We start from the raw sequence: 72,089 nt of genomic DNA on the forward strand, positions 1-72,089 counted from the left end.
TTTGGCTAAAGGGTAGGATTTAGAGTTTGCGGGTCAAATCCAGTGGGTGTAAACCTGGTCAGCTCTATTCATCTTAATGAAGCTACATCAATGTACTGCAGCTGAGGATCTGGGGGGCCAATGATCTGTTCAGGGTAGCAACTCCTGTAAACCAAGCAAGCCACCCAAATGAACGCAGCAATCATCACAGGAACCTAGTGTCAGTATCCCCACCATATTTCTCTTCTGCCCCCAAAACACTCTCTCTTTGCCCTGTGAATGAAATAAAAGTATCCCTCTATCAAGTCACATGCTCCACAAATTGTTAAACCAAAAAAAAAAAGTACAGCAAAACAACCCTAAACTAAAATAAAATCAGCTTTTGTCATTTAAAACCGAAACACAACCACATTTGGAAAACTGACAAGACATCCTTTTGTCCACGCTCCCAATGGGCTCTGAAATCCTGGGCATTAGCAAACTGGCCAGGTTTCCATCCCCCCGGTTCTTGCTCTTTTAAAGTTGCAGATTGAGCTTGTTCCTCCTATCTGAATATACAGTTAGATCCAGTTTTAACACTTATTAAATGCGCCTAGATGCAATACTGATGAGTACACTGTAAATATGCTAAACTGTGAGCTTATTGGAGCAGGGACCATCCCTTCCTGGATGTGTGGAAAGAACCTTGCATGTTGTAGAGGTGGCCATAAATTATTAAATAATTATAATAATTGATTATTAATAATCAGGGGTCAAATCAGGGATAAGTGATGAGCTCTGCTTCTGTCCCATTGGTCACATCCCCTTCCCTATTGACTCCTCCCCTTTCACCTTCTTTTATCGGTACACCTCCACTTCCCCCATTTCCCTCCCTGGAGGTTTTGTTTCTCTGTCTTTTCTTCCGTCTTCCCATTCCTCTAATCACTGGCTGTAGCTAGGAAGAAACAGTCAGTGACACTTCATGGAGGAAGCAATGATGCGCACAGGGATGTGGGTGGTTTGTGAGAGTAAGGTAGTGATGCAGGCAGGGAGAGTATGCCACAACTTTTCTTCATAGCCCTACTCAAGTGCCTGCAGTCCCCTTCTGGGCATGTCTGTTCAGCCTGGGAAGGCCCTTTTCCCCTGCTTCACTGGGAGTTCCCTCCATCGTTTGATTTCTTTTTGCCCTACTCTTTGACTTTCTCCTCTTTCCTAGGTAGTTCTCCTCTCCTCCCTTGGGGGCTTTTGTTGTCCTGTTCAGACACACAAGAAATTTATCTGTCATATTTTCAGACAGCTCATTCAATGGTGGAACATTTCCCAATTTGCATACAAAAAAACTTCGCTCAAAAGTAAAGGGTTCATATGTGCAGTGATCATTGTCACAAACACTCAAAATCCAGGAAATAAACAGTTAAGTCCTTATATGCATTAAATGCTAAACTCCATTAACAGCAGCAACATGCTACCAACCCTGTGATCACAGAAAGCATCACACACTCAGTGATCTCAATTCTTTCAAGAGGGGCTAGCCTTTTTCCTTTGTCAAGATACTCTTGGTGCAGGAGAGAGGGAGAGACCATCAGAAAGCCAGTTGCAGCTCCCTGATTCTCAAACCCACCTTAGTCCTGATATAAGTTAGAGCAGCCTAAGGGCTGCTGTGATTTATGGCTGTGGTTAAGGTACTCTAAGGGATCTTACCGTATGCTAGCAGAGAATTGCTGTAGAGGAGCAGAACTCTGCACCATCTGCTCCGTCACAACATACCCCTATGTTGGAGTGGGGAGAAGAAGAAATTTAGGAGCCAGCTCTGCAGGCTTTATGCAAATTGGGAATTCACATCTGCTGGAAGAATTCTCAGATGGCCAGCTGCAGCCACATTACATCTCCTTTATGCTGCTTAAACCATGTAGAGAGGATGGAAATGGGGCTGAGAATCTGGCCCAAAATTCTTATTAAGCAGTACACTATATTATCTGCATTAAAAGAGGGAAACCTATTTTGTGCTTATTGTACCTCAGTCACAAAGCAAGCATGTTTCTTTAGAAGCACAATACATTTTTCATAATTTTTATTTCAACAATACTAGCAGACAGTGTTAAAAAGAATCAAGGTAGCAGTTAAGGCCAATGTGGTTGATGGAGCAATTTGTATAGGTATAACCTATGTTTGGTAAACTAAAGTTAATGACTTATGTGGAGTTGGTTTGCTTGTTTAGCATCTTATACATACGTGAATTTAATAGTTTATTTCCTGGCTTTTGAGGGTTTGTGTCAAAGGTAGTTGCATGTGGACATCCTACACTGTTGCGGAAACCATGCACACACACTCTTCTTATTCACCACTGACTTGCCCTTTCAGTCATTAGTTACTCCTGTGCAAATTGGATGTTAAATGCTACAAAATCAGAATGGTAGCATTTTATTACACTTGATTTGCACAAGTGTAGGTTACTATGTAAAGTGTAGGAGGGTGGAAATCAGACTCTCCATGTCAAATTTTCAGAAGGGCCCAAGAGACCTACGAGGAAAGCTGTATGAATAACTGATTTTTTGGTTTGCTGGGAGTTCCGGAAAGAAATTAGTTTGGAGTCAACCCAAATCAATTTTTTTTCAGAACGTCTAGCAAATTGAAAAGCTAAAAAAGAAAAAAAAAATGTTTTGGGTCGAAGAAAATATTTTTTTTAAGCTCAAACCAAAATGTTTCATTTCAATTGTGAGTGCTTTTAATTTTTTTTTTTTAATTTTAAAATCAAATGGAAGGAAATTTCAAAACAAAAAGTTGTTTTGAATTAAAAAATCAAAATGTTTTCAGAATTTGTGTAGGTTTTTTTCCAACTGAAACAATTCGGGAAAATTCATATAAATTTGTGAAATGTTTGGGTCGATTTGAATCTGCCTTTTTTATCGAAAAAAGTTTCAGCCAAAATATTTCACCCAGCTGAATTGAGTAGCCTAAGAGCCATTTTCAAAAGTGACTTAGAGCCAGATTTGTAAAGGTATTTAGGTGCCTAAAAATGGAGAGAGACGCGAAGTGAGATTTTCAAATACACCTAAACAGATTAGGTGCTGCTTTTGAAAATCTCGCTAGGCACTCATCTACATATTTAGGCACCTAAATACCTTTGTAAATCTGCTCTTTAGGATTCTGTGTCCTGTGACTTTGCCTCCTAAGTCACTTTTGAAAATTTTACCCTCTGTGTGTATAGTTATCTATTATTCTTCTGCATATGGTGAAAAACATTCACATGTCACTTTTAAAACATAGAAATGTCCCTGCCACGAGAAATGTAAATAGACAAAATGCAGGCAAACAATGGGGGGAAAGGAAAGCAACATACCAGCAAGTGATTGAGTGGTTATGCTAGCCATTCTGCTTGTCAGTTCCATTTTGAGATACAGCAAGAGAGATGGTCATTTCTTTACACAGTTTTGTATAATATACATCCTCATGCTTAAAGCTATATGATCATTAGAATGCTTTTTTCATGGATCATTTCTATTTCGTTCATGGTAGTTATGTTAGAGAGGTACCCATGTTTTACCTGTCATTTTCACAATTTGGCAAAATGCTGGGTATTGTTGTTCCAAAAGCCACTTGGCATTGATTGTTAAAGGTTCAGAAACTGTTACAGGAAGAAAATAAACCCTAATGTGCCTATGTAGAATTTGGAAAATAAATGAATAAATGCAGAGATTCTTACTGCTAATTTTTTTTTTTTTGGTTCATATTGTTTTCTAAGTACAGATCCCTTTTTTGTTGTATGTCTTTGCATTACTGTGGAGGTCCCAGCTGACACGGAGAACTTGCTCCAATTAAAGTCAACAAGAGCCTGTTTCTCCGTTACCCTGCAGCTTATGTTGTCATGTATATCAATGCAAAGCTGGCGTAAATGCCACCAGATCAAAATGGCAGCATTGTACACTCACTTTGCATTGGTATGAACAATGACATGAGGTGCAGGCATGGCAGAATCAGGCCCTGAAAGTTTGGTCAATGGGAGCAGGAGTGAGTCTCAAAGGAAATCAGTTGTTTTCACCAACCAGTTGTTGGGCTCTTCCATTATACTAACCGAGCTGGTTTCTCATTTGTTCCAAACAGCATAATTGAAGCAGAATGGTGCCTAGGCCTGGGACATTAGGAGCACTGTTGGCCCTGTCGTAAATCACAGGTTGTCAAGGATTTTAATGGAAGCCCTCTGAGTGCTGTAAATTTGTGCAGTTTTGCCTGCATTCCCTCCCTCATTTCCATCACAATATCACTCCAGTGGGACTGCAGCCCTGCAGCATGTGCCAGGCAGCCTAGATTGGTAGGGCACAGGGGAAGAAGGAGAAAAAAAAGAGAGAGAAGGGGCGGGGGATTCAGAACAGTTGGTATTGCAGAAGCATCTGCCGGGTGGCCAGTTATAGAGTCACCTGGTCCCATAGTGGGGGAAGGGCAATTCATCCAGGGGATTGGAGACCAGGAATAATGTAACCATGGAGGCTGCTGGAATAAAGACAGATGTGCTGCAGTTTACACTCGGCTCCCTCAGTCTGTGAAGCAGTAAATCTTAGGCAAACACAGGGCCTCCTCCTTAGCAATGGAGTTTCTGATCCAAGTTGGTTTGGCAGAGTTACTGTATTTGTACTACACATCCTATCTCCCACTGTTAGTCAGAGGAGGCTTTTCTTTTCAAGATGGATCCTTTGACCAGGTTATCCCCCCATAGCCAACCCCAGCTATCGTCAGTGGAAATGTAGGGCCGTATCCTGGTCCCAAGGACAAAGTTCCCCTTGGCTTCCGCATGACCAGGATTTAGCCTTTTAGGGATTGTATTTTCACACAATTGCCACTCTGGTGTGGAGACTCCAAAATATAGTGAAATCCTTAGCGATGCAGACGCAAATCTGCAAAACCTGCTGTGAAACACAGCTCATTCTTTACCCTTTCCCTCTCAGGATCTCAAAACACATTACAAATATTGATGAATTAGGCCTCACAATTCTGCCTTTCCTCCCTCCTCCCATTGACATAGAATATTATCCCCACAGAGGCACAGAACTGAAGGGACTTGAGCAACGTTGCACAGAAAGTTTGTGGCATAAAAAGACTTCAGATCTAACATTCATCCGGAGTAGGAACAGGTAGCAAAAAGAGAGAGCTGGGGTGAAGGACAAAGGGATTGATGCCTCAGTCTCCTGGGAGAGTTTAACTTTCCTACTGGTGGTCCTGAAAAATCTACTTGGGCTTTCAGACTATGGCTATGTTTGCACTCGTACTTTTGTTGCTATTACTTATGTTGATCAGGAGTGTGAAAAAACACCCCTCTAAATGACGTAAGTTACAGCGATGGAAGTGCCGGTGTGGACAGCGCGATGTCTGCGGGACATAGCTACCACCGCTTGTTGAGGGTAGTTTAATTATGTTGACAGGAGAGCTCTCTTCTGTAGGCATAGAGCGGCTACATGGTAGATCTTACAGCGCACAGCTTGCCGCTGTAAGATCGCTCGTGTAGACATGGCCTATGACCCCCCTCCATCAAACTGCAAGAGATTTCCCACTGACAACTCGCATATTGTAAGCTCTTCCACTCAATGTATTTTTACAGCGCTTATCCCAATGGGACCTCCACCCTGAAGAAGGCATGCAAATGCTATTACAAATAAATAATAATAATGATGAAAAAGACAGAAAGGACTCCCGTTTAAAGGCATTTTATAAAAAAAAAGGCAAACTGCTTCAATTTAAAAATAAAATTGGATTTGGCAAGCAATACTATCTGATTACTTTAATTCTTTTGTTTTAGAACAGTTAGTGTATTCTTAAAAGCAGCAGCTGCACATGGGCAGTGATATTGTCTAGAAAGTCATATGGATCTTTAATCCAGGGATTTATTACTCAGCAGCAGTGGATGTAACAAACTTCACTGGTCCTAACAGACCCATTAGAACTGACAATCCTCTTTTAAAGGGATCACGGCAAATTTGGTCCAAAATTTAGGTTTTGCATTTACCTCCCCCTAGATATTTTCTAGGAATTCAGATTCACACATATCGTCACAAAAAAGATCTAGTGTGTCACATTGGTCAATATAGTCCTTTGATCACAATAATACCTAACCTTTGCATTTAATACAATGGACTCCAAAGATATGTAAACTTAATTCAGTAATGACAGGTTTCAGAGTAACAGTCGTGTTAGTCTGTATTCGCAAAAAGAAAAGGAGTACTTGTGGCACCTTAGAGACTAGATGCATCCGATGAAGTGAGCTATAGCTCACGAAAGTTTATGCTCAAATAAATTAGTTAGTCTCTAAGGTGCCATAAGTACTCCTTTTCTTAATTCAGTAAGGTTTTTTCAAGGGTATTTCAAGCAATTTCCCTGTCACAGTCACTGCTAGGGAGTGAGAAGATAGTTAAACTTTACAATCCATTCAATCTTTGGCCTCTCTCCATTGAGACCCGAACCCCTTTCCCTCCCCTCAAAAAGTGATGTGTGTGTGTGTTGGGGAGGGGGAGGAAATCAGCTGTGGTGATTTTTGAAATCTGGGTACTTGTCCACTAGAAATTGGACTGAGCCCCCCCCCCCCACCACCACTCATTTCACATAGGCCACCAAACAGCCATCATATGGTAGCAGTGTTGCCAACTCTTGTGATTTCATTGTGATTTTATTGTTGTTAACTTAAAGCCCCCGGTTCCGGAGTCATGTAATGTTGTGAGAATCTCAGCTTTCATTTTTTTAAACAAACAGTAAGTTTTTAGATCTCATGGTTGCACAGAAAAACTTGCAAATGTGACCCATGTGCACCCTAACACCAGACAGCAAATAAAAAACCCTCAGTTATTATTTAAACCTCCATGATTTTTAAGCCAATCTCATTATTTTGTGGGGGGGACCAACTCACAATTTCTGAACATTTGGGGTTGGCCATATTGTGGCAGTGAGTGGCTCACATTAGCTATGCTCTAGATTTAAACTAGCAACAACAGTCCAGCCGGCAGTGCAGCTGGGCTAAGGAAGGCTCCCTGCCTGCTCTGGCAGCTCCCGAAGTGGCAGCATGTCCCTGTGGCCCCTAGGAGCAGGGGTGGCCAAGGGGCTCCACACACTGCCCCTGCCCAGAGTGCTGGCTCCATAGCTCCCACTGGCTGGGAACCGCAGCCAATGGGAGTTGCGGGGGTGGTGCCTGCGAGCACAGGCAGACGCAGAACCCCCTGACCCCTCCGCCCAGGGACATGCCAGCCACTTCCGGGAGCCACGCAGAGCCAGGGCAGGCAGGGAGCCTGCCTTAGCCCTTCTGTGCCGCAGGCCAGGAGGTGCCTGACGTAAGCGCCGCCTGGCCGGAGCCCGCACCCCGCACCCCCTCCCGCACCCCAACTCCCTGCCCCAGCCCTGAGCCCCCTCCCAAACTCAAACTCCCTCCCAGAGCCCACCTCCCGCCCCTCAAATCCCTCATACCCGGCCCCACCCCAGAGCCCACACCCCCTCCCACACCCCAACCCCCTGCCCCAGTCCTGAGCCCCCTCCCAGACTCAAACTCCCTCCCAGAGCCCACCTCCCTCCCCTCAAATCCCTCATACCCGGCCCCACCCCAGAGCCCACACCCCAACCCCCTGCCCCAGTCCTGAGCCCCCTCCCAGACTCAAACTCCCTCCCAGAGCCCACCTCCCGCCCCTCAAATCCCTCATACCCGGCCCCACCCCAGAGCCCACACCCCCTCCCACACCCTAACCCCCTGCCCCAGTCCTGAGCCCCCTCCCAGACTCAAACTCCCTCCCAGAGCCCACCTCCCGCCCCTCAAATCCCTCATACCCGGCCCCACCCCAGAGCCCACACCCCAGGCCAGAGCCCACCCCCCCTCCCACACCCCAACCCCCTGCCCCAGTCCTGAGCCCCCTCCCTCACCCAAGCTCCCTCCCAGAGCCCACACCCCCTTCTGCACCTCAACCCTTTGCCCCTGAGCCCCCTCCTGCACCCCAAACCCCTCATCCCCGGCCCCACCCTGGAGCCCGCACCCCGAGCCGGAGCCGTCACCCCCCCACGTCCCAGCCCGGTGAAAGTGAGTGGGGGGGGGGGGGGGAGCGCAAGCGACAGAGGGAGGGGGGGAATAAGTGGGGGAGGGGCCTTATAAGGGGCGGGGCCTCAGGGAAGGGGCGGGCCAAGGGTGTTCGGTTTTGTGTGGTTGGGAAGTTGGCAACCCCATCGCAGTGACACGTTTGGTGCACTGACGCATTTAGTGCAGTGTTGTCACGGTGACTCATTTAGCGCTGTGATGTCACAGTGACGTGTTTGGCATGGTGATGTCGCCGTGACATATTTAGTGCTGTTGATGTCACGGTGACACGTTTAGTGCCCTGCTGCCATTTCAGGGTAAGGCAGTGGTTTAGAAATGGGTGGTGGAACGGATCCAGTCATGAGGGGGGTCTCCTTCCCTGTGTCTGGATCCCCTTCTCTCTAGGCGGAACCTCAGTTGCTGGCCCCAAATCTCCCTAGGAGGAGGAGAGTGACTTACATATATTCAAATCAGCCAGCGCCCTCACAGCTCTGATTGGCTGCGGTCCGGAGGTTCAAACTGAGGCCCCGCCCCCTGACTCCACACCCGAGGTAGGGCGGTTGGTGGTGACAGTTTGTCTCGAGCTTTTTTTTGAGGGAGGGAGTGGGACAAGGGGGAAAGGAGAGTCGCCGAGAACCTCAACTGCGCATGAGCAGGATGGCACGCGCCCTCACTCTCGGGAGCGCGAGGCCAGAGCGTCCTAACATCGCCGTGACAACCCTCTTCTCACCCAATCAGAAACCTGGCTGACGCTTGGACCAATGGGACTGAAGTAGGTAATGCTCTAAAGGTCTGGGGGAGTGAAGAGGAGGGCCGTCGGTATGTGTTTCGACCAATAAGAAGGCAGGAGATAGCCATCAGGGTAGGCGGGGTAGGGGTGTAGGTTGGTTGAGAGCGTTACGAGGTGAGGGGGAAAGTTGGGGAACAAAACGGGGAGTGAGGAGGAGAGGAAGGGAGCGGGGTCAGGTAAGAGCGGGGAACCCTCCCCCCATTATCCTCCAGCGCAGAGCCCCCACCTCAGCGTCCCTACGCCCCCGATTCTCCCCAGTGCAGAGCCCCCACCTCGGCGTCCCTCCACCCCCGATTCTCCCCAGCGCAGAGCCCCCACCTCAGCGTCCCTACGCCCCCGATTCTCCCCAGCGCAGAGCCCCCACCTCAGCGTCCCTACGCCCCCGATTCTCCCCAGTGCAGAGCCCCCAGCTCGGCGTCCCTACGCCCCCTATCCCCAGTGCAGAGCCCCCAGCTCGGCGTCCCTACGCCCCCTATTCTCCCCAGTGCAGAGCCCCCAGCTCGGCGTCCCTACGCCCCCTATTCTCCCCAGTGCAGAGCCCCCACCTCGGCGTCCCTACGCCCCCGATTCTCCCCAGTGCAGAGCCCCCACCTCGGCGTCCCTACGCCCCCGATTCTCCCCAGTGCAGAGCCCCCACCTCGGCGTCCCTACGCCCCCGATTCTCCCCAGTGCAGAGCCCCCACCTCGGTGTCCCTCCACCCCCGATTCTCCCCAGCGCAGGGCTCCCCCGCATTTTCCCCTGTGCATATTTTCCCCTGTTCAGAGTCCACTCCAGTGCAGAGCCCACCCTGATGCAGAGCTCTCCCATTGCCCCCCAGTACTGGAGCAGAGTTGGAGGGACCTGACAGGCCCACCCCGCTGCAAGAGTGAGGAGTAATAGGAAGCAGTCCCTTACTTTTCCTTCTTTTCCCCTTTTTTGGGAACAGTACCTAATCATTATCGTTGCTTTCCCTACTGCTGCCAGATTTGAATTGTCCCCTTACCAAATCCTCTGACTGGTGACCTCTAGTGGACAGCGTTGTTGTCAGGATAGGGATGGAGGAAGGAGAGCAGTGCTCCTTAGCTAAGGTAGTAATATGGTGGGCACTGCAGGCAGTAGGGACATTATAAATATTTTACTAAAAACCCCTTGTCTCCCCTAGACAGGGTAGCTGTGTATGCAGCACAGTATCTGACTATGTCTTGCCCTTGTTCTAGCCATTTGTTGTCTGGCACTCTTGCTGAGGCCACATAGGCCTTTGCAATTTCTGAACACCTGTGCGTCTTTGTTCGTGAAAGTCTTATTGAGTGTCACTTTTCTTTCCTTGAGCCCACCGCCTGTTGTTTATACTCAGTCACTCACTCACGCTTTCTGTCTCTAGTCCCACCTTCTTTACCCAACAATATTTCCCCTTCCCATTCTTCACACTCCCCTCCTGGGGAGATGTGCATATAGATATCAGACAGAGGGTAAACAAAGACATATATTGTACAGTAATTTATCCAAGTTGTGCAATGACTGATAGTGAAATCTGTGTAGATAATACAAGCTTACCTATGGTGTTGGTGAAACACCCCCACTGTCTGATTAGTTGGAAGTGAACTAAAAGCCTTTTATAAATTACATTACTCATAATTAAATTTCTAAAAGTAAGTTTGCAAGTTGCTGCTTGAAGAATCTGTAGCTGCAGTTTAATCTGCCTTCCACCAAGCAGGTGCTTGTTCTGCATGAGTAATGCAGAAATGAAAAAATTGAGATACTAGGAGAAAATATGTACTGGTAACAATCATCCTGAATTATGTGTATATGTTCAGATACCGCAGAGATGAGTGTGGCATGTGGACTCGGTCAAAAGCCCACTGAAAGAAATAGAAGGGCTCCAATTGACTACAGTAGTCTTTGGATTGGGGTAAAAAAGGCCTGGATATAAAATGTTTTTAAAATAGTTTGATTCAATCATACTATATATAAATAAGAGAAAAAGACTATATATTACAAATATAGTAACATTTTCTGACACACTTTAAATTCAGTGGCCCTGACACTTTGTGTCATCATTTACACCGATTCAAAAAGTGTGAAGTGAATATATAATTCTACCAAATCATTCACTCACTGGTGGTAGCATATTTCATCCACTTTGCACAGATGTGAATGACTACACAAGATTCAAAGCCATGGAGAATCAGTGAGTCTCTTCAATTACCTTCCAATAGTTCAATGTTGTGCATTTGTCCTGCAAACATTGATGTAATCATGAGCCCTCAAAACAGTATGATTAGTAATGGTTTTAGAAATCCTTCCTTTACAATTTATAGCTGGTGGACCAAATTCAACCCTGGTGTAATAGCAGGGACTTTAAGGCTGTCTGCACTGGGGGTTTTGCCAAAATTTGCCAGTTGTTAATACTGGTTTAGCTGCATCAGTGGTAGCTATAGTAAAAGTACTAGAGTAGATAAGACTTCTGTGGCCATAGGCATTTTTGATGCCATGTCTTATGACCCTGTTCAAGTCTTAAATACATGACAGTAAAAATACCAGTGGCCCCTGGCATCTGGTTTGCACTAGTAGGGCCATTTGTTATGCAATGGTGCTGAACCAGATATAGCACCGGTGAGAACTTTTTGACAGAAAAGTCTGATGTAGACAAGGCCCAAGGGAGTTACAGCAGGGATGAATTTGGCTCAATGTCTTACAGAGACAATGTCAATTGAAAAGAATTTATATCAAATTTAATGTTTTTAATCTAAGGTGTTGCCAGTAACACAGGAATTATATATAAATTCATCATCTGTGTTACTGGCAACACTTTAGATTATACAAATGAAAAGAATATTTACATCTAATTTATTCTTCACTGTTTGTTTACTTTTTGCATTTATTTTGCAGTCAATTTCATCTTTTGGTTTATTTGTTCAGTAGCATATTGCTGCAATATTTGGGTTGAAACTTTGCAGGGGAACATTTGTTTATTTTTTGTTATGTTTATATTAAAAGCCTGTTTCCATTGGAATTTTTGGGGAAAGATTGAATTGTAGTTTCTCTTTTGTGAAAGATTGCTAATTATTGAATTGTGGCTTTGCATGTGGGTCGTCCATGTGGTTAATCTTCCAGGATTGGACATTCTTTGTCTTGCCAAAAAGCTACTGCATTTATATTATCTAAAAAAAAAATTCAAAAAACTGTACTGATCTAGGATCAATAAGATACATTTTACACTTTCCTTTGAAAAGCTCTATTTTTTAAAATGTGAGACAATACAAAAAACAATATTCAGGGTTCTCTAACTTGACAGAAGCCATAATGATCTACAGCAGAAAGCCAGATCTAGACAGGTTATAATGAAACACATAAACTTCTGGAAGGTAATGGGCCTAATTCTGATCTCACTTACATGGGGGTGCCCATAAATAACATAACATATATTAGTGGGTTGGTGGTCCTTAATTTTGCATGACAGAGTGTTTGTTTCAGTGTTACAAGGGGATGGGTGGATTTTGAAAATCACCAAAATATGTATTACGTAATTTGTGGACAGCCCCCATCAGTTTTACTCCAATGTAGCTCCACTGACTTCAGTGGAGTGACTCCTGATTTACATCAATGAGAGTTTAGAATCAGGCCATCCATGTATATGTGAGGCATTGGCATATTTCACTCTTTCATCAATTGGGATTTGTGTTTGTTGTTTTTTCTGTCTGTGATTCCCTTACCCCAGAGACAACTACTAGATAAAAATTGTAACATGCGATTTCTTTTCCATGCTGTGGCCAGAGCTGGGGAGAACCCAATGTTCATTCTGGGCAGGGCACAGGAGCTAGAAATCCAGCTCAGATTTTGTAAAGAGATTAAGGTTAACATTTAAAGAGGTGCTGTCAAATTAAAAGTGAATCATGTTCTTTTAACTATAGATTTGGTTGTGCTACTAATAGTATTTAGATGATTAAAGCTGAGCACTTTAAAAATACATATACATTTAATCATTCATATGTTGTTTGTTTACTATTTGCACTTAATCCCCTTGTATTATAGGCAGGCTGGTAGTACCACATATTATGAAGGTTGCTCAACATTTCCCAACATAGGACTCTGTTTTCAGTTGCTTATAACTTTGCCAAACTTTAACCATTTCAGCTGACATTTTCCATGCTGGGTATCTGCCTCAGGCTAAATTTTTTTTTTTTTTTTTAAATTTCAGCCAAAGCTGTACAGGCATTTCCAAGAACAAGGCTAATGAAAAACATGTTGGTTTGCCCAGGTTAAAAAACCCTGGCAATCTTTTCAAACATATTTGAAACCCACTGGCTAAGTGTTCCGTTCCCCTTTAGCATTGTTCCACATAGAGGGTGACAGTTACTTGTTAGCTCAAATGGCAAAGATCCGTGTGGTGGGGCTAAAGGTTGCAGCCATGCTGATAACCCATATGGATGTCAATATGCTGCCACATGATGGAAATTGTTTTTTGAGTTTGTTTTTTTAAAAACCTCAAAAATCACATACACAAAACTACATTAAAATAACATTATTAAAGTTGCAAAGTCAAGCGCTCAAAGTTAGGCTGTGCAATCCTAATTCACCTCCCTTGTGTGCATGCATTACAATAAAGTTTTTAATTACATGATCATATTCTATTTTTTCCACAGGTCCCCTGCTTCATTCAGTTCTTTGTATGTAATAATGGAATAGATTGGTCAATTTCGCTTTTTCTTTCTGATTGGTTTCACTTTCTGGTTCTCAAAAGTTAGCACAGTGTTTACCACTCAGGTGGTAAATACTGCAAGGAAATTTGTAAGTGCAAACAAAAATGATATTTTAAATAAAGAGAGTGAGAATATTTTTGTTAATATAAAGTTTTATAGAGTTTGTTTTCTGAACTACTTGCTATTTATACTTTAAGAGAAAGGAATCCTTACCTCTTGGAGCATTCTATAAATACAACGCCATTCTGGAAGGGCAGGGTAGAATCTGTAGATATATAAGAAACATTAACTTCTATATAAAGATTGTTAATCTCCGTTTACTTTGCCAAAGATTTCTGTTTGCAGCAGAACCTGATCTGTTAGACTAGGGTTTTAGCTGTAGATTTGATAGACGCTGATTCATCTCATCCCTCTGATCATGTGTTAGCACTGAGCTGGCATTCAGATTAGGTGCATATCAGTCAGTTCTTTAGTATTGAATTCTCAAATCTGAGCAGGACTGAACCTTTAGGAAGAGAGAAAGAACAAGATGTTAAGGGAGCACTAACTCTAGTGAGACAAAAGCTATTAATCCTTCCATTGTAGTTTCTTGCAATAACACTAAGGATCTGCGCCAAGACAGCTTTCTGATGTTCTATTAGCATAATATCACAGATAGCAGGAGTTTAGAAATATTCGTCAGCGTCAAACAAAGCTATTTTCCCGTGCAGAGATGCCATTCAGATGGGAATCACTATTGACAGAAGCAGATACATATATAGGTAGATATCTGATCCTGTCGAAATGGGGAGAGAGGCATGGAGGGTGGACTTGTGAGGAGGGGATGAACATATCTGTTCCTAACTTGGGAATATGCAGGGAGTTATACAGTATTCTGTTTTATCAGCTGTATTTGAGGAAGCAGCTGGATCCACGAAAAGATTGATGGGACTATTGCTCATCCCTGTACACTGTTCACTTTTCTTCTGGTCTGTTGTGGATGTTTCCACAGGATGAAGGCATCAGCTATACTGCAAAAATATGGATCCTTTGAAGGAGTGGAGCAGGAGACAGAAGAGTCAGATGAGAAAGATGCAACTGAACTAGACTTTTTACCAAGAGAACTAGAAAGAAAAGACAATGCCTTGGACACCATAGACCAGGATACAGTGGGGTGTGAAGAGAAGAAAAGAAGAATTCAAGATCCTAACATATCCATGAAAAAGAAAAGAAAGAGAAAGAGGTTAGAAATAACTATTGAAAGGGCTGTAAAAGTCCTGAAGAGGGACTTTTATATGTTCATAGTAGAGCTACTGAAAATAGAGGAGGGTAATGTGGGGAAGAGATGTTGGAGAATAGGGTATTCAGAGTGGTGCTATGCAGAAGGGGAGGAACACAGAATTTTTGTAGTGAGAGGGATAGGTAAATGTGTTGGAGTGGAGGGGAAATGAAGGTGTTCAGAAAAAGTGATGATTTTAAGTTTTGTAGGTGGTCAGCAACTCAGAGTAGGGATTGCCTTTTCTTGAATGTACAGAAAGAACCTAACATGTAATAGTTACTACCATAATAAATAATAGTAATAATAATTAGACACTAGTGTTCATGGAAAGAACATAGTTCAGGGGAGCTTTCATTCTGATGTGAAATAGATATGCTAGTAAGAGTTGCAGAATAGTCCAGGAGAAAAAGAAGATGTACAGTTTCTGAGCATAAATATTTTCTGTTGATGCCCATTTGCCCTTTGGCTCACGACTTTGGGGAATCCCATTCTTAGGTTGATTCCTAAATAACCAATCTTGTTGAGTAACTGCCATATCTTTTTCTCCCACTGCAACAGAAAGAGTGCTCTTCCTTTGGTTTCATAACTACTGGTTTTCTAGTATTCTGGTATTCTAGTATTATTTTTTATTTTATTGCAAGCCCATTAGCAAGAATTTTTAATGAATCTGTAAACTCAGGGGTTGTACCGTATGATTGGAGAATTGCTAACATAGTTCCTATTTTTAAGAAAGGGAAAAAAAGTGATCCAAGTAATTATAGGCCTGTTAGTTTGACATCTGTAGTATGCAAGGTCTTGGAAAAAATTTTGAAGGAGAAGGTAGTTAAGGACATTGAAGTCAATGGTAAATGGGACAAAATACAACATGGTTTTACAAAAGGTAGATCGTGCCAAACCAACCTGATCTCCTTCTTTGAGAGAGTAACAGATTTTTTAGATAAAGGAAACGCAGTGGATCTAATTTACTTAGATTTTAGTAAGGCGTTTGATACTGTGCCACATGGGGAATTATTAGTTAAATTGGATAAGATGGGCATCAATAGGAAAATTGAAAGGTGGATAGGGAATTGGTTAAAGGGGAGACTACAACGGGTCCTACTGAAAGGTGAACTGTCAAGTTGGAGGGAGGTTACCAGTGGAGTTCCTCAAGGATCAGTTTTGGGACCAATCTTATTTAATCTTTTTATTACTGACCTGGGCACAAAAAGTGGGAGTGTGCTAATAAAGTTTGCAGATGATACAAAGCTGGGAGGTATTGCTAATTTAGAGAAGGACAGGGATACCCTACAGGAGGATCTGGATGACCTTGTAAACTGGAGTAATAGGAATAGGATGAAATTTAATAGTGAGAAGTGTAAGGTCATGCATTTAGGGATTAATAACAAGAATTTTAGTTATAAGCTAGGGACGCATCAACTAGAAGTAACGGAGGAGGAAAAGGACCTTGGAGTATTGGTTGATCATAGGATGACTATGAGCTGCCAATGTGATATGGCTGTGAAAAAAGCTAATGTCGTCTTGGGATGTATCAGGAGAGGTATTTCCAGTAGGGATAAGGAGGTTTTAGTACCGTTATATAAGGCACTGGTGAGACCTCACCTGGAATACTGTGTGCAGTTCTGGTCTCCCATGTTTAAGAAGGATGAATTCAAACTGGAACAGGTACAGAGAAGGGCTACTAGGATGATCCGAGGAATGGAAAACTTGTCTTATGAAAGGAGACTCAGGGAGCTTGGCTTGTTTAGCCTAACTAAAAGAAGGTTGAGGGGAGATATGATTGCTCTCTATAAATATATCAGAGGGATAAATACCAGAGAGGGAGAGGAATTATTTAAACTCAGTACCAATGTGGACACAAGAACAAATGGATATAAACTGGCCACTAGGAAATTTAGATTAGAAATTAGACGAAGGTTTCTAACCATCAGAGGAGTGAAGTTTTGGAATAGCCTTCCGAGGGAAGTAGTGGGGGCAAAAGATCTATCTTGCTTTAAGATTAAACTCGATAAGTTTATGGAGGAGATGGTATGATGGGATAACATGGTTTTGGTAATTAAATATTCATGGTAAATAGGCCCAATGGCCTGTGATGGGTTTTTAGATGGGGTAAGATCCAAGTTACCCGGGAAAGAATTTTCTGTAGTATCTGGCTGATGAATCTTGCCCATATGCTCAGGGTTTAGCTGATCGCCATATTTGGGGTCGGGAAGGAATTTTCCTCCAGGGCAGATTGGAAGGCCCTGGAGGTTTTTCGCCTTCCTCTGTAGCATGGGGCACGGGTCACTTGCTGGAGGATTCTCTGCTCCTTGAGGTCTTCAAACTATAATTTGAGGACTTCAATAGCATAGATATAGGTGTGAGGTCTTTTTTAGGAGTGGTGGGTGAAATTCTGTGACCTGCATTGTGCAGGAGGTCAGACTAGATGATCATAATGGTCCCTTCTGGCCTAAATATCTATGAATCTATGAATCTTTACAAGCATTTCTGTAGTGCTCATCACTGTATTCTTTTTCTACATCTATTATGTAAAATGTGCTCACTCTTTTCTATTATATTGTGTTGTTAAAATATAATATTTTCTTGTTGAAATCATCATCAGATGTCTGATATAGCCTTACTACTGGAGCTGGTAATCCATACCACAAGAGACTTGATTAGGGTTACTCTGTCCTCTTTTCTTCCTTCCCCAGGGGACTGCAATATCAGAGGTAAAATTCGTAATCCTTATCCTCCCCTTCTTCCTCTTACCATCTCTCCATTCGTCTCTTCCTTATTTCATTTGCATACTGTTGTCCTGTTGGTTAGAACGCCTTCAAATTCTTCTTCTTATTAAAAATCAGTTGAAGCTTTTTGAGTGTATGAAACGTCTACAGAAAATTGTGATTCTAGTGAACCCCACCACTTTGTGTGCTCTCTCTGTGTCTCTCTTCATTGTGGGAGTTTTTGGGAGGCAGGTTGAGAGTGGGTGTGCTTCGCTGTTCACTTTTTCTGTTTTGGGGAAATGGGGTTTGGGTTTTGTTGTGTTTGTTTAGTTTTGTGGTTGTTGTGGCGTTCGTTTCAGGGTTTCTTTTGTCTTAGCTGGCTTTTGTCTGCCCTCTTGGTTGGCACAGTCAGCCCAGGGGGACAAAGACCGCAGTTGCTTTCAGATTCTGAGGGTTTAACCTGGGGATATCGGGTTGTTGATTTGGCTCCAGACTCTACCTCTGTGGAGGAGTGTGTTCTAGCTGTGGGAAAGGTGATTGGGTATGGTATACCTCCCACATGAGCAAGGCTGTTGTAGTGTTGAGCTGGTGGTTGCTGAGGGGATTGTTGTGCAGGTTGTTTTTGTTCCTGTTGTGCCTTTCTTGATGCTTGCTTCTTAAGTCACTCTCTCTCTAATGCCCCTCCGTGTTTAGGAAATAAGCAGCTGGCCAGAGACCTGCTGAATTATGGTGAGAGCACTAACTCTATTAAGAGGGTTCCTTTGGGCTGTAAAGCCTCAGAGGTTTGCCATCTCCTGTCCTTTCATAGGCAGGTTTTTATTATATTAATCACTGCTTCCAAGGTTCTAAAAGTTTCCCTGAAGCGTACAACTGGGGTCTGTGACTACACCAGTGGTGCCCAAACTTTCCCTGTTGCACACCCACTTACCAGTAATGGAATCTGTCCGTACGCCCCTCCCACCCATTACAGCACAGTTGATTTAGCAGCAGGGGTCGGCAACGTGTCTGTACACGGACAAGTGCTGTGGTAAAAATTTTGAGGTCCATGTATGAGGACCGTGGTTCAAAAAACCTTGGATGACATAATGCCCCCAATGTCCGTCACTAAGTACGGTAATCTTGTCAAGTGTCTGTCGCGCAACATGGTGGTGCCGACCCCTTTTCAGAAGAAGAGCTTGAGCTGAAGACGGAGCCAGGGACAGAACTGGGAATGGGAGAGGAACTGGGGCTAGAGGCGGAGCTGGCCTGAGGACAGAGCAGGAATGGGGGCAGAGCTGGGCTGGGGATGGAGCAGGGGGCAAAGCAGAGCAGTGGCTGTGGCTGGAGCTGGGCTGGGGGCAGAGCGGAGCTGGGCTGGGGGCAGAGCGGAGCTGGGCTGGGGGCAGAGCGGAGCTGGGCTGGGGCACAGCTGGGCTGGGTGGTGCTCCCTCCCCACCCTGCATGGGGGCTGGCCCAGCCCTGCCGCGCGACCCCCTGAACGTTCCTCCTTGTCCCCCTATGGGAGCACACCCCACCGTTTGGGGACCCCTGGACTACACTGTTTGTGGCCATTGAAGACAGCCTGTTTTCATTGGGGGACACATTTAGTAAATCAGTGCCCTGAGCAGTGGCAGGCTGCCCCTGGTGTGGTGATCCTGTGCCTGGGAATGTGTGGGTTTCTGTGAGTAAAGCACAGGGTGGGGTAGTTGTGGCTGGGTCCTAACAGGCTCCAGATGTCTGTGGGGAAATGGGTTCTGGGGAGTCAGTGTCCTTTTATGACATGTGGGAGATGCTATTGCTGGTTCTGTGGCTCCTGACTCAGGGTACATCTACACTGGAATAAAGGACCTACGGCACTGCTGCAGCTGGCCTAGGGCAGCTGACTTGGGATTGCGGGGCTTGGTTGCTGAGCTAAAAATTGCCATATAGACATTCAGGCTCAGGCTGGAGCCCGGGCTCTGGGATCTTCCCCTCCCCTCCCCTCCGCCTTGCAGGGTCCCAGTAGAGTTTGGGCTCCAGACCAGCCCAAACGTCTACAGAGCATTTTTACAGCCCAAGCACTGGGAGCCCAAGTCAACTGACTCAGGCCAGCCTCTGGTGTTTAGCTGCTGCATAGACTTATCCTCAGTGGCCTCTCATCCTGAGCCTGACTGCAAAATGGAGGCTGAGCTTGCTGCTATGGATTCCACAGTTTTTGCTGTGGATTCTGGCTTGCAGGCAAAGCCCCAGAGTGAAAAATGGCAGTTGAAAGCATAGGGGCCCCCGGTTTCTGAGGGTTCTGCAAAGTGGGTTAGTTTAGCCAATGCAATCGGGGAGCATACTATTAAGGGTGCTGCTGAGGTTGGAGGCATGGGGAATTCTCAGGTCTCCATCCCAGCAGTCTGCTCCCCCCAGTTTCTCTGATGATATGTGCTGGAGGGAGACCATGTAACCAGGGAATAACATTCACATTGTGCTTGTTGTATCATTGTCTTCAGAGAAGTTTACTTAATAGTACCTGCCTTTCTTTTCTATAGAGACTAAATGCATAGTTATTTGGTTTGTCTCCAGCAAATAATTTTTGAAGTGACCACTGAGCAAAAAACAGTGATCAATCCTGGTGACTAGCCTATTAGATGATCATTTAGATAGTGCTTTACATAAATTTATGGAAGTACAACTGTAAAGTTCCCAGGGCTTCCCCATAAAGCGTAAACTGGTCCTTGTCTGTATGCCTCTGTCTTTCTGCTTTTTTTTATTTTTTTCCAGATGACCTGTGATAAGTCTGACCAACTGCAAGTATGATAGTGGTGAGTATCTTTCTCATCTTTCCCAAATGTAGAAGGTAAGCCAAAGAATTGTGACCCAGTCTATTCATGTAAAGAAATGTATATTTTCATTTACTCTTAGGAAAAAGAGCTCAATTTAAAATGGAATTTATTTTGTCATGTGACTTGTTAACTGAATTTTAGTGCTTATGAATATGACCAAATGCAAGCATCATTTAGAAACCTCATGCAGTCTGGGCAAGCATTGTGCAAGATTCCCCTACTAGTGAAACTCATTCCTGACCTACAGCATTCCTGTTATTCCACACATTTGGCACCACATAGCTCTCTTAGCGTATCTCAATATTAACCAACAGCATCCCCTGGTATTTTATTACTTGCCCTCCTCAAGCACAGTCTGCTAATGATGCTAAATCGTCTAAAGGCACTAGCTTGTGATCATCAAATATGTTTCCCTTCTCGTGACTGAAGTTAGGCAAGAAGTCATATCCATGAACTTTTGCCAGTGCAAGATTTGAATGCTTGTTGTGGATTTGCAACATGGGGAACCAATTCAAATGGCTCCATTCCACATAAAATGAATCATTTAATTTTTTTATTTCAAGAAGTTCTGCTTTTCACCGTTGTTCAGAAAGACCAATGCAACAGCAACGCAAGCTTACTCCATCCTGCAATTTTTGCTAGCTAGTGTAAAGTTTCTAGCAGCATACTGGAGAGGTCAACTTGTTCAGTAGTCACCAGTGACTGTCCAATTTGTCAGACAAAATGGATGGTTTTTGGGCAGCGTATCCGTAGAGATTAGAGGACTGGAAGCTGCCACTCAGAGTAGAGCTGAGGTCTATAGATATCTGAGCTGAGTGGTATAACTGAACCATGATTCTATATCTCCTTCTGAGTCCAAACAGAATTTTCTAAAGTCTAAATTTCTAGTATGATTGAAACTGTTTCTTTTCTTATGATGCAGTGCGTCGGGCTGCTAAGCAGTATGGCTTACGGGAAGCAGGTGAGAATGATGAGTGGACCCTCTATTGGACAGACTATTCAGTCTCACTGGATCGGGTAATGGAAATGAAAAGTTATCAGGTACTTATCTCTGTGAGGTGGAGTGGATATTAAATTATTACTTTTTTCCCCAGTGCAAATGACCAAGAGACCAGGAAGATGCTTATTATTATGCCTTTTCTCTGGACTTCTTTCCAGAAAATCAACCACTTCCCTGGGATGAGTGAAATATGTAGGAAGGATCTGCTGGCCAGGAACATGAGCAGGATGCTAAAGCTCTTTCCTAAAGAATTTAACTTCTTTCCCAGGACCTGGTGTCTTCCTGCTGAGTGAGTCTTCCTTACAATGTTTACTGACTGATTTTCCTCTTGTCTTGCTTCTCTTCACCATCACCCTCACTTTTTCCACTCATCCTTTATGTCAGCCTTCCTTACTTTGGGCCTGAGTCTCCTCTTACACCAGTGTAAATTGAGAGTATCTTCTTAGAGCTCCATGAAGATGCTCCAAAGTAAAACTTGAGCAAGTAAGAAGAGAATCAAACCCATTATCTTTCTGCTCTTTTCTTTACCCAGAGTAATGGAAAAAGACTAGGAACATTTTCATAGTAGAATGATGTTGCTTTGAGCTGAATGCACCATGTATTCACTGGTGATGCAAGCCCCTTGGCAGTGAATGGAATAAAATTCCTTTTATTTTTCTGGATGAAGTCCATTGCTGTATTACTCAATGGGATGAAGTATCTTCCCTCTTTGGAAGAGGAGATGATTTCTATATCATATTAAAAATCTCTTTTCTCTAAAAATCAAAAAAGAGATCATTCCCATAAGACTGTGTGATTCACTCCAAACTTGCTTCTACTGGAAATAAAGGTTTACTGAGAGCTAGAGAACAGGTTGTATTCCTGGCTCTGGAGGGACAGATGTTTTTTTCTTTGTGATCACTGGTTCTGTAGACATTTGCATTTGTCTGCCAAAACGTTTCTAGCATTGGTAGGCTGTGAGACATCAAACCTCAGAATCATGTAATTCTGATTGTCTTGCTTTTCTTTCTTTCTCCCCCCCCCCCCCCCCCGCGCATCATCTTTCCCTACAGCTATGGGGATTTGCAGACCTATAGCAGATCAAGGAAACATAAGACATACATCTGTAAGCCCGACTCTGGCTGTCAGGGGAGAGGCATCTTCATCACCAGATCTTTGAAAGACATAAAACCTGGAGAGGATATGATCTGCCAGCTCTACATCTCAAGGGTAATCTCCCTATTCCACATCCCAAGATTACTTTTATGTCATTAAACCAGACTTTAATTCAGCTCAGCCTTGCTTGCCTGTGATCATCCAGTCATAAACAGCACTCATTGCCTTTGAATACATGACCATTGAAATAATTCCTCTTTTGTGTGCCATTGGGTTCCTAAGTAATTTTTGAATAAGCTTTTTATATAAGCTAATTCACCTTTGCTGGATGAACCTAACTAGATGAGGGAAATCTCCTTCCTGCTGTAGAGTGAGTTAGCTCTCAAATATATACAATATTTCCGTAGGCCCAACTGGAGGAGAGAGTGAGGGGATTGTTTGTACCCAGTCTCACAAACCTGTTTATAACCTATTTTACTCAAGAATCTTTTGGCTGACATTTTGGCATTACCCTCTCTTCCTAAGGAAACATCCACATTCAAGCCTCTGGGATCTCCTGTGCCTTTGGGACACCTATAATGTAAATACCAGAACCTAAGTTTTTACTCTGGTTTGTTCTTTCATTTTGAATATGTTTCATTATTATTTATTACTGATTTTTTTTTAGAGAGATAAAGCATGGTCTGGGGAGCTGGGATTCAGAACTGCTAGAGTTTATATCTTCTCTTGTGCTGACTCACTGTGTGGCTTTCAGCAAATCACTGTTCCATGTCTGTTTCCCCCCACTTTTAAAATGGGGGGGGGACCTATCCACCTCATAGACTTTATGTGACGATTAATGAGTTTGTTCAATGCTCAGAACATGTAAAGAACTCAATGACGGATTAGTTTAATTACTATTATAGTGTTGCTGCTGTGCTCAGTACGATAGAATACATTACTGTTCTTAAATTCTCCAATTTCCCAATATTTGAATAACTATAAGAAACATCATTTATAAGAGAAAAGTACTCTAGCAAGAATTGCTTATATACCGGATACTGGGGTACATGTAAATTTTTGTTTGCATATTAAGAACACCTAGATCTATTAAGTGTCCATGACTAGTTCTGATCATGTGATCTTATTAAAATGATCACGCTCTGCATAAAGTTTGCAATTACCCTTACTTGGATGGAATGTCTTAACCCAGACAGTTTCCCAATTTCTAAAATGGAGATAGATAAGGAAGTGTTGTTATCGCCCAAAGAATGTTGTAAGGCTTAATTACTGAATATCTGTCTAGCACTTTGATGAAGGAAGGTGATGTATATGTGCTAAGTATTGTTATAAGGATTGCATGTCTTGGTTTTGTTTTTTCAGCTTGTAGGTGGGACTGTACAGCTATTTTCATCACCTCAGTCTCGAGTTAATGAGTTACTAATGTTCCTCTTGTACTTCAAACAAACTATAAGCAACTCAGTTTCATCTTCTCTTTCCCAGCCTTTTATTATTGATCGTTTTAAGTTTGATCTGAGGATTTATGTGCTTGTGACATCATGTGACCCTCTGAGGATATTTGTCTATAATGAGGGCCTTGCACGCTTTGCTACATCAGCCTACTCTGACCCCTCACACAGCAATCTGGTGAGTAAAGAACCCTGTTAACATAAATTAACACCATTCAAATTCATAACAACAGGAACTATCTGTTGAAATGTAGTGGCACAGAGAAACAATAATGCTTTGGACTGCTATGATACCTTTAATCTGAGGATCTGCACGCCCTTCACAAACAATAATAATTAATCCTCACTTCATCAAAGTGACATGGGTAAGGTTATAGATGAATCATCTCACCCACCACTGAAATGCAGCCACCTCTGTGGTAGAACATAGCTAGAGTTTAACAGCACACAATAACACTACATAATAGTTTCTGGGCAGTTAGGGGCTGATCCTGCAAACACTTACATACCACAAAAAGAAAAGGAGTACTTGTGGCACCTTAGAGACTAACAAATTTATTTGAGCATAAGCTTTCATGAGCTACAGCTCACTTCATTGGAAGCATACCACAATGACTTTACTCATGCAAGTGGTCCCATTTAAATGATCTTAAGACTGTGTTGGGTTCATGAGAGTGATGAGATAAGTACTGCTATTAAATGTCTTGTACTTAGATTTTTTTCTGCATTAAGTAGTGTGACCAGGTATCATCATGTACAGGGAGAGTGAAGAAGGCAGATGTCTCTCTCACCTTATAACCCATTCGTTTATTTGTAGGATGACGTCTGCATGCACCTGACTAATTATTCCATTAACAAGCACAGTACTAATTTTGTCCGAGATGAAGATTCTGGAAGTAAGAGGTAAGAGAGAGAGAACATTAATCACAGCCAGGGGATGTTAGTCTGTTCTCATGAATCTTCATATGCATTTTCACACTTTTTTCATATATGTTTAGGAAATATTTCTTTCCATGCAGCCAGTGAAGAGTGTATTTTGTGTCATTGGTTATATAAATAATTTAAAGAAGCTGAGATGAATATTAGTGAGAGGCCAGAAGCAGGAGAAAAAAAAGTGAACTGTCCTTCAAATTGGAAATACCAATGCATTTGTTGCAACTGGTGCTTCTGGATTACATTACTCTGTTTATTGTCCTTGGTGGTTATGTTTGGCTGTCTAATGTAGATAAATCTATATATAATGATCAGTCAGGTTTTTCCTCTTGCCCACATTCTTCTCCCAGTCCTTTTCTTTTCTTTTCACCATGTTTCTAGCTGTTTCTACATAGTACCCTGTCCATTGCCACTAGGACCTCAGTGGTATCCATTTCTTCTTAGCAGTATTGCTCTTTGCCAATAGCAGCAGGAACTCCAGTGGTGCCAATGTTTCTTCTGCAGTGCTCTGTTGGTGCCAGAAAGGCTTCACTAGTATGAATTGTCTTGGAGCAATGCCTTGGGCCTGGTCTACACTACAGGGTTAGGTTAAATTTAGTCGCATTAGGTCGATTTAAAAATGACTGCGTCCACACAACGAACCCTGTTCCATCGACCTAAAGGGCTCTTAAAATCGACTTCTGTACTCCCCCTCAACTAGGGGAGTAGCGCTAAAATCGACCTTGCTGGGTCAAATTTGGGGTAGTGCTGATGCAAATCAACGGTATTGGCCTCCAGGAGCTATCCCAGAGTGCTCCATTGTGACTGCTCTGGACAGCACTTTGAACTCCAATGCACTAGCCAGGTACACAGGAAAAGCCCCGGGAAATTTTGAATTTCATTTCCTGTTTGGTTAGCATGGCGAACTCAGGAGCACTCAGCAGCACAGGTGATCATGCAGTCCCCCCAGAATCGTAGAGCGTAGAATGTTTCTACGCTCCCCCTATCATCTCCATCCCTGAGGTTATCGCAGATTAGAAGGCGAAAAAAACGCACTTGCAATGACATGTTTTCTGAGCTCATGCAGTCCTCCCGCACTGGTAGGGCACAACTTAATGCATGGAGGCATTCAGTGGCAGAGGCCAGGAAAAAATTAAGTGAGCATGAAGAGCAGAGGCAGGACATGATGCTGAGGCTAATGGGAGAGCAAATGGACATGATGAAGCATCTGTTGGGGGAGCAAACGGACATGATGAAGCATCTGTTGGAGCTGCAGGAAAGTCAACAAGAGCACAGACCCCCGCTGCATCCACTGTATAACCGCCTACCCTCCTCCCCATGTTCCATAGCCTCTTCACCCAGACGCCCAAGAACACGGGGGTGGGGAGGCTCCGGGCTCCCAGCCACTTCACTCCAGAGGATGGCCCAAGCAATAGAAGGCTGTCATTCAAACAGTTTGATTTTTAGTGTAGCTACAATAAGCAATGTGGCCTTGTCCTTCCCTCCTCCCCCACCCCACCCAGGCTACCTTGTCCGTTATCTCATTTTTTTTTAATTAATAAAGAAAGAATGCATGGTTTCAAAACAATAGTTACTTCATTTCGAAGGGGGCAGGGTGGTTGGCTTACAGGGAATTAAAATCAAGAAAGGGGGTGGGTTTGCATCAAGGAGAAACACACACAACTGTCACACGAAGCCTGGCCAGTCATGAAACTGGTTTTTCAAAGCCTCTCTGATGCACAGCACGCCTTACTGTGCTCTTCACCCTGGTGTCTGGCTGCTCAAAATTGGACGCCAGGCAATTTGCCTCAACCTCCCACCCCGCCATAAATGTCTCCCCCTTACTCTCACAGATATTATGGAGCACACAGCAAGCAGCAATAACAATGGGAATGTTGGTTGCGCTGAGGTCTGATCTAGTCGGCAGACAGTGCCAGCGAGCTTTTAAATGTCCAAAGGCACATTCTACCACCATTCTTCACTTGCTCAGCGTATAGATTCATAGATACTAAGGTGAGAAGGGACCATTATGATCATCTAGTCCGACCTCCTGCACAACGCAGGCCACAGAATCTCACCCACCCACTCCTGCGAAAAACCTCTCACCTATTTCTGAGCTATTGAAGTCCTCAAATCATGGTTTAAAGACTTCAAGGAGCAGAGAATCCTCCAGCAAATGACCCGTGCCCCATGCTACAGAGGAAGGCGAAAAACCTCCAGGGCCTCTTTGAATCTGCCCTGGAGGAAAATTCCTTCCCGACCCCAAATATGGCGATCAGCTAACCCCTGAGCATATAGGCAAGATTCACCAGCCAGATACCCAGGAAAGAATTTTCTGTAGTAACTCAGATCCCACCCCATCTAACATCCCAGCACAGGCCATTGGGCCTATTTACCATGAATAGTTAAAGATCAATTAATTATCAAAATCATGTTATCCCATCATACCATCTCCTCCATAAACTTATCGAGTTTAATCTTAAAGTTGAACTGCTCCTTGCTACTGTCCAGGCTTCCTGAGCTATGGGAGCAAGGGGTAGGCTGGGGTAGGTGTTACTGCACAGTGCTGCTGGCTGGGAGAGCAGCCTGAGGCAGAAGCCTCCAGCTCGCATGATATTCCAGGCAAGACTGAATCTCCATGAGACGAAACTTAAAGAAGAGAATGACCTGGAGTCTCTGGCTCCCATTCAGTGCTCTAAGAGGAAGATAGCCATGTCTGTCCAGGTACCCCTGACTGACCTCACCGAAGTCTGCCAGGAGCACCCAGGAGATGTTCAATGGCTGTCAGTCCTACTGCATCATCTGCCGCAAAGGCAAGGAGCTGCTGCTGTGTAGCAATGCAGTACCACACCTGCCAGCAGCACCCAGGAGATATATGGTGACGGTGAGCTGAGTGGGCTCCATGCTTGCCGTGGTGTGGCATCTGCATGGGTAACCCAGGAAAAAAGGCGCAAAACTATTGTCTGACATTGCTTTCATGGAGGGAGGGAGGGTGGGGGGCCTGACGACATGTACCCAAAACCACCCACGACAATGTTTTTGCCCCATCAGGCATTGGGAGCTTAACTCAGAATTCCAATGGGCAGCTCTGTAAGTTGATGCTAACCACGGTAGTGAGGACACATTCCGCCGACTTAATGCACTAGTGTGGACATAGAATCATAGAATATCAGGGTTGGAAGGGACCTCAAGAGGTCATCTAGTCCAACCCCCTGCTCAAAGCAGGACCAATCCCCAACTAAATCATCCCAGCTAGGGCTTTGTCAAGCCTGACCTTAAAAATATCTAAGGAAGGAGATTCCACCACCTCCTTAGGTAACACATTCCAGTGTTTCACCACCCTCCTAGTAAAAAAGTTTTTCCTAATATCCAACCAAAACCTCCCCCACTGCAACTTGAGACCATTACTCCTTGTTCTGTCATCAGCTACCACTGAGAATAGTCTAGATCCATCCTCTTTAGAACCCCCTTTCAGGTAGTTGAAAGCAGCTATCAAATCCCCCCTCATTCTTCTGTTCTGCAGACTAAAGAATCCCAGTTCCCGCAGCCTCACCTCATAAGTCATGTGTTCCAGTCCCCTAATCATTTTTATTGCCCTCCGCTGGACTCTTTCCAATTTTTCCACATTCTTCCTGTAGTGTGGGGCCCAAAACTGGACACAGTACTCCAGATGAGGCCTCACCAACGTCGAATAGAGGGGAACGATCAATCGACTGTATAAAATCAGTTTCTAAAAATCGACTTCTATAAAATCGACCTAATTTCGTAGTATAGACAAGGCCTAGGTCACTGTCCAATAATGTGTGGCTTCTCTCCATTTCCTATCCTAAAGCCTGGTCTACACATGAAAGTTGTACTGCTCTAAGTTAAAGCTGTACAGCTCCCCTAGTGTGGACGCAGTTATATTGGTATAAAGGTGCTTTATGCTGGTATAGCCATTCCCATACAGGAACAGGAATAATTATACTAGTGTAAGGCACCTTTATACCAGTATAACTGTGTCCATGCTAGGGCTCATGCTAGTATAACTATATCATTAAAAATCACCTTGCCCCCAACTGATGTGGTTATAGTAATACAATTTTCAAGCATGGGATTGTCCTAAGAGCAAGAGGTTAATTAGAACAATGGTTCTTCTTTTTCATACAGGGAATCCCTTCCCATATATCTGGGATCCTCTCCCTATTAGCAACATGGTAAAGGCAGGCAGGACACACTTCACTGACATTCATAGCATATTTGGTTGAAACCCTACGTATTAGTGTGTCTCCCATCCTCAATGTCTGAGAAGCTCTTGCATTGATCTATGCAAGAGTTTGACTAACAACTCGTTCTGTTAATCCTTATTTTGTTTCTGTGGGTATGTGGATCTCCATGAGGCCCAAATTTCTATGCTTAACTTAAGCAGCATGGAAACATACAGAAAAATGCTTACTGTGAACTGATTTGCCATTAATATGGGCTACCAACTTCCTTTTTTTCTTCATAGGAAGCTCTCCACCTTTAATAAGTACATGCAGAAGCATAGCTATGATACCGACCAGATGTGGCGGAATATAGAAGATGTTGTTATTAAAACCCTGATATCAGCACATCCTATTATCAAACATAACTATCACACTTGCTTCCCCAACCACACTGTGGGTAGCGCTTGCTTTGAAATATTAGGATTTGATATTCTGTTGGATCACAAACTCAAACCCTGGTTGCTTGAGGTAAGAACCACAGCAAAAGTCTCTTAGATCTCATAACAAATCCATACCATGAACTGGTATCCTTTTTTTACCCTTCCCTGCCTGTGGGGCCAAATTCAGCCAAATGAGTTGCTATTGCCAACCTCTTCCTTAACACCGATTTTTGCCTTTGTCGTTTCTCTAGATCTCCTAACAAAAGTCCATCCTGTAGCATTTCCTACATTATTCCATCAGCTTGGAAAGCTGATGGATGACCAGCAGAGGGGGTTAGACTGCAGATAAACTAATAATAGTAATTCCCACAGACAGTCACATTGATCTGTAGCCTTGAAATTTAAATCTGTTCCTGTATGTGGGAATCTAGCTCATGGGGACAGCCTTACTCTCCAGTTTGCACAAAAGAATCTTCCAGGGGTATCCATTAACCTCAATGGGAGCTGCATTTGCTAATACCAGAGCCTGAATTTGGTCCTCACAGCATATCAAATTAATATGTTATTGATCTTGCACTGAGTACTAAATTGGTTCAAGCTACATCACTCTGCCACTTGCACCTGTTTTCTCCCAAATCTATCCCACCCATTATGTCACTTCTGAATTTGGCCCATGGAATCCTACTATACACCTGTATCATACATTGAAGTCTGGCAAGGATCCTTGCCAACTCTAGATTCTAACTGGAATCCCCAGTAATCTAGATTTCAGACTAATTTAATGTCCCGAGTTGTAATTTCCATCGCATCTCAACTGCAGCAAATAGATTACATTCTTGTTGTTTCAGGTGAATCACTCTCCAAGCTTCACCACTGACTCCTGGTTAGACAAAGAAGTGAAGGACCAGCTGCTATATGACACTTTGGTTCTGATAAATTTAGGGGCCTGTGACAAGAGAAAAATCCGAGAAGAAGAGAAACGGCGAGGAAAGGAGAGACTCCTGAAGCAATGCTCTTCTCAAGAGACCAGGTGTGTTGTCATACAGCTTCAACTAATTTCCTCAGATTATGTGAGCCATAATTTTAAGGTGACCTGCAAACAATGTTTTTTAATTAGTTTATGACCTTTTTTTTTTTTTTGCTTCTTTATGATGTATACAGATGGCCTGCACAGATATTTTTAAAGGTTTTTTTCTTTCTTGTTTTTTTAACCTTCAGAATACCAGGAATGTAAAGTCTGGTCTTTTCTTGTTTGTTGGCACACCACTGGGATGTGTAAGGGCTGTTTACTATAAACTCTTCACAACTGAATTGAAAAAGTGAGGGTGCTGAATGTTTAACGAAGTATTCCTTTATTCAAAATGTTAATTAACATTTCATTGAACAATTCATTTAAAGTAACAAAAATAACCTGACAAAAAATTCCTTCCCCTCTTGATAGCTCATCTTTCACTTTGTTGGTTGTTGTGATGGCATCATTTAACTAGTTCTTTAGTCATCATAGAGTCTTCCAGCTTAGACAGTTCCTGAATTTCTAATGTAAAAAACAAGCAAAAAATAAAATAAAATTTCAGGCCCTCATTAACAACCATAGGGAAACCAGAAAGACAAGCTCATTTTTTTTTGCCTTTGCAGATAATCTTTAAATTTATGTTATAGGTTATGTAGGAAGATAAATGAGAACCATTCTACATTTCACCAAAACTAAGAAGACAGGATTAGGGATGCAATTACAGTGTGAAATGAAAATAACTCCTGCTCTGGAGATTTCTCCGAGGGTTTGGCTACACTTCAAATGCTGCAGCTGCGCCGCTGTAGTGCTTCAGTGAAGATGCTACCTATACTGAAGGGAAGGCTTCTCCTGTTGGCGTAGGTACTCCACCTCCTGGAGAGATGGTAGCTATGGGCTTGTCTACATTACCTGCTGGATCAAGGGGCAGTGATCGATCCAGTGGGGGTCTGTCATAAATATAAAGGGAAGGGTAAACACCTTTAAATCCCTCCTGGCCAGAGGAAAAACACTTTCACCCGTAAAGGGTTAAGAAGCTAGGATAACCTCGCTGGCACTGACCAAAATGACCAATGAGGAGACAAGATACTTTCAAACCTGGAGGAGGGGAGAAATAAAGGTTCTCTCCCCCTCCAGCTTTGAAAGTATATTGATCTCAAAATGATTTCAAGTTAATCCCACCGCTCTGCCACCATGTCAAGGTTCCTTCCCCACTCTGAACTCTAGGGTACAGATATGGGGACCTGCATGAAAAACCCCCTAAGCTTATTTTTACCAGCTTAGGTAAAAACTTCCCCAAGGTACAAACTATTTTTCCTTTTGCCCCTGGACTTTATTGCTGCCACCACCAAGCGTCTAACAAATATATAACAGGGAAAGAGCCTGCTTGGAAATGTCTTTCCCCCCAGAATCCTCCCAAACCCTACACCCCCTTTCCTGGTGAAGGCTTGATAAAAATCCTCACCAATTTGCATAGGTGAACACAGACCCAAACCCTTGGATCTTAAGAACAATGAAAAAACAATCAGGTTCTTAAAAGAAGAATTTTAATTGAAGAAAAAGTAAAAGAATCACCTCTGTAAAATCAGGATGGTAAATACCTTACAGGGTAATCAGATTCAAAACATAGAGAATCCCTCTAGGCAAAACCTTAAGTTACAAAAAGACACAAAAACAGGAATATACATTCCATTCAGCACAACTTATTTTATCAGCCATTTAAACAAAACAGAATCTAACGCATATCTAACTAGATTGCTTATTAGCCCTTTACAGGAGTTCTGACCTGCATTCCTGCTCTGGTCCCGGCAAAAGCAACACACAGACAGAGAGAACCTTTGTTTCTCCCCCCTTCCAGCTCCTCATTGGTCATTTTGGTCAGGTGCCAGCGAGGTTATCCTAGCTTCTTAACGCTTTACAGGTGAAAGGGTTTTTCCTCTGGCCAGGAGGGATTTAAAGGTGTTTACCCTTCCCTTTATATCTATGACCGGGTCGATTTATTGTGTCTAGTCTAGACACGAAAAATCGACTGCGGAGCACTCTCCCGTCGACTCCGGTACTCCACCTCCCAGAGAGGTAGTAGCTATGTCAATGACAGAAGCCATCCCAATGACTGGGAGTCAGGTCGTTATAACTGCTTTGCTCAGGGATGTGAGTAATGTAGTTATAGCAACATAAATTCCTAGTACCAAGCCTGTATCCCACATGATTTGTTAATGGTTATACCTGAATTTTTTTTTCAGGGCTGAGAAGTATAGAAACTGCCAAGCCACTTGGTTGAAACAAGCTGAGAAATATGAGGAGAAAAACCTAGGTGGCTTTCGCAGAATTTACCCCAAATCTGATTTGGACAAATATGATAAGTTTTTCCAGCACAACAATTCACTCTTTCAGGAGACTGCAGCTTCCAGGGCACGAGAAGAACATGCTAGGTAAGGAGGATTTCCAGCTCAGTTTTCATTAGGTAGGGTGGAGGATGCATTCTGAATTCATGTTAAATAATAATAGCCATCACTTACATAGCACTTTACATTAACTGATGGTTCTTTGAGATGGCCCTGTCAGATAGGTAAATGAGCATTATCAATCCTAATCTGACAGGTGGTGAAATGGACACACAAAGGTTAAGTGACTGGCTCACAAATCCATGTCAAAGCAAGGATTAGAATTCCAGAGTTCCTGAGTTTAGCGCAGAGCTCAATACTCTGAATCATGTTGCCTCGAGATCTGGCCAGACTTGTTCCATATAAGGCAGAATTTGTAGCCAAGATCCAGTCCGTGGGACTTGTATCATCAGAACTATTTTAGACCTGTTAGGACCCATTTGTATCTCTATCTACAGGCTGCAGCTACAGGAGCTGCGAATGAAGCACGAGCAGAAAACAGCCCATTTGCGAGAGAAGAAGATAGAGCTGCTGGGGGAGTCTGGGTCTGAGAAGATAAAGACTTTCAAACAGAAGTTAGTGAGCAGGACAGCTACAGCACAAGGATTAAGACAGGTATAATGCAAGGGGAAGATTCAGTTGATTTTTCACTAATTCTCCTACTTCTTGGGGCATGGGAAATAGAAGTTCGAAGGTCAGAAATAGAACATCCACAAGAAAACTAATGAGATGGGATAATAATGGTGATGGGCATATTATATATAAAAAGACTCCACTGGTGTTCACAAACTTTCAATTTTCTCCACTCATGCAGGTGAGGGACCCTAGGCTAATCATCTACAGACTTTTCATGTAGGCAAATATGTGCATCTTATAAGCAAATATCGTCGCCTAGATCTGGTTGTCACCTTTTGTCAGACATCAGAAGTGTTTTCTAAAAACACTGCTGAAGACAAGATAACTGGTGCTCATTTCTCCCCTGTCTGAGGTCAGCCCGACACAGAGGTGGTCCACCAGGGATCCAGTTACAGCATCAATTAGTGTGTTTTTCTAACTTTATTTCTGGCATAAAATCTCTAAGGGACCTTATGCCAGTAGAGGATTGGTGCAGTGGAGCTCTCCTGTGCCACACTACCAAAATGTTTCCTCCTTTCCTCAGCAGTCCCCCTATACCAGATTGGTGAGGGGTCATGTGGCACTGGACATGCCTCCCCTAGGTTTATACAAATGGAGATTTCCCCTCCACAAGGGAAATTCTCCACTGGCCATTTACAACCAGAATATGGCCCTTTTGTGCTGTTTACACCAGAGAAACTGGCCCCAGCTCTTCTTCTGACAACAGCATTGCTTTTTATTCATATGAGATTTAATTTATTTTTTTCCATTCTCAGCATTATCTTTGTTCAGAGTCAGGACCTGGCACTCCTCTTCTGCTTCAGAGTTTCTCAGGTGAAAAAGAAACAAAGAAAGAAATAGTTAACGGGGAATCAAGCATCCCACAAAAAGAGCACACCAAAACTCACGAGTATTCAGATGCACGTGAAAAACAAGCAGTACAGCACTACAGCTCCATGCCAAACTTGATAGTGCAGAACTCAACTAGTGCCCCGGACCAGTACAGCTCCAACCCTGACCTGAGGGACCACACAGTACATGGTCATCACTCTGCAGCAGATATGAACATAAGATTAATAGTAAGTAGCAGAACACTAGTAAGTATATATTTGTAGTAGTTTGCCTATATTTCTATCTCCAGTCCATTCAAACATCCATCTCAGACTGGAAATGACACTTAATGTGGGCCCCAGAGCCAGCCTACAAACTCTGTTGCCTACTTTGCTTCAGGCTCACTGAAGAGTTTAATGCTAGCATATGCTCAACACAATTAATATTAACAGGGGAGAAGGACTGCCAAAACAGGGAAAGAACAGATTAAAGAATATTTAGGTAAATTAGATATATTCAAGTCAGCAGATCCTGATGAAAGTCATCATATGGTACTTAAGGAACAAGTTTAAGCAGTATCAGAACCATTAGCAATTATCTTTGAGAAATCACGGAGGATGGATGAGATCCCGGAGGATTGGAGCAGGGCAAACATAGTACCTACCTTTAAAAAGGGGAATAAAGAGGACCCAGGGAATTATAGACCAGTCAGCCTAACTTTGATACCCGAATGATACCGGAACAAATTATTAAACATTCAATTTGCAAGCACGTAGAGGATAATAGTGGTATAAGGAATAGCGTCAACATGAATTTGTCAAGAACAAATCATTCCAAACCAATCTAATTTGCTTTGACAGAGTTACTGGCATAGTGGATAAGGGAGAAGCAGTAGACATGATATATCTTAATTTTAGTAAGGCTTTTGACATGATCACATCCAACGTTCTCATAAGCAAACTAGGGAAATATGGTCCAGATTAAATTACTAAATGGTGGGTGCACAACTTGTTGAAAGACTGTATTCCAAGAGACGATATCAACGGTTTGCTGTCAAACTGGGAGGTTGTTATCTAGTGGGACCCTGCAGGAGTAGTCCTGGGTCCAGTACTGTTCAGTATTTTCATTAATGGCTTGGATAATGGAGTAAAGAGTATGCCTATAAAATCTGCAGATGATAACAAGATGAGAGGGGTTGCCAGCACTTTAGAGGACAGGATTAGAATTTAAAATGACCTTGATAAATTGGAGAAATGTCTGAAATCAACAAGATGAAATTCAATAAAGTGCAAAGTACTATACTTAGAAATGAAAAATCAAATGCACAGCTACTAAATGGGGAATAACTGGCTAGGTGGTGGTACTGCAGAAAAGGATGTAGGGGTTATAGTGGATCACATGTTGAATACGAACCAACAATATGATGCAGTTGAGAAAGGCTGATGTCACTATGGGTGTATTAACTGGAGTGTTGTATGTAAGACATGAGAGGTAATTGTTCCACTATAGTTGGCATTGATGAACCTTCAACTGAAGTACTATGTCCAATTTTGGGCACCATACTTTGAGAAAGAGGTACACAAATTGGAGAGAGTCCTGAGGAGAGCAACAAAAATGATAAAAGGTTTAGAAAGCCTGACCTATGAGGAAAAGTTAAAAAACCTGGGCTTGTTTAGCCTTGAGAAAAGAAGATTGAAGAGGGATCTGATAACAGTCTTCAAATATGTTAAGGGCTGTTATAAAGAGGATGGTGATCAACTATTTTCCAAGTCTACTGACGCTAGGACAAGTAGTAATGGACTTAATCTGCAGCAAGGTGGATTTAAATGAAATATTATGAAAAACTTGCTAACTATAAAGAGAGTTAAATTATTTAATAGACTTCCAAGGGAGGTTATGGAATGCCCATCACTGGAGTTTGTAAAGAACTGATTGGGCAAACGTCTGTCTGAGGAGGTTTAGATTTACTTGGTCTTGCCTAAGTGCAAGGGGCTGGACTTGATGACCTCTTGAGGTCCCTTCCAGCCCTACATTTCTATAATTCTGTTATTCTACAAAGGGTATAATTCTAATGGAAACTACTCTAGTATGTTAAACAACAGGATCAATATACCGCCCATTCTGATTACACAGTAGCTACAAAATCAGTCCTTGTCAGCAATGATCAGATAAGTCAGATGTCAGAGCAGGACAAAAAATGTGGTGGTAGTGTGCAAGCCAGATCCTCCCACAATCTCAGAATAGCTAGGTGTTGCTCCTAAAATCAGCAGCAGTGAAATGATTAATGTTGACATTTAAATTATCATTAGAGTGCAAAGTCAGCACCCCATTGAGGTTAATGGGATAGTTTTTACTAATTTTTCTTCCAAAAGTATATTCAACTGTCATTCTGCACCTGCTGACATGGTAGTTGAATCATTCCTTGGTGCTGTCAAGGTGTCCGGCATATAGCTTCATGAGCAAGGGAGCACCGCTGAGGTTAATGGGATAGTTTACAATTTACTAATTTTTCTTCTGTTTTTCTGAAGACATTTCATTCAGACAATGCTACATTACATAAGCTGGAAGTTATCTCCTCAGTCATAAGGGCTAAAAATTTAGACCTTGAATCTCTGTTTCTCCAAACCTATGCTTCACAAAGGAATGGAAGTGGGTGCAAACATGACTTTAAGGCAGTACGCTCCCCAGTTGAATCTTGGAGCAGCTGTTGGCCTGCCTAACCTCCCGCATAAATATAGCAGCCTCAAGGATTCTCCAACCTATGCTCTGGCTGCAGCAGCCCCAAATGGGCCCTGTGAGAGGTGATAATATCTGGAGAACAGTATGCTAAGACTGTCCCCTCCCTCCTCCAGTGTGCCCACTTCACTGCCTCTCTCCTATAGAGACAGCTCTGCACTGGCCTGGGAACCCCATAAACTGGGGTATTTCTCTGCGGTTGTTTCTGCCCCCTTTGTAGCTCCTAAACTCCACTACAGTAATGTAAAGGGGGCATTAGCATAAAAGAGAATCCGGCCTTTAGTTTTTTAAATAATAATCAAATTTCAAATCCAGTAGAAACTGCTGGGGCCACTAGAAAAGTTTTGGTCCTAGGTACCATCGGGCTAAGTCTGACTCTTGCCCCTCATTAACTTGATCTTTCTGATTTTCCCCTCCAGCTCCAAACACCAGTGGATTGTTCCAGGGTATCTGATAATCCAATTCATTCCTCTTCAAAGCCTTTCCCAATATTGGCTCAGCCTCGGGCTGCAATCACAACAGCAACTGGCGTGGTTTACTGTGAAAGCACAGTCACTCAGATTTTGGTGCCATTTGGATGCCAGAGAAAGCAACACCAGCCCCATGTCAGGGAGAACTTGGCCTCATACTCAAAAGTCCATAGATCACACAAAAACTTGTTAGAGCCTGAAATAGACAAGAAACCTATCTTGTCAGAATTCTTCAGCAAACTCAGTTTCGCACCGGGAGAGAAGGCCATAATATTCCCTTTTCGCCACCACCCTCATCTCATCAATAGACCACGTGAGTGTCATCTTCATGGAGTACATTTGTATCATATCATCTAAGTGCCTAGTGCATCTCTGGGGAAACACAGGGTGATAGTCCCAGTGTGCCTCAAACGTACATTATTGCAACACAAGAGGAAATCTTAGCATACCCGCAAGTCGAAGTGTAAGAATACAGCAGATCTGCCCCTACAGTATTCTTACTCTCTGTCCCTCTATCTCTTCTCCCTTTGTATCTCAGATTCAGATACATAGACATGGACATTAGGAAAAGAGGTCTGGGGTGCAAATTGATTGCAGAATATAAATCTGACTTTTGTTTACACAGAAAGTGCTTTCCACTCCAGGAGAATCCATCTGAGTAGCAGAAACTCCTCAGACAAGAGACAAACGAAACTTCAGAGTGCCCAAACAGTATTCCAAAAAACAAATTGTCCCCAGTTCAGCCTTCAAGACCTTTTGGTGATCTCCACCCCAGGTCGAGTGGACCCGCGACCTAGGAAAAGCAATACCCTAACTTCAGGGGATATTCCGACGGGCAGGTAATGGGTAGAATCACTCTGCTATAATATTGTAGAAGCCAGTAGCATTCTGGCCTGCTTCAGGGAATACTTTTCCGTTAATGGACATTGATTAGTGAGGGATAAATTGCAGTGTGAAATTATGCTGTTTAAGTGGACCTGGTCAGTTTTCAGACGTGAGATCAGGTTACTCCAGGAAATCATGTTAGTCACATGACTCGGTCAGTGATATTCTTTCCTCTGAATAATCATTGTATCAGTCTCTCAGCTTGATGCTCAAGTGTTCTGTGCTTAATGGTATTGGGTAAAATTTTCAAAAGTGCCTAAGTGCCATTTTCAAAAGTGACTTAGGTACTCAAGAGCTGCAATTTCATTGAAAGACTAAGGCCCAGGTCCTCGAAGGTATATAGGCACCTAACTCCCACTGAAATCAATCTAAAAATCAGTGGGAGCTAGGTGTTTAAATAGTTGAGGATCTGAATTTTAAGTGCCAAAGTCACTTTTGAAAATAGGAATTAGTCTCCTAACTCACTTAGGGACAGATTTTTAAAGGAATTTAGATGCCTGAATATGCAGGTAGACACCTACTAGGATTTTAAAAAACACCTAGGACCTTTAGGAAAATCCTGCTAGGCACCTATAGGCATCTTTAAGTGACTATATACCTCTAAAAATCTGGCTGTGAGGCGCTCCTGAAAATTTTACCCAGCATCTTTTGATAATATGTAACACCAAAGCCTGGAACACATAGGCTCAATTAAAATCCCATGACACTTTTTGTAACACCAGGGGGTGCTAAATCCAGTCTCCTTTCATGCTGGGTGATTACATTCTGCCTTCCTAGATTCCTGCTGAGTTTATTCCTGGATAAATTCTTCTTCACTTCCCTACCTAAAGATTATTGGATAGTGTTGCTACTGTAGAAAGCTTGCTGCCTTTCATTGTTGGGTGACTAATGACTATATGTTTAGCACTTTGGGATCCTTCAGAATGAAATAGGTGTAATCTACTAGTATTGTCAGTTTCTGGCATAAATTTGCATATAGGAATAGCAATGAACTCATGCAGTGATCTGGGACAGGGAGGCACAACAGAGAAGATGCAATCCAGGGAGAGACAGAGGGCAGATTTGAGGTTGCTACCGCAGTGAGTACAGCCCACAGCATAATTTACAGTAACCTCCCCAGGGCTGTCTATGGATTACACAACAGAATCCTCCATAGCACTGAGAGCTACACTACTCCACCTTTCTCTGAGGGCTGTGAGAGGGGTATATAAGGCCTCAGATATTAGCCTGATATAGCTCCTGTACCCAAGCAATTCTCCCAACACTTGAGGCTTCTGTCTGGCCCCTATGCACTGCTGGAGAAGTGTATAGTGGCCGGGGGCTGAGGGTCCCTAACTGGCATTATGCAGTGTGATATCTGACTTGAAGCTGATCTGTTTTCTTGGTCTGAACTGTAGCTAGTCTGAAAGGCGAATGTTGACAATGAGGCTGCTGCCTACTCACGCTGCCTTCTTCACTTCTCCTATCATATGTAATGTTAGAACTTCTATGAAAAGTGCTAGGAAGAATGTATCTTAGTCCACCTATTCAATGTGTGTGGTGTTATATTTCCTTCCTTACAGGGACTGAGCAGAATGACGGCACTGTTTTGCCTCCTGAAGTCTGGGAGATGCTCACTCCTGTAGACAATCTGTTCATCAGGAACTGACAGAAACATTTTGTTGTTTCTTTTCAAATATACTGATTGGTGATTGCCTCCAGTTATACAGCTTCCAGAGCATGAAACAGCAATGTGTGACCAATAAGATTTGCCTTAAAAAAAAATGTCAGGAGTTTATGGGTGTCTTGATGTGAAACTGTTGTACCGGAACTCGATGTATATCTACTCCCTTTGGCAGTGTCTGCTTACTGCCAACTCTTGTTTTGTTTAATGAAAAATTCTTTTGTAAGAAGAATTCCTGTGTGATGTCTTCTCTATTCCATTGAACATCAGCCCTATTAAGGGGAAAATTCCCTGCATTGAATTTCAGCTGCACAACTCCAAATAATATCAGCTGGAACTGCACAGCTGAATCCCTGTAGCATAATTTGAAAACTTACCCTGAAATTTGCATGACAAATTCATTTTGGCTAATGTAGAGTGACGTTACAGTCCTGACTTTTAACAAGAGTTCAAAGGAAATAAAAATGGGCAGTGTAGTGTAGAAGGGGTTTTACTTTTCAGGGCCACAGAAAGCAAAGGCAGAAAGCGGAAACAAAAAGCCCAGTGGGTACATGCTGTGGCAGAGTAGCATAGATGCCTTCTACGTTGACCGAAGGAGTTTTTCCGTCAGTGTAGTTAATCCACCTCTCTGAGGGGTAGTAGCTAGGTCTACAGAAGTATTCTTCCATTGACCTAGCTGAGCCTACATTGGAGGTTTGGTTGACCTCACTACGTCGCACAAGGCCCAAAACTTTTCATAACCCTGAGCGACGTAGCTAGGTCAATCTAAATTTTTAAGTGTAGACGTCCCCAAACATGATGCTGAAGGTATTTAGATTCTGCAGTGTTTGTAGTTTAGATTCTTCCATTCAGAGCCAGTATTTTGCACTTAATGCTCTCAGAGAGTACTCAACCTTCATAAAAATGCCCTTTGTTGGCCCAGTTTCCATCTGATTAGTGGGGAGAGGGTCTAAAATTGCTGAGAGAAGTTAATTCATTGAACGGTGCTGCTTCTTTTTCAAGTTGTGTTTCTGAACATGCATGTTTGATTATAAAATTTGTAACAGCAATGGCTACTCAGATCATGCTGAAAGCCACAATACAGAGAGGGTGGATGGCTGACTGGACATATGGATGTGTTATGGGACACAAGGATGGGCAACGTAAGTACTGCTAGTTAGGAAATACATTTGTCGAGATGTGCTAAGATCTATCACCTTGTCATAATGGAAAGTCTTTTAAATATTTTCAGTTGTGAATGAGGAAATCCCCCTAGTTCATTATTAATCATCTTATGTAGTGTCAACAACACTCTGCAGATCTGCAAGAAGGCTCTCGTCCTTCCCAGCAGGCTTACAGTTCAAGCAGTGATTTCTACAAGCAGTGATTTCACTGGGAGTTTTACCCAAGTAAGGAATGCAGGTTTAGGCCCTAAACTCACAGAGCTAAATCCTCTGCTCTAAGCCACCTTAGAGCTTCCAGTGCTCTCCAGTGGGGCCTGCCGTGACCTCCAGCACAAGTTAACAAAACCCAAGGGCTGCTCTAAATTGCACCAGTTTGTAATAGCCCCAAAGGGGCCTATACACCTGTAAGATTCATTGGAGCACAGTGCATTTAGGTCTTGCCCCATACTTGGGGAGGCATGCACACTCTGGCATCGAACCAGCTATTCTAGCTTTAGACCATCTGAGGATTGCTTCACACCAAGGGAATTCCCAGCCCCATCAGCTTTATAGCAGCTGAGGATTCCCACAGGCCAAGGGAATCCCCTAGCTGCACACTTAGTGCAGCTTTAAGATCTCTTTGCACCATGTTCCAGGATTGGTCCCATAGTAACCAGTTCCAAATTATTTCACACATTTTCCTCAATAGGAACAGAAGTGTAAATAAAAGGAACAAGAGGATTTGTCCAGAATAGGCAGGAACCTAGCCTGAGCAAGTGAGATCTAGATGATAATTACTATTCATTATTTTACAGTGCCTAAAGATGTGGTAGATCGGAGTACAAGTAGAAAGAGAGAGGTCCCTGCCCAAAGAATTTACAGTATCATATTAGACGTGGCAGAACAACTGGGTGTATTTAATAGTATGGGAGGGTGGAGGTGAGGAAGATCAAGAGTTCCAGCAACAAGACTTAGTTTCTTGAATTAGGCTCATGTAATGGAATTTCTATTAGCAGGAGGAAGAGGTTATTTTCTTTAGTAGTTAATATTATTAGAGATTATAGGCTCCTTTATAGTGAGGTATTACGGAAGGCTATTTTAAGCCTACATAGTCTCTTAATGATCTTTGATCTTTCACAGTATTAAAGGGAATGTTTCAAGGGAGAATATTTAACTATCTGAGAAACAGTGTTTCTGTTCTTACAATTGGGAACATTCAGAGGTGGCCCAAAGGGGGGGATCAATTTTTTAACTTCTAATTCCCACACTGCCACCATTCCTTCGCACACATTCATGGTCTGATCCATATTGAGAGAGTTGTAGGAAAAGAGGCTACAAGGAAAGCAAGAAGGGCCTCCTAGGCCATGATCTTTGCAACAAGCAGTGTCTTTGGAATTGAAAACCTGTTTTCTACATTAGGGTTCACTGAGCTATTGCTCAGGAACAGCATCACTTCAAAGCAATCTTTTCCTCAAAGGCATCAATGGTATGTACTGAGGCCCTTTCCTCTGGGAGGGACTTGAATTTGCATGGACTTTCAACATGATTATAACCATCAGGGCAGAGCTGGCTCTAATTAAATGTTAAAGATGAAATTGAATGTTTTGAAAAAAAAAATTAACCATCACATACCATCCAGAGACTCTCTGTGGGCTTAAAATGCACAAATTAAATATATTTCAAAACAAGATATTTGGAAATCACATTTCTTTGGCAAGTTATGAGTTTGATTCCAGATTTCCCCTACAAACAGCACTTAGGGTCCCAATCCAGCAATCATGCTGGGCTTAGGTAATAAATGTACCTTTTTAAAAATTGTTGGACATTAAAATACTCTCAAAAACACTTACTGCCATTACCTAACTAAAATGAACCTGGGAAATGACAAAAATACATCAGCCCTTCTGTTAACTAGCCAATGGAGACAGAGAAAGGAATATTTGCAGTTGAAAAATCAAGTTCAGGGAGATGCATTTGGTGACAAAGGTTACACAGCAAAAAATGTAGTATAAAATGCAGCATTTTTATTTTAAGCCTGTAACTGCATGGCATACTGAGAAAGCTTGTAGGTGGTACCTGATCGGTCAGCAGTGCTTTTGACATTTTTCTCCATCTGTACTCATTAAAGGATGGCTTGCTAAGTCTCTCTTTCCTTCATCTGCTGGTTCTCTGTTGATATATGGATTTGTGATGACATGCCACCCCTTATTTGGTGTTTAGAGCCAAGTTTATTAATCTTATTTAGGCCTATAAGGCCAGTTAACTAACTGGTCTGCCTACCCATGTCTGCCTTCCGCTCTGTTCCTAATGAAAAGCACAACTATCTTATTCCCCACTCCTTGAACTACCCACACACCCCACTATCCTTTAAGATGCTTTCAAGATTGCCAGAATTGCCTCTCTTTTTTTTTAATCAAGAAAGAAACAGCTCTCAGAGAAAAGCATTAACCTGATGACCATTATCATGAAAGATTTGGGATAAGAGCTTAATCTGTTGAACTGGTGAGCAGTCTTCTTAAATCAGCAAAGCCCCCAAATACATGAGTCATCTGTTAAAATTGAGCATGTGCTGAAGTGCTCTGCTGTATTGGATCCGGAATGCACAGCACTCTGTAGGGCCCCAGATGAGGATCCCACGTCGTCTGCCTTGTCCTTAAGATTTTGCTCTTCAGACACACAGGCTCATCAGTGTCTGAGCCAAGGGATGGGGAAGTTTTTCAACTGTGAATGCTCTTCAGCAGCTCAAGTAGGGAAGCTGTCTTCACAAAATGAAGATGTTCTCAGCCTTTAGCATTAATTCCTCTTATACTCTCCAACATCATTCACTAATGATCTGGAGGATGGCGTGGACTGCACCCTCAGCAAGTTTGCAGATGACACTAAGCTGGGAAGAGAGGCACTGGAGAGTAGGGATAGGATACAGAGGGACCTAGACAAATTAGAGGATTGGGCCAAAAGAAATCTGATGAGGTTCAACAAGGACAAGTGCAGAGTCTTGCACTTAGGACGGAAGAATCCCATGCACCGCTACAGACTAGGGACCGAATGGCTAGGCAGCAGTTCTGCAGAAAAGGACCTATGGGTATGGTGGACAAGAAGCTGGATATGAGTCAACAGTGTGCCCTTGTTGCCAAGAAGGCCAATGGCATTTTGGGGGCATTACTAGCAAATCGAGGGATGGACTAGATGACCTCCTGAGGTCCCTTCCAATCTGATATTCTATTATTCTATGGTCGGTGAATCACATGCAGGAGAGAAACTCACTGATGTCAGATTTGTTCACAAGTGACTGAATTCTCATGCATTTCAAATGTATAGCTTATTTAAAACCAGAAAACCAGGAAAATTACATTGTCTACATAATAGCTATACAAAAGTTCACTAGCCTCTTATTGCCCCTCCTCACCTGTCCACCCCAGTATATTGCACTATGCGATTTTACAATGTAAAATAATATACCTCTAAAAAAATGTTTTTAAAAGGATCAAAGCCTGCATTGAACATCAATAGGAATTAACCCAAATTGGGAGTTTAGACATGTAAATGCTCTTGGGGATCTGGGTTTACCCCCCAACCTCACATTTATGCCTTTGAAAGCCTCCTCTGACATTCCTAGTTTTCTGTCTTGGATGTAATTCCTATTTTGACTTGTGATCCTTTCTGAGCCAATATGCTCTCCCATGCAACGAGGAGGGGACATTTTTTAGGCATTGAAAAATCAAAGACACACCCCCCCCACACACACACAAATGTTTTTGGTGTGTTTTTTGTAAACGTTAAGTAATTGTCTACTATGGTTAAAACAGACTGAGACAAATGTATCACTTCTGCTGTAATTCCACTGACCTCAGCAGCGTTGCACCAAGGATGAATCTGGTCTATGCCATCAATCAAATGTTAAAGCAGGTAGAGTTATAGCTGTTCAGGCTGGTTGTGAGACAGATGACAGGGTCTGAATGTCAAGGGAAAAAACCTCCAATACAGAGCCCACCTAAAACATTAACCTTTTTAAAATTTTTAATACAGCCTGATTCAATGTAATTTTGCTACCCTGAGTCGTTCGTAGATCCTGTATGAAAAATGTATCATAGAATACCTGTGCCTGGAACTGCCTTTCCTCCCCACCCTTCTTTTCCCCATACATGGAGTTTGTCATCCTATTGCAAGAAGAGAGAGGTGGAGATGAGGGTCATTGCAACCTTGAGTTGCTTTCTTCATCCTTTCCAATATCTTGACTCTCAGTGCAAAAACAGATGGTAGGGTGAGCTCCTGGGGACTGGTAAAGAGGGGGATATCTGAAATTGGAGTGGACATCAGGCCTCAGGAATGGTGGAGGAAAAGATCTGAGGTTATCCAAGGGCCTTAAAAATGTTGGGAAGATCATAGACTATCAGGGTTGGAAGGGACCTCAGGAGGTCACCTAGTCCAACCCCCTGCTCAAAGCAGGACCAATCCCCAATTTTTGCCCTAGCTCCCTAAATGGCCCCCTCAGGGATCAAACTACAACCCTGGGTTTAGCAGGAACAGGTATCTGAGAGGGTAGAGGGTATGAAATACAGGAGGTCTGGCTCATGTACCTATATAAAACAGGTCCCAAGAGTGGAGGCCAAGGCAGGGAGTATCTCTTCCTTTTATCCTTTATCCTTCGGTTCTGGAACCAAACCTGTGTGAAGAAAATGATCAGGCTTTGCACTTCTGAAGCACTTTCCATGCAAATCACTTTGTAAACATTAATAACTCAGCCCCTGCTATGCCACTAAGGAGGTAAACAAGAATTGCTATCAATTTCACAGGTGGGGAAACTGAAGCATGGAGCAGGAAATAGCTGTCATGGGGGAAGGGACCCTCAGTAAAATGCACCTTATGATGGATAGAGAGGTGGGCCTAGATCCTCAAAGGTATTTAGGCACCTAACTATCACTAAAATCAATAGAAGTTAGGTACCTATAATATCTTTGAGGATCTGGGCCTAAGTGACTTGCTCAGCGTCACACCAGTCATGAACAGAGTGAGGAACAGAACCCGGATCTCTGGAGTCTTCTAGTATTAGGTAGTCCCTTAGATCAGCTCCCGCTTTGATTTGGGTCCTGCTCTGAAATGCCCATGTCATGGGATTTAATCAGTTAACAAACAAGGTTGTCCCTTAGAAGCAACATCAGCTCATACTGGCTCCTGGACAAGACATGAGATCCCATCTCTTTTCCTCTCTAGGGCCTTAGCCAGACCATCGCTGTCTTGGAGCATCCCAGGGACAACAGTTTACCTTGATGGTGCATTCAGGCCGATTCAGAGCACCAGCCACGTCGTACCTCCTGGCAGCTCTCCTTGGAATGTTGCTGCTCTAGTGTCACCAGTTGCTCCCGGTTGAAAGCAGTCCTGTCTCTGCGAACCGGGTCAGCCTCTGCAACAGGGGGAGGCAGCTTCTGGGCCAAACCTTTCTCAGCTGGTTCAGCACCACTGGCTGGGTCTTTGCTGTCCAGGATCACTGATAAGGAATCAGAGCGACTTTAAAAATGCTCACCTCCCATTTAGGCACCTGACTAAAAGGGTTAGATGTTTAAAATGCCCACCAAACAGCAGCTCCGGTTGTTGCCGGCTGCCCGGCAGGCCAGATTTTCAGGAGAATTCATTAGGCTGGGAACTGAAATCTTCTGAAAATCAGGCCCATGATGGGGGGGGGGGGTGCTGGGAGCGAAGCGCCTTGGGTTTTATTGGGGCACCTAAATGGAGCATTCTTGTTAATCTGCCTCCAGTGGGGATGCTGAACGCTTCAAACTCTGCCCTGAGCTCTACTGAAAGTTTGGCTAGATGAGACTCACTAAACCAGATCCCCATGGCAGGTTCTGAGTACTGCTGAAAATCAAGCTATTCCATTTAGCTAGAATTCGCTTCATTTAGCTTCGTTTAAAATGAGAACTGGTCTCTTTAAAAACCTGATGATCAGAGACTGTTAACTGCCCCTTTTATTTAACTTGAGGAGAATCAGCCAAGTTCGTACTGAGAAAAAAGAAAAGAAAAAGAAAAGGTACCATCCACTTGTCTGGCTGCAGAGCACATTTTCAATAAGTTTCTGCTCTAACAAGCTGCATCAGTTTCATCTCACTAGATCTGATGGTTATTGAACAATGTTTAATGTTCTGAAGGGGGACGAGGGACATAATTGTTTTTTACAACACTGTGAAATGAATCTGGGTGAAATTAGTGTCACTGGGCAGAATCCCTTCCCTTTAAATTACTTGATCGGAGGGTTAATCAAAAAGGAAATGAAATTTTGAGGCTGCCCTTCAGCTAAGGGCGAGCAAAGGAATCAGCTGCAATAGCAAAGGGGGTTTAGAATCTTCCTGTTCACACACATGGGAGTCAGTCCTGGTCAGTTTCCCAGCTGTGGAATCCAAAATGGAATAAATGTGCTGCTTCTCTTTCAAGTGATCTCCCCTAGAAACTGGTGCTAGGAGAAGCTGGTGCCACTTCCAGTTTGAATCTCCTGCAAGGTCCGAGTCAGTACAGTTTGGGGTCATGGGAGGGCTGGCCAATCTGGCACTGCAGAGTGGGTTTTCCAGGAAAAAAGGTTTATAACAAGGGGAGGGGGGTCCTGCCCCTGCCCTTTTAAAGCCCAGAGGGCAATCTCCATCCATCCCCTTGCACTGCTTGGGTTCTGGGCTGAGGAGGTGCGAACTGCATCTGCCAAAATGGCCCAGTTCTCCCACCATTGCCTTGGAAATCAGCCCCCAACTCCTTGATTTCTCTTGTATAAAGCAGCTCCCCCGGTGATAAACCAAACCTCCATTGTGCCGCTCCTTTTGATGTGTGTGTTTTGGAAGCAATTCCTGTAAACTTCTCTGCTGCAAAGGCTTTTAAGTCTTGCCATGTATGACTATTGGCTGGTTCTGGCCATTCACCGGAGCAGTTTTATTGTTTTTTGTTTTCACTCCATCAATATGTATGTGTGTGTGTGTGTGGGTGTGTTGTAGTGACATTTATTAGCTGCCATATTCTTACAATATCTTCTAGCTGATGAATTATACCAATAAGTGAGCTGGGCAAGATAAGAGTGATCATGAGCAATAATGTTTATATGCAGCAATGCTATCAGCTACACACTCTGAGGCCTTGTCTAGACTAGGGAAAGTTTGCACTGGTGTAATAAATGAGCACACTGCCTTGGTAGGAAATGATGTTTAGGCCTTGTCTACATGGGTTTAATTTAACTATTTTTTAAATCGATATAGCTAACCTGGTTTAAATTTCAGTGTGGATGCTCTTAAATCACTTTAAAGTCTTGTCTTTACTAGGAAAAAAGGGTCAGCCCTTGGCTCACCCCCTGGAGTTGAGCACTCCCATGAAATTACATCTTTGCTCGGGCGTTTTCTTTTTTTCCCTTTGGAGTGGCTTCTTATGGCTCAACTTAAACCTGTTCCCAGTTGACCCTGGCTATGTCTTCACTGCAAAATAGGTGTGTTTTTACATTGAGATAACTAACTTGATGTACATTTCTAGGAAATCACAGAATCATAGGACGGGAAGGGACCTCACGAGGTCATCTAGTCCAGTCCCCTGCACTCATGGCAGGACTAAGTATTATCTAGGCCATCCCCGACAGGTGTTTGTCTAACCTGCTCTTAAAAATCTCCAATGATGGAGATTCCACAACCTCCCTAGGCAATTTATTCCAGTGCTTCACCACCCTGACAGTTAGGAATTTTTTCCTAATGTCCAACCTAAACCTCCCTTGCTACATTTTAAGCTCATTGCTTCTTGTCCTGTCCTCAGAGGTTAAGAAGAACAATTTTTCTCCCTCCTCCTTGTAACAACTTTTTATGTACTGAAAGAACTTCTATCATGTCCCCTCTCAGTCTTCTCTTTCCAAGACTAAACAAACTCAAGTCCCTCATAGGTCATGTTTTCTAGACTTTAAATCATTTTTGTTGCTCTTCTCTGGACTTTCTCCCATTTGTCCACATCTTTCCTTTCAGTTGAGGTCTAATCAGCGTGGAGTAGAGTGGAAGAATTACTTCTCATGTTTTGCTTACAACACTCCTGCTAACACATCCCAGAATGATGTTTGCCTTTTTTGCAACAGTATTGACTCATATTTATCTTATGATCCACTATTACCCCCTGATCCCTTTCTGCAGTACTCCTTCCCAGACAGTCATTTCCCATTTTGTATGTGTGCAATTGATTGTTTCTTCCTAAGTGGAGTACTTTCCATTTGTCCTCATTGAATTTCATCCTGTTGACTTCAGACCATTTCTCCAGTTTGTCCAGATCATTTTGAATTTTAATCCTATCCTCCAAAGCACTTGCAACCCCGCCCAGCTTGGTATTGTCTGCAAACTTTATAAGTGTACTTTCCATGCCATTATCTAAATCATTGATGAAGATACTGAACAGAACCAGACCCAGAACTGATCCCTGTGGGACCCCACTTGTTATGCGCTTTCAGCTTGACTGTGAACCACTGAGAAGGCACTATTGTTTTTACCCGGTTGTAGCTAATGCTCAAGCCAGGTTGTTGTGAGGCTTTGGTGCCTAACTGATTTCGATGCTTTAACCCCCCCCCATCTTTAAGGGATCATTAAACACATTACAAAATTTCACTGGATCTGTTAGAGGAGGCACCATCCTGCTGAGACATTTGCCTGTAAGGAGGATAAGAACGGCCCTACTGGGTCAGATCAATGGTCCATCTAGCCCAGTCTCCTATCTTCCCACAGTGTTCAATGCAGGGTGCTCCAGAGGGAATGGAGAGAACAGGTCATCATCAAGTGATCCATCCCCTCCGCCATGCCCAGCTGTTGATAAACAGAAACAGAGGGTGAAAACCACTGCACTGCAGTTTGAAGATGCTGTGTTCTATAGAAACAATATGAGTGAGCGCTCCAGAGAATAAAGGATTACAGTAACCCCGTCAGGAGGAAACAAAGGCATTTACCAGCAACTCTAAATCTTCTTCACTAAGCAACAATCTCAGCAGTAATAAAATCGTGGTTTAGTAATAAATGGAAGATCAGAGCCATTGATGGGTCCGATGATGATAGAGCACCTGAGCTTTTAATGCTTGGAGGCGGGACTCAGAAATGTGTGATCAAATGAAGGCATCTGGGTAGCAGCATCACTCAGCAACCACTTAGGACCGGCAGTCTGCATTTGTTGGTACTGGGTTTCGTAAATGATGACAGCCCTTGCTTGGCCTCTTGTGGTAAGTGACTGATCAACATGAAACATGCCCCATGGTAACATTGGAAGGGCTTTGTTTATCGGGTACCATCTGCCTACCAGCTGTGCTTAGCCCATTTTCTGACTGACGCATGATGGACATTAAACAAATACGTAAGAGTGAAACTACAGATTGTGTAACTCCTGGGTGTGGTGCTCTGTCCCATCTAATGGCTCCGAGACCACATAGAGAGAGATTAATGTGTCTGCTCTACAGCTTTAACTAAGGGCCATGCGTTTAGCTCCAGAGGTCCCAAGTTCAATCCCACCCGCTGACAAGCGGGGTCTGTCGGTGTTACACGTGCATCTCCTTATGGTACAATTCAATTGACACATACATACCTACGAAAAGAAAAAGGGCCTCCAAACAGATAGCTCATGGTTACATGGAGGGAAACTTACTAGCCAGATAGATTTCTTTTTTGAATAATAAAATACAAATCTCTTGCTCCATGTTCCCTTCAACGTGAAAATTCTCCAAGGTTGGAAACGTGACTTAGGTTTTGTGGCAGCTACTAAGGTACGTGGGAGCATCTGGTGTTTACTGATGGTCATCATACATCCTTAGGCAAAAATGTAGCCCTGACCCTGCAGTCTGCTTTGGTGAATGCACGGAGCTATGTGCATGGAGCAGCTTGCAAGACTGGGGTCTACATTTGGCTGTAGCCATTGTCCTGTTATTGTTGTGGTGTGGGAACTGGTAAATGTTTCTATTGGTATCCTTTGGAAACGAAATGACATGTGGGATGGAGTCTGTCCTTTGATGGGGCAGGTGACTTCCATTATTATCAATTATTTATCCCAAGTCCAAAGGGTGGACTCAATAAAACTTTTGCCTCAGGAAAGTGAAAGTCATATTGGAAGCTGGTTGGTTCTCCAACTGTTACATGCCATACTAATGATCAGGAAAATAAAAAGGGGGCGACGTGCCTTTTGCTGCATTGAAAAGCAAGCTGCATTGCAAAATGTTGCTCACATTTTGTACAGTTTCCGTGCAGTTGTGTCCTCACTCAGCCTGTGAATTGTGAAGTATTTATTACGATTACTATTTATTACCATAGCGCAAACATCCTAAATTAGCTATCTAGCTTCACCATACACTCATACCTGTCTATCTAATGACTCTCATCACCCTAATATCTGAGCTTCTGCCATTACTTAAAAGAAGTCAGTGACCCCTGCCCCCCACTCCCGCCTGCAAAAAGCAGGGTTAGGGCTTTTTATTATGGATGGATCTGTGGGGACTAATGTACTATTGTGGGAAAGCCCAAGCCTGAACACAGTTTTGGATGTTCTTAAAATTGGGGGAATTTTTAAAGCAATAGTGGATAGTCAGGGGTTCTGGATATTTTTGTCCTGCTATCTGTCCATCTCAGCGGCGTCCACACTCTGAAACTATCTGAGTGTTCAGCCTCAGGGGTTTTCCAAAGGCAGCTGTCACATTAGGTTATTGTACCCAGCTACTGCTGTGCCTACCTGTTTCAAAATATAGAAATCTTCCTGCATTGCTCTTGGACCCTACCACTCAACAAAAGGCCAACCGGGGCCTCTTGGATGATTGCTGGGTCACACAAAGCACATACCCAGACCCGGGAAACATGCAAGCTATCAGAAATGCACACACTGTTTGGATGAGTATGATCAGTTCATCACATCAGTCACATTGTTCCTGCCCAGAGGAACTGCTAGAGCGGGAGTTTCAAACTTTGTGCCGGTGACCTCTTTCACACAGCAAGCCTCTGAGCGTGACCCCCCCCCCACATATAAATTAAAAATGGTGTGTGTGTGTGTGTGTGTGTGAATTTAATTTACTGGGGGATCAGGGCTGCCAGCCCCATGGAGCTGACAGCTCACCACCCTGATGTTACCACCTTGCGACCCCTTGAGGGGTCACAACCCCCAGTTTGAGAACACCTGTGCTAGAGAAACACTGCTGAAAAAGGAATGTGCATCAGCTAAGGGTCCTTCACCACAAATTGATACATTTCAAATAAAAATCCATGACCACCTTAAGACGCATTGCAGTGCTGGCAGCATCCAGAGTCCATTCAACATCATGTTCACATTGTGGTAAGTAACTGTTGATCTACCTATGATCCCAGGAAGCAGATCACAGTTCTTGGTGTTAGGGGAAGGTACTCAGGACACTTTCCCCTTGTTGCAGGGACACAGACACAAGGACGACAATATCCAGGGACAGCACCTACAGAGACCTCTACTCAGCATTCCCCCATACTTGGGGTTGGGAAGGAATTTTCTCCAGGGTCCTGTTGGTAGAGACCCTGTGTGTGGGGGTGTTTGTGTGTTTGCCTTCCCCCGCAATGGGTCACTTGAAGGTTTAAACTAGTGTAAATGTTGGATTCTCTGTAACTTGAAGTCTTTAAATCGTGATTTGAGGACTTCACTAACTCAGCCAGAGGTGTTATGGGTCTACTACAGAAGCGGGTGGGTGAGGTTCTGTGGCCTGCAATCTACAGGAGGTCAGATTTGGTGATCATGATGGTCCCTTCTGGTCTTAAAGTCTCTGAGTCTACATCAGTGGTTCTCAACCTATTTACCATTGTGGGCCGCATATGCAGCTCCCTCTGTGTTAAGTGAGCCACATCCACACAATATATATACTACCTGTATGGCCCTGAGGATGTCACATGGGCCACAGCTGTGCGCTGACTGGGCTGCAAGCAGCCTGTGGGCCATGGGTTGAGAACCACTGGTCTAAACCAGAAATATTGCATATCTCAGCAACAAGGACTGTGCCAAGATCAGGAAGAAAATTAGGTTTTGAGATGATGGAAATTTGCCAGGCCATTTCCCCTGGTCAGGCATTACCACCCACCGATGAATTGCAGCCTTGGGTGAACAGCAGAACCAGCCAGGGGTAGAGGATCCAAGCTGAGGATACAGTGCTATTGCTCATTCAGAAAAATACAGTTGAAGCTATTGTCAGTTGAGTTTGCTTCATTTGCAAATCTGTTCTCTGTTTATGTGGTGGGTAGCAGGAGAAGGAGGCGGGGGGCTGCTACAGGGAATGGGCCTTTGTTCAAGAGGAGAGACCAACAAGTGAGGGAAGAGGCTAAAGAGGAACAAGGCACTCTTATTGGCTATATGTAAATCAGCCAACTTGGAGATGCCCCCTCTCCGTTAAGCCAATGAACAAAAGCCTTGTTCACAGGAGACAAAACATAACAAAACAATGTGCCCTCCTGGAGAGATGTCTGGGCTGGGGATTCGGGACAGCTGGGTTCTAGTCTCAGCTCTGCCACTGACCTGCTGAGTGACCGTGGCACATCTCTGAGCCTCAGTTGCCCCATCTGTAAAATGGGGATGATGAAATTCCTTGGTCATCTTCTGGTTTTGAGTCAATAGTGCCATCCTGGGCATACACAAGACTGTGTAATAAAGGCCTCTACACAGAGATGGGCTGAAGGTCACACAATCTGCACATTTTGTTTTTGTCAGGGTACATGTAGCTATTAGTATTAGCCAAGCATCGGCTGGAAAAGGCCTGGTCTAAAACCCCTTAAAGTCAATGGGAGGCTTTCCATGGATTATAATGGACATTGGATCAGGCATTTAGGGCCATATTTTCAAAAGATCTCTGCATCCACAATCAGGGTCAGATTGTACAAAAGTCCCACAGATTGGGTGCTGAGCACTTCTGTAAATAAGCTCCCATTTGTGGGTGCTGACTTGATTTGGAGCCATTAAAGCTAATGGGAGCTTCGCCTCTGAGAACAGGGCCAAGCCTCTGGACCTGAGCTACTTTGAAAATCTGACCCTAAATTAACAGACACTTCTCGTGAGATTTTTTAAGGCATATTGATTTTTTTATGCTATTGATTTTTAGGCATTTTACAATCTATCATATATTATAAAGAAGGTGTTAAAGCTGGTGCAAAATATATAGATTTTGCTAAATGTCATTCAATGAATCAAAAGAGGCCCAGGTGATAAAAGTGTGAAAATATGTTTTTCCATAATTCTTATGATAAGAGAGTAAATATAAATAATGGTGAGTATTATTCAGTGGGGAATTTTAGGGTAAAAATTGGATGTTATTTCACAAATAGTGTGGTTGAGGCAAAATTTGAATTCTAAATTGAAAAAGGGAGAAATGGGCCATAATTGCAAACACTTTTAGATACCAATATTCTCTTTCTTTCTTTCTTTCTTTCTTTCTTTCTTTCTTTCTTTCTTTCTTTCTTTCTTTCTTTCTTTCTTTCTTTCTTTCACTCCACCCAATGTACAAGCACCTAGAAGGATGAGGAGGAGACAGGATCACTTGTGTAAGAAATGACCATGCATAATTACACCGCCTGATTGTCTGTGACTCAGCAATCTGTCATTGTGTTGCCCCACCAGAAAGGAGAGGAAATGGGTTACTTTATAGAAGTAACACATTCTAAATAAAATGACAGCCCCCACCACCACCACTCTGCATACAGCTGCCCTAAAAACAGAGCACGCTGTATTTCCACGTCTTCTCCAGTTGGTTTTTGCACCCTGGCTGTTTGTTGCTGTTGTTGTTGTTGTTTTTAATTTAAAAGAAAAAGATTTTGTTTCATATTTTAGGAGAAACTCGCCCGATCTCCTTGAAGTTCGGAACTAAAGGACCATAAACTGGGAACGTTACTGCATTTCTATTAAGGTTTCATAAGGGGGACGAATGATTCATTGGGGAAAGTGTTGAGTTTTCTCTTCTGTGGGACCGTCAGTCCACTGGCTGTGACCTGCTGGGATTTGAAGGACGGAGGAAACCCTACTGGGGAAAGGGATAGGGGAGAAGGCTAAGAGCAGCTGAGCTGGAAACTCGCTTTGACAGAAATCGGGGGGAGGTGACCCTCCGGTACTCCGTAATCCGGTGTTCGCCCAGCCTGCGGCCCTGACAGGTTTGTCTTACAACCGGTTTGGAAGGGAGGGGGAATTAGAAATACGCCCCTGGTGTCGGTGGCCCCCTTGTGCGCCTCAGCTCGGCCTTCGCTTTGGGGGCATCGGGCTGTTCGGTTCCCCTACTAAATACATGCTGTGGGCGTTGCTTAACCGGTCGTTATTTTAGGGACAGCGCCTAGCGCTCTGTATAGCTGTTCCTGTCCCCTCTGGCTTTTCCCTGCAGGGCATAAAGGTGACACATCTGAGCATCCGGGCTCTATTTTTTCTCCACGAAGAAGGGGAAAAGATCGTCCCTGATTTTCAAGGGAGCAGCAGGCGGAGAAAGGCATTCAGGTCCTAAAGGGGGTGTTTTGGGGGACTCCGACGTGTTGCCTTGGGGAGCAGGATCGGGTCAGGGGATCAGTAATGAAAAGGCCCTTCAAGTCCAGCTTGCTTCACTCACAGTGAAAGTCCCTTTGACTTCCCCTAGGACTTCCTCCAAGCGCGTCGGGCAAGCACGATCGGACCCAGCTCCAAAGCGGCCGGGAGTATCCCAACGCAGAGAGGGGCTTCCTCGTGTGGGGCTTAGTTTAAATGATGATAATGTTGATCATAAGTAGCGGCTATGTAGCGCTTCCAGGCAGGAAAGGCCTTTCCCCGGGTCCCCCCCAGCCCGTGCGTGCCGTGTCTCGTTCGGAGACGGGTGTGGGGTGCTGCCGGCTTTAAGGCAAATTTAAAACATCTGCCTCTCACGATGAAGGGTTTTGCTGCGGGTTTCACCCCTTCCGCCCCCCATCCCAACCTGACGCGCGCCCGGGGCTTTAAAACCCTCACAAACAAAACTTGCGGGGAAGAAAATCGCCGCTTTCAAAGAGCAAACGAAGGAGAGAAGGAACCGACCTTGCCAGCGGCGAGCCTGCGACAGGGCTCCCGCCGCGCCTCTCGGCCCTTGCATCCCGCCCTAGCGCCCCAACAAGCCCTGAGATGTATTGTATTTTGTTTCCTTACATACTCTCGTGCACTCATTGGTCACTTGCATTTGTATTTACACACACACATCTGTGTGTAAAGGAGAGGACATAAGGGTGACGAAATAGTGTGACTGTTGTGTATATCATTTGCCCTCATGATTTGAAGGATCTTCACACGCGCCCCAATATCTAATCTATCTATCGATCCCCATACACACCCCGATATCTAATCTAATCTATCTATCTATCTATCTATCTATCTATCTATCTATCTCCATACACACCCCGATATCTATCTATCTATCTATCTATCTATCTATCTATCTATCTATCTATCTATCTATCTCCATACACACCCCGATATCTATCTATCTATCTATCTATCTATCTATCTATCTATCTATCTATCCCCATACACACCCCGATACCTATCTATCTATCGATCCCCATACACACCCCGATACCTATCTATCGATCCCCATACACACCCCGATATCTAATCTATCTACCTATCGATCCCCATACACACCCCGATATCTATCTAATCTAATCTATCCCCATACACACCCCGATATTTATCTATCTATCTATCCCCATACACACCCCGATACCTATCTATCGATCCCCATACACACCCCGATATCTAATCTATCTACCTATCAATCCCCATACACACCCCGATATCTATCTATCTATCTATCTATCCCCATACACACCCCGATACCTATCTATCGATCCCCATACACACCCCGATATCTAATCTATCTACCTATCGATCCCCATACACACCCCGATATCTATCTATCTATCTATCGATCCCCATACACACCCCGATACCTATCTATCGATCCCCATACACACCCCGATATCTAATCTATCTACCTATCCATCCCCATACACACCCCGATATCTATCTATCTATCTATCTATCTATCTATCTATCTATCCCCATACACACCCGATATCTAATCTATCTACCTATCGATCCCCATACACACCCCGATATCTATCTAATCTAATCTGTCCCCATACACACCCCGATAGCTATCTTATCTATCTATCTATCCCCATACACACCCCGGTACCTATCTATCGATCCCCATACACACCCCGATACCTATCTAATCTATCTATCCCCATACACACCCCGATATCTATCTATCTATCTATCTATCTATCTATCTATCTATCCCCATACACACCCCGATATCTAATCTATCTATCTATCCATCCCCATACACACCCCGATACATATCTATCGATCCCCATACACACCCCGATATCTAATCTATCTACCTATCCATCCCCATACACACCCCGATATCTATCTATCTATCTATCTATCTATCTATCTATCTATCTATCTATCCCCATACACACCCCGATATCTAATCTATCTACCTATCCATCCCCATACACACCCCGATATCTATCTATCTATCTATCTATCTATCCCCATACACACCCCGATATCTAATCTATCTACCTATCGATCCCCATACACACCCCGATACCTATCTATCGATCCCCATACACACCCCGATATCTAATCTATCTACCTATCCATCCCCATACACACCCGGATATCTATCTATCTATCTATCTATCTCCATACACACCCCGATACCTATCTATCGATCCCCATACACACCCCGATATCTAATCTATCTACCTATCCATCCCCATACACACCCCGATATCTATCTATCTATCTATCTATCTATCTATCCCCATACACACCCCGATATCTAATCTATCTACCTATCGATCCCCATACACACCCCGATATCTATCTAATCTAATCTATCCCCATACACACCCCGATATCTATCTTATCTATCTATCTATCTATCCCCATACACACCCCGATAGCTATCTAATCTATCTATCTATCCCCATACACACCCCGGTACCTATCTATCGATCCCCATACACACCCCGATACCTATCTAATCTATCTATCCCCATACACACCCCGATATCTAATCTATTTATCTATCTATCTATCTATCTATCTATCTATCTATCTATCTATCTCAGGAACTAGATCATATTGTTCCATCATTTCGTAAAGAGAGCTTCCCATGAAAATGATTAGGGAATTTTGCGAAATGAGAGATCTAGCCCTAGATTTGGACACCCTGATCCGGCAAGGCAACAGCTGAGATCAGGCAGCTATGTTCTTCTTCCTGTTTGGAGAATTGCCTGGTTCTCGACCAGAGAGTTCGTTGTAGCCTGACGCTCTAGATTTCACCTTGTAGCTTTTACGGGCTATTCAGCCTTTACAGGAAGGTTTATTGCATTTTGCTGCCGTAACTAAGCCGTGGTGACGTCAGTCTCGTGCTTTCTTGCAATTTTAATATTAGAAGAGGTACATTTTCATACGGTTGTAAAAAAGGGAAGTATGAATATTTTCAATGCAGAGTATAGCCAGGATCCGCTATTCATTGACCGGGTGCAGTGACCACGAATTAAAACAGCCAAACGATGTTTGACTTCTCAGTAGGAAAGCTTCTGTGCTTTCCCCCTATTTGCAGCTTCTTGAAAATCAATAATGTGCCAGATTGCACAATGAAAAAGCGAATCGGCTGACATGCTCCATTATCCAGAATGAGAACGATCACATCCTGACTGCGGAAAACCTACAGCTAGTTCTAGGTCAGAAAACATAATGACCCACTTAAAGCCTATCAGGAGGATAATTATGCCTCCACAGACTGGTAAAAAATGGAGTTAATAATGTCAGCTCCTCCTCACATATTACAGAGAAAAAAAATTATGTTATCAATAAAATACCTGTAAATCCAGACAAATACAAAACTGCTCAGTGTGGTCAGAAATGTGACCAAGAATAGATGCCTTTAAAATATATTTTTCCCTTCTATTTTCCTCTCGTTTCCGGTTATAAAGTTTTCTGTAGATTCTGCTCTCTATCTGCTCTGAAAATATTAACTTTCAATATCCGAAGGGGAAGCAAATATTTCCTGATGATAGTGAATTGCTCCGAAACGTCATTAAAAGTATCCCCTTGACTTGAAATGTGCTTTGGAGCAGGCCCAGAGAGAATGCATTAACCTGCAGAACTGCATAGAGTCCAAAACGAAAGGACGAATCTTAAGCATAAACCTAATATTCATGGAGAGAGAATCCAGAAGAGACACGTTTTAGGACATGAGAACGTAGAGATCCAATTATTCATCGGATTTTGCTGAGATTCCTTTCACTGGGATACAGAACAGATTCATTTTGTTGAAGGTGGTCAGGAAATTAGCAGTGTTACAAGCAGGAGACAGAAATCTCTGAGTCTTTCCCCGCAAATGAATTTCTGGGGAATTAATTTGATGTGATCTGCTTTAATCATTACAAGTGTTTTGGTCTTTTTTTTTTTTTTTAAAAATCATATTTAATGGGATCGGTTTTTTCCTTTGTAGGAAGCAGGGTTGCTCTGAAAAGGACATTGAAATGATACCATACAGTGGTGCTTGTCTCTCTCGCCAAAAGAAGCTGGTCCAATAGAAGATATTATCTCGCCTACCTTGCCTGTCTGTTGAAACGAGACTGACTAGAGATTCCATTTGGCAACCGGCCAATTTGTTTGACTGAGAGTTTTGCCTATAATCTTACACCAGATTCACCAGGCGGCAGATCCTTCGCTGGGTGTAAATTGTCAGGGATCTGCCCCCTGCCCAAGGATTTAAACCAGAAGCATGATCCACCGAGGAGCAAGGACTCTGACTGCTGAAATCCGCACAATAAAGGAAGGGAACTGTGGGCAGCCAAAATCTAGAATAATTCATAGGCAATGAAACCAGAACTGAAGCGAAGGCTTCAGAATAACCCCTTGATGCCAGGTCACTGCACTGCTAACATACAATCATGCCACTGAAATACCATACAGTGTTGCAAATCATGCCATCCACACACTGTGCGTAGGAATAAGATCGAATGAAAACTCCATTCTCCTTTCTGTTGCCTTCAAAGTCCGTGTGTATATATGGGGGAGGCGGGAAGTGGGGGGACTGGAAATCTGTCTGGTTCTTTTATTGGCAAATGGATCGAATTTCACAATTCATAACACACCACCGCTCTCCTACATCGTGATCATTGTTCAGAGGGAGCGAAATAAGAGAAACCCTACTTGACTCACCGATCATTGCAGTTCAGCAAATGAGGGCTCCTTGCAATGTGTATAGAATGGGGGGCTGGGGGAAGGAAAGTATCGCTGTGTTTATTTTAAATTGCAATTATGTCACAACTCCCCTGGCTTGTTCCGAATCAGCCCCTAGACCTTTTTGATTTCACTGCCGTCTAAACGAATCGCACTTTCAATTCGATTGCCACCGCTGGCTTTCTGCAAAGGTATGCACATTTTCGAGCAGGGAATTCTGGCTCATCACTGAGCTACCGTCGAAGTCGACGGGAAATTCCAATCCACGTCAAATGGGAGCAGGATTGCTATTTATGGCGTCAGCCCCGTGTACCCTAGACCAGGAGCGGTGCTAGCAAAATTGATCTTGGGGAAAAAATAAATAAAAGAGACGTGCTAAAGTTAACTCGGACTTAACATGAGCAGGAGAGATTGTGTTTAAAACCCGTATAATTAGTGTCAGAGCATAAAGGACCCGATCCTGCTTTTCTCCTACACAAATATCCAATGAATTAAATAAACCAAATTAATGCACTCTAAACCCGTATTTCTTGTTTACAGGTATCCAGTTAATTGAATTAATAAATTCCTTCTTGGTATTACTTGATCCAGCACCAAGCAGCTCCAGAAGTAATACTTGCGATTGATTAATGACAACACAGTACGGGTATAAGCAACTTTATTCCTAGAACTGAAAAGCACTTGTCCAATATACCTGCAGAATGAATCCATTACCATGTATAACAATTGTAGCCAAAAATTTAAATTGACTTTGTCAAAAAGCAGTGCCTAACTCCTGTTGAAATCAAGGGAAGTTAGGAGCCTAAATACCATCGTGGGTCTGGGCTCAGGTGCGTATCTGCATATTTAGGCCCCTAAATACCATTAAAAATTTGCTCCCTAAATCTATATTTAGGCCTCTAAACAAGTGGTCTGATGTTCAAAGATGCAAACGCTTGTAGCTCCCATTGAAGTCAATGGTAAACTTCCGAAAATTAAGCCAAGTATTTAGGTGCATAGGTTAGGATTTGTAGGCCTATATTTAAGCATATACATTTGGCATTTCCCCCTGTCTTTATTTGTAAAGTTCCTTGCTTTGGGCATGTCAGAAAAAATAAAAGCACAATTATAATAAACAATAGATTTTTAAAATATAGTAAAATCAGACACCGGGGCAACATAAACAAGGGGAAAGGCTGGATCTGAGATTAACTCAAATTGTGAAGACTTCTGCGAAAATACATGATTTTAAATAAGTATTTTTTTATTTTTTTTTCAGGAGTACAGTGGCCCCTAGAAGCTCCAATCTAGATCAGGCTCCAACCTACATAAATATAGGCAAAGTATGGGAGGAGGTACAAAGGAAATGACTTGATGAGGTCACATGGCAGGGCAGAGCTAGGAACAGAACCAAGCACCCCCACCCAATCCAGGGAATCATACTGCCCTTCTGGAGGCTGAGATTCATAGATGTTAAGGCCAGAAGGAACCACTATGATCAGCTAGACTGACATCCTTATATGGGTGATCTGAGATGAATGGGCATGGAAAGAGACCTCAAACCACAGCAAAAGCTTCCCCACATGAAGCCCTAAGGAGTCCTGATATCCCTCTCCATGGATCATCGGATGCAGTGAGCTGTAGCTCAGGAAAGCCTTATGCTCAGATAAATTGGTTAGTCTTTAAGGTGCCACAAGTCCTCCTTTTCTTTTTCCTCATTTTACAGAGGAGGCAAATAAATCTGGGAGAGGTGAGGGACCTGTCTGACATCACACAGCAAGCAAGTCATTAGCCTATTTGGGGGTCTGCTGATTCAGTCCCTTGTTTTAAACACTGTCTTCCAAAATAATGATTAGCTTTATGGTAGCACCTATAAGCCCCAAACCAGATGCTTCTTATATACACTTTGGCAGTCCCTGCTCCAACAGCTGGCATTCTGTTGTTATTACCCTCGTCTCTGAGCTCCAGTCAGGGGCCTGGACTCAATGTTGCTAGGGGCGGGACAAACCCAGAACTCCTCAACCCAAGAGGCTCACAGTCTAAGTATAAGATAAAGAGGCAAGAGATGGATACAAACAGATGGGGGAGTTCTCATGAGGGGCCCATGATCACATAGCAGGCCCAGCAAGAGAGCCCAGATCTCCTGAGTTCCCCAGTCGCAGCTCCAATTTATGGCCTAGACCATATCATGAGACCACTCATAAAGTCAGGAAGCCTCCAGATCTGCTGTCACCTATTCCCCCCCCCCTCGAACCTCCCAGGTATTCAGTCAGACTGGTGGAGTGGTTCATGAAGTTAAGAGCATCCAGTGCTGAAGCTAGTAATATATGGGTGAGATGGAATAGTTTGTTCAGAAATGTTACCCCCCACAATCTGTAGAGGATTTCACCCCCCAGGACAATCATAGGAATGTCATATACAATGGTTGATACACAATGGTTTCCAAAACACAAGAAAAAGAAAACCTCTATTTATAGGACAGGTGTTTGGGGGAATACAGACCATCCTGGTATTGATGTTTGTGTTGTTGTCATGGTTATCGATTGTTTGTGTTGTGGTTGCTGTTGTTTGTGTTGTTATTGTTATCAGTTATTGTTGCTTGGATTGTTAATGATGTTATTTGTTTTTGTTATGAATATTCATATATTTATTTGAGTGGGTTGTCAATATTTTATTTTATATAAAAAGAACTTTTCTTTTTGCGAATACAGACTAACACGGCTGTTACTCTGAAACCTGTTATTTTATATATTAACTGTGAAGCGCCGCGAACGAGCTGATAATCTCAATGGACCCTCACAACAACACTCTCACGATGCTGCCTAACAAGGGACAAGAAGACGCAGGTGTTCCATTTCTCAGGATTGCCCTTTTTTGCAATTTCTGAAAGTTGTGGTAAACAAAATCCCCTGTCAAGCAGTCTGGGAGCTCCCCTCGAGTTTCTTTTGGAGGTCAGATATGGCCCGATCCCGCTGCTTCCAGTGAAATTAATGGCAAAGCTCCCGTAGACTTTAATGGAACGAGGATCCCTGAGTGAAATCCTGGCCCTATATAAATCAATGGGATTCTTACCATTCAAGTCCATTCATCCAGGATTTCATCCAGGATTTCTTCCATGCAAGCCTCTTACTGTCCGGGGAGGACTGAAAGTTGTAGCATTCTTGAGAAACAATGAACTGAGAAACAGTGAATTCTGCAATCCACCGGCGATGTAAGAACATGGTTAAACCCGCCTCTCTATTTGCAAATTCTGTATCCGTTAATTACGCTGCTTTGAGCCAACATCAGCTAAACAAAATGCAAAACTGGGACACATGTTACTTTCATCGAATAAAACTCCCATGGAAATCCAGGCGAGCAGCACGTCCTTATTTAGCAGACACGTTGCCTCTTCGGTATTACGACACAATTTGCAAGGTAGCTTCCCATGAATCCCACACCACATAAAACTACGTTATAATATATGATATTGGACACATTAATCCACTGGGCACTGATATGTTTCCCTCTCTCTACAAACCGCAAGATTCTGAAATTAGCCACCTTGGGAGCTCTAAGTGATGAAGAATTAAAGTATGTAAATTAAAGTAATTAATTTAAAAGGGTATTTCAGGACTGTGTGAGGAGTTAAGATCATTAGAGCCCAACAGGCATCGCATTTAGATTGCAAGTGTTTTGACTTTTTAATTAAAAACAATATTTTTCAAGCCGTGTTTTCCAATTAACAGTTAAATGCAACTTCTTCTCTCCTTAAGGCTATTGTGTCTATAGAGGCGCAAGAATAATTTCCTGATCTGTTTCCCTCAATGAAAGGAGGCTCTTGTCAGCGATTTGAAATGATCAAGAGATTGGTAGCTGTCTTGTTAATTACCTGTGATCGATAATTAAGGGAGACACAAAGGCTGGAAGAATATGGACGCTGCTGAAACTCTCCAGAATCTTTCCCCGACACAAAGTCAAAGCGAAAACAGGGCGAGTCTCCTACAGTGTGAATAAAATACAGTATAAGCATGTTGTCCGACTGCTCAGTTCCTTAGGGAGGGCTGGACCATTTTAACATGTATTGCATCCCTTAAAGCGGAGGGAGACGAGCTTTTCGAGCAATCACAAACCCAGGAAAAACTTGGCCTTAACAAAAAAGTAAAGGATGAAATGAGCATTGGGTCTCTTCAGGACATGAGAAAAGAAAACGGATCTGTTCGAAAGATCGTCTAGCTTGAGAATTTAAAGCTAGATAAATCCAAGGCCCTGCGTAAGGACCAGCGTTACAGAAAGGGAGAGCAAAGGCGAGCATATGCGGGGCTATTCTGGAACAGGAAACACGTCAGAATGTCGCTTTCACCAACCACAGCTTAGCGAAAACTGGATTGCGTTGAGAAGCACGACAGGGCCCGATCCTGAAGTCCCCATTGCAGGTAAAACTCCCTATAAACTGAATAGACTTGTCATAAGAAAGAGAAAATGATGAGCTCAGAAGGGCCGGATCCTGCAGTCTCTAATGATGCAAAACTTCCCTCGCACCTCGCCCTCCTGGTCTGTTGGAGTTTTGTTGCAAAACCGAGCTCCTGTGTCCTGGACAAAAGCTGTTTACTACAAGGCTTTCTGGAAGTGTCAGGTGGGTGGGGGCAGTTTTGTGGGTGTCCCAGTGAGGCTTGCCAAAACTCCCCCCGCCCCCCGCCGGGTTTGTTCACGCTGGTCTCCTAAGAATGTGTGTAGCAGGGGTGGGGGAATCTCCACCGGAAGGAATTCGCTGGTTTCTGAATCCCGGCCAACCAAAACAGGGGCCGCAGACGCCATGGCATGAATCCCGTCGGGGACCAAAAGGCAGAGGAGTTTGCAACCCAGGCCACAAATCTATCTCATAACAAATGTCCTTCCCCCGTTTCTGGCCTCTCTTGTCTACGCTCTGTTGGGCCTGAGGACCCTCCCCTGCCCCCCAAGGGCTGGCTTTACACTGGGAGAACTTCTTTCCGCCTTCCCCAGCTTGCTCCGATGGGGCTCCGTGAGCCACCAAGCCCTTCTCAGGATCTTTGTCCATTCCACTCCACCTTCGCAGCATGGAAGCGAAGGACCACTCCAGGCCGGGTTAAGCCTTCAGGCTTTAAACTAGACTCCCGGCTCCCTCACTGGATTTCAGACCTAAGTAGCCCCCTTATTCTCCAAGAAAGGGGATACCGCTGGGGAAAGAGGGTGGGGTGGGGGGACGGGACGGAGACCCAGTCTTATTCCTTAGGCGCAATTGATCGCCACCCCTTCCCCAGCAAACACAGGATGGGTGTGTTACGTTCAAGACTGTTCAGCCCTCTACCTTTGACCTTTTAAACATTCTTTCCCCGGATCGCTGTACACCTGCGATGTTTGCACATGCCAATGTCCCCCCTTTTAAAAGGACCCGTAAATACACTAAAACCTCCTTTGAGCCCGGCAGTTTGCTTTTAGTTTTTATTTTCCAAGGGGAAGTGCTTCTAAAACATTATTCTTCGAGTTTATCTTGAAGTGCAAGGGAGTTAAAAGGGGGATGGATAGTCGTAGTTCATGGATACCTAGGACTAATTTGACTCCTAGCCTACCGGGGGGCTGGGAGGGGGGTGTCTTTATTGGGAAAAAAATATCATATATAGATGTCAAAAGTTGCAATGCTTATCATTCTCCCTCTCCCTAGGCCGGGGCGGTGTTGGGGCGGGGGGAGGCGACATTTGAGTGGCTAAGGAGTATGGGTGGATTCCCTTTTTTCTCTTAATAGAAATAAATAAAATTCATTAGAGCCCTGGATGAAGGCCCTCACATAAATTCAAACTCACGAAGGTGACTGTAAAATCCACATGGAATGTTTGTGCATCAAGAAATGCATTCCCAAGAATTCGGGGGAATTAAAAATCCACCCGGGTTATGTTATTATTTTAGGCTGCGGTTTGGAAGTGTCTTAGAGAAAGAAAGCCCATTGACTTCCACTGAGACAGGAGCTTTTAGAAAAAAAATGTTATCCTTAATATTTAGATTTTTATTAGCTATTCCCCCTCCGCGGGCTGTGCTGTTGAGGGGAAGAGATGAGTGGAGTCTGGGCACAGAATGTCCTGGCTCACCAGCCCGTTATCAGTATCTAAGGATTTCCTTCAAAATGTACCAGCCAATAAACATTTTCTTATTTTAATTTTTAAAAAATAAAATACCTCGCAACAGACGTGAACGAAAAATGCCTCTAGGCACCACTGGAAGGTACTTGATTCCCAGTATAGAACTGGGGAATCTGAGGCACAAGGGAGGGGAAGTGACCAGCTCAAAATCACCGAGAAAATTATGGTGGATTTATGAACTGAACCCAGGAGTCCCGATTCTGAACCCAGCCCGTCCCCCTCCCCAAACACTAGACAACGGAGTGCCCAAAATGAACACAATCCAGGAAAATATTCCAATCCCAGTGTTTTAACGCAATTAAAAATAATCCAATAAGCCTGGGAGAAGCAGATTGTGGGTTACAGGCGTCTGTAATATATTATGGCGGATAAAGTTACGAGCTGGCTGGAATTTGCAGAGAAGGATCGTGCCTCGTGAAATATTTGAATTTCAGTTTAACATGTGCAATGAAGCGGCCCTCAGTTCTTCCACCTGCATAAAATGTCATTTTTATCTTTGAAACTGATCTTCAGCTGAAATTAAAGAGAGGGCAAACGCTGCTGTTGGTTACATAGATGTAAAGGGAGCCACTCCGAATTTACACTAGGAATAATTGAGAGCAGAATTTGGCTCGCAGATGAAAGAACCAAGCCAGCTGAGATATTAGATTTGTTTCTCTGAGCACTGTATTTTAATATTTGTGTAATTCAGCACAGGGTGGCTCCAAAATTGGGTGTGTTTCCCTCTGAAATAAGCCAAATTAAACAGCTTGTTTTCAAATTCACTTCCCAAAGCGCAGATTGCCAAAGACTGGGAAGGGGTTCGTTTCCAGTCAACCCATCGGTAGGGCTTCGACAAACACCCCTTTCTTTCCTGGTTATTCATCACTGTTTCAAGTTGGAATGTAGTGCACGCTTATTTCCCCCTTTTAGACATAAAGCACAAACCCTCGAGCTAACAGGGGCTGATCAAAAGCTCCTTTATGCCAGTGGAAAGACATCCATCGACGTCACTGGGTTGAGGTCATGTTCATGGGATCTGCTTTAAACGCACCAGTCACGCCTAGGAAATCCATCTTTTGCTCAACCTGCAGTTAAGTCGCGCCATTGCAAGGGTTGAATGATGGGTTCTGACTCTTCTGAGTCGGCTTGTGGAGTTTCATGGATCTCGCTTGATAATAGCTTTGCAGGGCGGCTAGGTAAACACACACCCAGTTTTTGAGCATTTGTGGGACATGAGTCTCTTTCAGACCCATCCTCGCCCAAAGCGCCGAATATAACTGAGCTAAACGTTTGTCTATCAGTTTGGATGCTAAATAATGGACCTCCAGATTGGAAGACACCCAGAAAGTGGATTCTCTGCCTAAAACCAAATTCACGATCACAGTGTCTTTCCCACGCGTGAATATGTTGGCATTTGAATAAGAATTCCCTCCTCCCTTTGCGGGTTCATTTAATTACTTGTAAAATACAGCTACAGGGGAAGGGGAAATTGCCTGTAACAACACCAGCACTGATTTCATTTTGCTTGCATTAAAGATGAACAAACTGTATTAACCAGTAGCAGAAAAAAACAACAACGTTTCTTATCTGAGCAGAGTTTGTATCGAAACTCCATTCGATTTTATATTGTAAGTGCCTCAGAACGGTACCCCACGACCAACGGTACATGAATGATAAGTATCAAGGGGTAGCCCTGTTAGTCTGTACCCACAAAAACAACAAGGAGTCCGGTGGCACCTTCAAGACTAACAGATTTATTTGGGCATAAGCGACCCACTTCTTCAGACGCATGGAGTGAAAATATTTTCACTCCATGCGTTTGAAGAAGTAGGATTTTTACCCACGAACGCTTATGCCCAAATAAATCTGAATTATAAGTAAATACCTTTATTCTAATCCTACAGGTTTTGTTCAATTCTATGCTTTGAAGGTTATGTACAAGATACACATCGAGTGCATTGAATAATTCTAGTCTCTCCATGAGCCGTTGTAGTCAATGGAAAGACTCCTTTTGTTTTCAGTAGAGTTTGGATCAGGCCCTGTGAGACTTGTGCAGATAAAGGATACTAACGAGAGATCTCAAAGACGGAGTCCCCTACAATGGGGTTCAGCAATTCTTCAGCTCAGTCTAAAGCTGTTGAAGTCCAGAGCTCCAGCCACACTTTTACTGGGGCTCAGAGAGATTTGTACTGATCTCCTCTCGTGGCACAGAGAGGAAAATATGATTGGAATTATTCCAATCAATGCACGTCGCAGGGTGTCACAGTGCAGATTGCTTTTAGCACACCGAGACACACAAATTTGGCTTCACGCCTTTCTAATTTCAGCCCCGAGTTCAGCATGAAAAGAGGAAAAATCCTACCCTTTCCAGATCTGATATGAAACACAAGCGACAAGAAAAACGGAATCTACTCAGTTTCGATCCAGTACAAAGATCAAAATTGTACTGACGAAGTTGGGAGGAGCTGCAGAAGTTTGACGCTAGAAGGAAGTTAAGCCACCAAATTAGCTGTCAAGGAAAGTTGCATTCGATCATTATATAGTATGAAAAAACACTGATCAGAAGGAAAAAAGCAGATGCAAGTAATATGTGAAAACTAATCAGAGAAAATGGGGCAATCAGTTTTGGATCCAAATTGTTTGATTCTTAAATCTCTCCTTGAAAGCCACTTTGGTCTTCAGTTGATTTTGATTATAGAATAACAGAATCAATAGATCAAAGCCATTCTAGCCATTTCGGAGAAGGATGGACAGTTTGACTATTTAATTATTGGCATCATAGGATATGTTGGGACATAAACCCTCAAAGGGCAGGCGAAAAGACGACATTCTTTTTACAGTGAGTTTCAGTTGGAATTAAATTAAACCTGTCTCCTGTTTTGCAAGAGGTAGGAGGGGAAGGCATTAAGGTAACCGGACCAGATCCTACTCCTGTTAAGGTTTGTCACTGGAGTTCAATGAAAGCAAGATGAGCCCATTCGTTTGAGTTTGAGCGACTGGTAGATTTCTACTTTCATGTAATGCTCGCAAAGCTTTTCAGCACACTGTGTACGGCCGGCACACAGACAGGATAAAAAGAAGAAATGGAGAAAATTGTGTTAAATGGATTTCTTTGCCTTTGCTAAGCAATCCTGTGCACTGTTCCTAAAATATGTGTTTGATCCTCTGTCATCTGCAGACTCCATTAGGGGCGGCGGTGGAGTGAAATTGACAACAAACTAGTCGATCCAGGCACATCATTAATTTCAATGACCTCCTCTTTGTAATTAAAAGAATAAAGAAACATGACCGTGTGCAGTGAAACGGGGTCCCCTCATCAGGTGATGAACGAGCTGCTCGCTGTTTCTGGTCTGTAATTAAACAATTGGCGAGTCCGATCCTGGGCAAAAACTCCCGCTGGCGTCAAAAGAATAAGAACCAGTCAAGAGTGTGGGAAATAGCCCATTAAGAGGCCTGCGTCTGTTCCCATCTTAAATCCATGGGAAAGGTCCCATTGAGTCCAGAGCAAGGGGCACAGGTCCCAGAATCGGGCTGTTTGTATTAGCGCCCGGTTAAGAATATGTGTTAACAAGTGACCCTCTCCAGATTACTCTTTTCTTTCTTAGATTTCAGAGCAGCAGCCGGGCTAGTCTGATCCGCAAAAAAGAAAAGGAGGACTCGTGGCATCTTAGAGATACATTTGTTAGTCTCTAAGGTGCCACAAGTCCTCCTTTTCTTTTCTTTCTTAGCATCTTATGCGGTCTCCGAAACGTGCTGATTTCAAAGTCGCGCTGCAGCGTCTCCTGAGGTTGGTTTGGGTTCGAACTGATCATCAGAAGTCTCCTGTCGTGTTTTACCAAGGGGGCCAGTCGGAGCTGGGTTTTTTCTAAATGTGAAAGCAGAAAAGACTACAAAGTTCCAAGACAAAAATACCCTCCTCGTGCCTGGTATTCCTGACCCTTCGACCGTAAGGAAATACCTAAAACAGCGCTTTATAGAGAGAAAATAGTCCAATTTATTCGGCACTTTTATTATTAATTGCAACACTATTAAAATCCACGCGTCTGTAAAAAGTCTGGAGTACGGTTTTCTTTCACATACGAGCGGAAACAAAACAGGAAAGTACTTTTCCAACTCTCCGAACGATGCCACTTCCCAAAAACCAACACAGACCGAGCTTTCGCTACTTATCCAGTTTCTTCTTCCATAGGTTGAAATGTGTGCTACTGATTTCCTTTAAACGACCTTCAATTTAAAGGTCCATAATGCTATTTCAGCCGTTGCCCATGGTAAAACCAGTTAACATTTTAAAATCCTCATAATTAAAAAAAAATACATTGAGTATAAAAATATTACTGATAATCTGACATAATTAAGCTTCGGATACAATTTCATAATGCTAGTAATTTTGTTTGAGAAGTGTGTTTCTATCTATTCTTCAATAATATCCATCAGATTTGGAAGAATAAATATATATTTAAATCATGACATTTATTGCCAGAGGGACAGAACAAATACCAGGCTTGTACAACCATCTATAAAGCTGAATTATATCACAACACAATAATATTTTTACACACACACACACACACACCCCCACACACCCTAAACGCAAATTCCCTTTTGCTGAGAATTGGCCACAAACTTTGCACAGCGCATACAGGCAGCGACAGTGAATTTACACTTTCAAGCTCATGCAATACAAATAGTCAATTGGGGATTATTTTTTATTGTTTGTTAAGGTATCACTTTTTTTTTGTTTTGTTTTGTTGCTCCTTTCCTTCCTTTAGGAGATGCGGCCAGGATCCTGACAGGTTCTGAGCAGCCTCAACTCCTTGTTAAAGTCAACAGCAGCCGCTGCAGCTCAGTTCCTTTCAGGAGCCGGCTGAGAAGTAGCCCATCAGACGTGTATGCTGTGGCTCTGAACTGCAAGACCCTGATCCAACACTCCTTGAGGTCCAGTTGAGCCTTTCCTTTGACTTCAGTGAGGTCTGGACAAGGCCTAGTCCGCAGTCATACAAGTTAGCAGTACGGTTGTGAATTGAGTGAGGTTCTGCATTATCAGTGGGTTGATGAAAGCTGCTGCTGGATTTTTTTTACTCCTGAGAAAACTGTGATTTGTTTGTGGCAAAGGCAGTTGTTACATAGTGGGGGGAGGGAGTCTTCTGAAATTGATAGTAGGATCATGGATTTTGTATCAACAGAGCTATCACTCCCTGCCACTGCTCCAACCAGTTTCCAAAGTCAAGTCTAATGGCAAGATATATGCATTGGGACCTATGGGCCTCATCCAAAGCTCATTGAAATCAACAGGCGTTTTCCCACTATTTCAATGGACTTTGAATAGGCACCCCCTGTGCAGAGTTTTGATGCCATGTGTTTTCATGTTATTTTCATCATGTCTCCAAAGGACATTTTCCCCTCCTCTAAAAGCTTCTGTACTATGTCAGATGCTGAGTTACAACATGTGTTTCAGGACTGTTGACTTTGTGCCAGAATTTCTGGTTGGGTGGAAGGAATTTTGCAATGTCTTTCTCAAAGGAATGAAACAGGCAACTGGGATTGCCTTGCTGGAAAAAAAGGGATCTGGAATTTGAAGATTTGTGTTTCTAATGTAATAACACTACTTAATGGTTCACGTATTTATTTAGAAAACAGTATTACGTTAGAGCTGGTTGAATAGTAAAATAGCTAATGATTCATGCATGTTTTTGTGCATGAAAGCATTTTTCACTATAACTCATGGGGTTGTATTATTC

At 43.3% G+C, this 72,089-nt stretch overlaps 1 protein-coding gene across 1 annotated transcript; it reads left to right on the plus strand.

Annotated features, from left to right (window-relative positions):
* Positions 1 to 14,117: 14,117 nt before the first annotated feature.
* Positions 14,118 to 40,089, plus strand: TTLL6 (tubulin tyrosine ligase like 6). The gene is made up of 15 exons (XM_073325795.2): positions 14,118 to 14,685; positions 20,151 to 20,191; positions 21,135 to 21,253; positions 21,371 to 21,501; positions 22,265 to 22,421; positions 23,790 to 23,933; positions 24,573 to 24,658; positions 29,157 to 29,382; positions 30,143 to 30,324; positions 32,547 to 32,735; positions 33,146 to 33,302; positions 34,079 to 34,381; positions 37,289 to 37,652; positions 37,965 to 38,178; positions 39,787 to 40,089. The coding sequence occupies exons 3-15, from the start codon at positions 21,233 to 21,235 to the stop codon at positions 39,791 to 39,793; spliced, it is 2,181 nt and encodes a 726-aa protein (XP_073181896.1). The 5' UTR covers positions 14,118 to 14,685; positions 20,151 to 20,191; positions 21,135 to 21,232; the 3' UTR covers positions 39,794 to 40,089.
* The last annotated feature ends 32,000 nt before the right edge of the window (positions 40,090 to 72,089 follow it).

The sequence above is a fragment of the Lepidochelys kempii genome, chromosome 27, assembly GCF_965140285.1.
Source record: "Lepidochelys kempii isolate rLepKem1 chromosome 27, rLepKem1.hap1, whole genome shotgun sequence".
NCBI classification, from domain to species: Eukaryota; Metazoa; Chordata; order Testudines; family Cheloniidae; genus Lepidochelys; species Lepidochelys kempii.

Coding starts and splice junctions, on each gene's coding strand:
- TTLL6 (XM_073325795.2), top strand. CDS start 21,233: ATGGAAATGAAAAGTTATCAG. Junction 23,934..24,572: donor ACCCCTCACACAGCAATCTG/GTGAGTAAAGAA, acceptor GTTTATTTGTAG/GATGACGTCTGCATGCACCT. Junction 29,383..30,142: donor TCAAACCCTGGTTGCTTGAG/GTAAGAACCACA, acceptor TTGTTGTTTCAG/GTGAATCACTCTCCAAGCTT.